Source organism: Rhinoderma darwinii, chromosome 5 (assembly GCF_050947455.1).
Source record: "Rhinoderma darwinii isolate aRhiDar2 chromosome 5, aRhiDar2.hap1, whole genome shotgun sequence".
Classification (NCBI taxonomy): domain Eukaryota; kingdom Metazoa; phylum Chordata; class Amphibia; order Anura; family Rhinodermatidae; genus Rhinoderma; species Rhinoderma darwinii.
In genome coordinates this window covers 244,510,214-244,582,302 of record NC_134691.1, presented here as the reverse complement: position 1 = coordinate 244,582,302, position 72,089 = coordinate 244,510,214, and positions in this window count along the sequence as shown.

Sequence of the window (72,089 nt, the reverse complement as noted above, 5' to 3'; positions counted from 1 at the left end):
TTCTATCAGGGATTTGTGCAGCATGGAGTATTAAGATGGATATTGTCGATTATTAAATTGTACTGTGCATTATCTAGACCTCTGGGAGACATTCTATTCTATACCATACGTCTGACCATATCGTGATGTTGTGCCAAGGATTAGGATGTCATCCATCCATTTAAACGCAATATTGAAGTTTACTACTTTATGATATGTATATCATGTACAATGTAGGAACCTCACGTGTTTTGCCTTAGACCCTGTTCTTACTTTAACTTTATTATTTACGTTTGTTGCTTAAATTTTATTTTTATTTCTCACTTATGTCATGGTATATGTTACATTTATGGTTTATATATGTATATGATGCTAATATACTTACGTGTAGTGTTCTGTACACTTATAGTGCCTGACGAAGGTCCCTTGACCGAAACGTTGCACGCACCAAACCCCTGGCATCTAATGCAATAAATTCAAAGAATTTAAAACCCACGACATTGTGTGCCGAATACTTTTTCTAATATGATTGGGTTGGGACCCTATTCGTGCACCTCCTCTGGTCTAGTGCACTCTGAACCAATCTCCATAAAGCCCAATGTGTCACGAGAAAATCTCAGAATCACTTGGATAGGTTTAAGCATTTCGACGTTATTACCACATAAAGTGAAATATGTCAGATTTGAAAAATGGGCTCTGAGCCTTAAGGCCCAAACTAGGCTGCGTCCTTAAGGGGTTAAGATATCCACACTGTACATATCGCCATATTTGCTTCATATTATATATAAGACAATATTTAACCCCTTCCCCCTGCTTGCATTCTGTGCCCTAATGGCCAAGCCATTTTCTAAATTTTTCCATTGTCACATTCGAAGAGCTATAACCTTTTTATTTTTGTGTCGACATAGCTGTATAAGGTCTTGTTTTTTTGCGGGAAGACTTGTAGTTTTTATTGGTACCATTTGAGAGTAGATGCAACTTTTTGATCACTTTTTATCACATTTTTTTTAAAGTCAGGATTAACAGAAAACAGCAATTCTTCCATAGTTCTTTATTTTATTTTTTACGTCGTTCACAGTGCGGGTTAAATAATGTAATCGATTTATAGTCGGGGTCGTTACGGACGTGGTGATAACAAATATGTGCAACTTTTTTGCTGTATTGCGTTTTTTTTTTTTAATAGTAAAGCAGTTTGTAAGGGGAAAAAGTGGGTTTTTCCATTTTATTATTTTTTCACATATTTTTTAATTAACTTTATTACTAGTCCCACTAGGGGACTTCACTATGCGATCCTCCGATCGCTATTATAATACACTGCAATACTTTTGTATTGCAGTGTATTACTGCCTGTCCGTTTGTATTGTTAAACATAGATACCAAAGTCTCAGTCACCTGTTCTCTCGTTTCAATAGTTTTTATTAAAGTTTTACATAAACAAAAACAGAATGACAGCAAGATCAACATTGTCACAATACATTGGAACTTCTTCAGAAGTATACAAGTAGTTAATACAAGAATACAGTTGAATACAAGGAAATAAAAAACTTGTGTGCTGATAGCTATATAAGTCCATTATCAAAATTTACCATAAAAAAAATAATAGTCCCAACTCAGTAACTCAGGACCATATAGTTACCTGACGACAATGTATGCTTGAAGACGTAAATACATAAAAACAAAAACAGCAGTAATAACAAGAAAATTACTGACATCAAGCCCAACAGGGCTTTGTTTATTGACTCTTTGGGCAGAAGATGCAATTTGTCCAAGCTTTCAAGTATTTATTAAAAGACGGAATTAAGAAATAACCGAATGCAATGGCTTTTTCGTAAATATAAGTTGCATTTATTAACTATATGAGTTCGGATAATGATGGTATCTACTATTGTTTCCAACAACGTGTCACTACAAGTTTAGCTATAACTAGGATCTTACAGAATAATCTTCTATGAACTACAGGAACAGTATCTATTTCCAAAAATAGTAGAATTAAATGTGGGATGGGCCGGACTTGCATAGAGAATATGTCAGACATACACTACCGTTCAAAAGTTTAGGGTCACTTAGAAATGTCCTTATTTTTAAAATAAAAGCACAGTTTTTTTCAATGAAGATATCATCAAATTAATCAGAAATACACTCTATACATGGTTAATGTGCTAAATGACTACTCTACCTGCAAACGGCTGGTTTTTAATGCAATATCTACATAGGTGTATAGAGGCCCATTTCCAGCAATTATCACTCTAGTATTCTATGGGTACATTGTGTTTGCTAACTGTGTTAGAAGGCTAATGGATGATTAGAAAACACTTGAAAACCCTACTGCAATTATGTTAGCACCGCTGTAAACAGTTTTGCTGTTTAGAGGAGCTATAAAACTGGCCTTCCTTTGAGCTAGTTGAGAATCTGGAGCATTACATTTGTGGGTTCGATTAAACTCTCAAAATGGCTAGACAAAGAGAGCTTTCATATGAAACTCGACAGTCTATTCTTGTTCTTAGAAATGAAGGCTATTCCATGCGAGAAATTGCCAAGAAACTGAAGATTTCCTACAACCGTGTGTACTACTCCCTTCAGAGGACAGCACAAACAGGCTCTAACCAGAGTAGAAAAAGAAGTGGGAGGCCCCGCTGCACAACTGAGCAACAAGACAAGTACATTAGAGTCTCTAGTTTGAGAAATAGATGCCTCACAGGTCCTCAACGGGCAGCTTCATTAAATAGTACCCGCAAAACGCGAGTGTCAACGTCTACAGTGAAGAGGCGACTCCGGGATGCTGGCCTTCAGGGCAGAGTGGCAAAGAAAAAGCCATATCTGAGACTGGCTAATAAAAGGATAATATTAATATGGGCAAATTATGCAAGAACTATTTAGGGAAGAAGCAGGCAGCTGGTATTCTATCTGTAATGGAGTGGCCAGCACAGTCACCAGATCTCAACCCCATAGAGCTATTGTGGGAGAAGCTTGACCGTATGGTACGCAAAAAGTGCCCATCAAGCCAACCCAACTTGTGGGAGGGGCTTCTGGAAGCATGGGGTGAAATTTCTCCCGATTACCTCAGCAAATTAACAGCTAGAATGCCAAAGGTCTGCAATGCTGTAATTGCTGCAAATGGAGCATTCTTTGACGAAAGAAAAGTTTGAAGGAGAACATTATTATTTCAAATAAAAATCATTATTTCTAATCTTGTCAATGTCTTGACTATATTTTCTAGTCATTTTACAACTCATTTGATAATTATAAGTGTGAGTTTTCATGGAAAACACAAAATTGTCTGGGTGACCCTAAACTTTTGAACGATAGTGTAAGAGTAAGTACCTCTATCCAATATTTAGTAATAAGGGGACACTCCCATAGAACATGTGTGAGGTAGCCCCTATGGCCACAATTTCACCAGGACAATGAAATAGTATTCGGATACATTATATGTAGACGTTCTGGCATATAGTATCACCGAAAAATGTTTTGTTGGCAGCTTCTACATGTGAAACACATCTAAGTGAGGTATGTATCAATTTTAAGGCTGAAGTGAAATTGATGATCTGAGAATGATTTCCAGAAATCTCTTTCCCATTGAACAATTTGACTAGTTTTTGTGAATATCGAATGAATATCCCTTTGTTGAAACCACTCAGTAGCTTACGGTTACCTTGGAAATTAAGATTGTTATGACTGCATATAAAATGTTTAATCCTTATATATTTAAACAATTCCTTTTGTGGGATGGAAAATGATGCATTTAAGTTTGCAAAACCCAATAATTGATTATTGCTAAAAAGTTGGTCACAGGGCACCATTCCCTGCGTTTTTCAACACTGAAGGTCCAAGTCAGGGACGAAATATTAGACCTAGATATCGGTAGGCGTTCTGACGCATTGACATGCAAGTGTGTCCAACATTTCACAGTGGCCTTAGTGAGGGGAGAACTCTCAGCTGGAAGTGGTATGTCCCGAAGTGGTAAGGAAAGAAAGGATTTCAGGTGTCAGGAACCCAAGTATGATGATTCAATGTGTACCCAATGTTTCAAATTCTCTTCCCTCCACCAAGACCCTGCTTGAGCAGCTAGAGTCACGACATTATATCCATATAGATTAGCTACTCCCAAGCCCCATGATTTTTGATCTTAGATGAGTATGTCAGACGCAATTCTCAATTTTTTTCTTTGCCCAAATAAAGTTCAGCAGTATACGTTGAAGTTGATGGAAATAGGACTTGGGAATTGCTATAGGGAGGGTTCTAAACAAATATACTCGCTTTGGTAGGACGAGCATTTTGAACGTAGCAATTCTGCCGAGCCAGGAGACCTCTAATTTAAGAATTCTATTAATTTCTGTTTGAATCACTTTGGTGAGTGGGACATAGTTTACTCCAAACAAACCTTTATACTTATCGGTCAAAGTGAGGTCCAAGTATGTGATATTTGTCATGTTCCATAGAAATGGGTATTTAGATTGGATAAAGTGTATAGATAATACTGGTAAATGTAGGGGGAGAATCTGAGATTTTTGTGTGTTAAATTTATAAAGAGAGACGCAACCAAAATTTGATATGCATTCCATAGCTGCTTCCGCTGAGGTCTCCGGGTTGGACAAAGATAATATGACATCAGCATATAAGGAAATAGTATGTATCTTTGAGACTATTTTTATGCCATGCACGTCTTTATGTAGTCTGAGGAGTTGGGCTAAAGGTTCCATATGTGAGGGATCATTACCATGTATATTGTTTGAAAAATATTATCTATATATATATATATATATATATATATATATATATATATATATATATATATATATATATATTCAGTATATTACACAAAGAGATTGGATTCTTGGAACACAAAGAGCCTGCATAACACACCTATGGAAGACACCGCCCCCTGGAATGCAAAGAGGAATGCACAGAACAACTTACAGCTGAGGAGCCGATGGGGCTTAAGCACGTCCCACATCTCTAGGGAGGGGGCATGTGTCTTTCTCTGTATTTCTTTGTTCTGAATAAAGTTAGTTGACTTCCTGTCCTATCTGAGGAAAGCTGTGTACCAACAACTCTCTGGCTGGTTTACTTCTTTCCAGGCATGCCTTCAGCTTTCAATTTACAGAGGTGGTTATTCGGTGTGAAATAACAGGGAGAAGGAAGCTACCCTGAAATTCGCACCTGACACATAGATAACACAAATTAGAGGGGTGACAAGGGGAATCCCTGTCTAGTACCATTGTAAATTCCTAGAAAGTACTCCATTTGTATATATTTTTTGCCGAAGGCTCAGAATATAAATCCTGTATGGCAGACCATATGATACCTGAAAATCCCATTTTTTGAAGCTTGGAGAAGGCGGATATCCAAGAAATATGGTCAAATGCCTTTTCCGCATCCAGTGCTAACAAAACGGAGGGGATATGTTTCCGTTCAATATAATCCAGCAAACCCACTACCCTTCTAGTATTGTCTGACACCTGTCTTCCTTTAATGAAGCTAGTCTGATCGTCTCCTACCAGATGGGGCAATACAGGGGCTAGTCTATTCGCTAATAATCTGGCATAAATTTTCAAATATTTAGTAAGGAAATTGGTCTAAAGTTTTGGGGTTGGTCAGTGGACATTCCAGGTTTTGGTAAAGTAATTATTAATGCTTCTTGGTTTTCCTTGGGAAAGGATCCGTTGGATAGTGCGGACAGAAAAAATCTACATACGTATGGAGAGAGGATTTTAGCGGAAGTATTTATAATATGCGTTAGTGAGACCTTCCTGGCCCGGCACCTTGTCTGGGGGTAATGTAAGTATAATGTCAGTTACTTCTTTCTCTGAAATCTGGGCGTTTAGAGTATTTAATTGACTAGTCGTTAATTTAGATAGGGTGATGTTGTCCAGAAAATTTTGGATGTCTGTTATAGTTGGTTGGAACGTAACCGGATCCTTGTTTAAGTTATATAAAGAGTCATATAAATCTTTGAATCGATTAGCAACGTCTACAGGATGTGACATTTGTTCACGTGTGTTAGGGTCCAATAGAAAGAGGATTCTGGATTTTTGATGGTGTTGTTTAAGTCGGGCAGCTAGTAATTTACCAGCTTTATTATTTTGAGAATAATATCGTGTCTTGGTTTTGTCCAAAGTCTTCTCCTATTCTGAGACCATGGCCAGTTGTAGATCTTGACGCATATGATATAGATTAGTGGCTTGTTGAATTGATGGCACGGATTTGTTTAACGTTTCCAATGCGTGGATTTGTTCTGTAAGTTTAGTGATTGTAGCGAACCGTTGTTTCTTGACTATATAGCCCATATGTATCAAGGATTCTCTTATGAACAATTTATGAGCATTCCAAAGCTAATTAATATGTATCTCCCCTGTATCATTAGTTGTGAAATATTCTTTAACCCCTTAATGACCACTGATAAGCCTTTTCACGGCTGTCATTAGTGAGCTTTATTCTACAGCGCCACCATTCCACGGTGCTGCATCAGAATAAAGTAAACAGAGCAGGGGATCCATCAAATCTCTCTGCTCTCAGCTGCCAGATGTAGCTGAGGGCTGGGGGCATCCCTGCTCGACCGGGTGAGATCGATATTAGTATCAATCTCACCCATTTAACCCTTCAGATACGGTGCTCAATAGCGTGCACCACATCTGAGTGGTTTTGGAGAGAGGGAGGGAGCTCCCTCTCATCCCACTGACACCCGGCGATAAAATCGCCGAGTGTCTGTGTCTCTGATGGCAGCCGGGGGCCTAATAAAGGCCCCTAGGTCTGCCCGTAGTAAATGCCTGCTAGGTCATGCCAGATGTCTGTCCGTTTTAAATGGACAGGCAGTAATAAGCAGTGTATTATAATAGCGATCGGAGGATCACATAGTGAAGTCCCCTAGTGGGACTAGTATAAAAGTAAAAAAACAGTTGAATAAAGTTAATAACAAAAAATAAAAATAAAAAACCCACTTTTTCGCCTTACAAAATGCTTTACTATAAAAAAAAACACAATAAAGCAAATAAGTTACACATATTTGCTATCGTCGCGTCCGTAACAACCCCGACTATAAAGCGGTTACATTATTTAACCCGCACGGTGAACGCCATAAAAAAAAAAAAAAAAACTATGGACAAATTGCTGTTTTCTGTTAATCCTGACTTGAAAAAAATGTGATAAAAAATGATCAAAAAGTCGCATCTACCCTCAAATGGTACCAATAAAAACTACAAGTCGTCCTGCAAAAAAAAAAAAGCCCTCATACAACTGCATCGGCAGAACAATAAAATAGGTATGACTCTTCAAATATAGAGACGCAAGAACAAATAATTTTGAAAAAAAAAGTCTTTTTACTGTGTAAGTAGTAAAACATACAAAATCTATACAAATTTGGTATCTTTGCAATCGGAACAACCCGTTGAATAAAGTTATTGTGTTATTTATACCACAGGGTAAACTACGTAGATTTAGGGCGCAAAAAAAAGAGTGGTGAAATTTACGGTTTTCTTCTATCCCCCCCAAAAAAGTTAATAAAAGTTAATAAATAAATTATATGTACCCCAAAATGGTGCTCTTAAAAAGTACAACTTGTCCCGCAAAAAACAAGACCTTATACAGCAATGTCAACGCAAAAATAAAAAAAATATAGCTCTTCGAATGTGACAATGGAAAAATGTAAAAAATGGCTTTGGTCATTAGGGCCCAGAATGCAAGCAGGGGGAAGGGGTTAAAATCTGTAATTCGTTCCTGTTAATATTTGGAGTGAGAGAGTAGAAACAGATTACATCTCCACAGATGTGTGGTGTTTGAGTTATTATGTTCTTTTAAAGTTAGAGTTATGGCAGCATGGTCAGACCATTTAATATCTTCAATGGTAGAATTGTCCATAAGAAGTAATAGGTCTTTGTCAAGGATAAACATGCCAATTCTAGAGTAGCAATTGTGTGGACTTGAAAAGAAGGAAAAATCCCTCTCAGTACCCTGATTAATCCTCCAGCTATCAAATAACTCTTTATTCCAAATCAACGTCCGTAAGTGTCACAGTCTGTGGGTATGTGGACCCACTAGGCCGCACTGCCGTAGCGGGGAGGCAGCTGGTCAAACAACAGAGCACCCCAGCAATACAAAGTCCCACACAAGGGTACCTGAATAGTCCAGACATTGGACAAGGCTTTGTCACGGATGGATGTAGGTGCTGCACGTTGCGACTGACGTGGTGGATAACACTAGACGAGGAAGATGGAATTGGACGTGGCAAACGACAGTAGGTGCAGTAGACACAACTCCAACACTAGAAGGTACAGGAACAAGAACACAGCATGGGATACAGGAACAGGTAACAGGGCACGGGTAACAACTGGAACGGGAAACACTAAGGGACCATTTGCAAGACAGACTTGGGATACACGAACAATGCTCAGGCAGGGATCAGAAGGGCAGGGCCCTCCTTATAGTCCAGGAAATCATGTGAGTCGATGATGATTGTTCACATGTGCGAGCGCTGGCCCTTTAAGACCGGCGCGCACACCCTACGGGACACAGCGGATCGGAAGTGAGCGCTGGCGTCTCCTAGGAACGAGATGTGAGCCAGCGCTCACTTGATCCATGGCTGCGGGCGTCGGAAGGTGAGTAAACCCGACGGCCCGCGGTCACTGACGCTACAGTAAGGATGATTGATTGGATCGGCTACTAGAGGTGGAGTCCAGTGTTGTGTTCATCACCATATTATAATCTCCACATAATATCAGATTACCCTCTCTATATTTGTCAATAATCCTAAAGAGTTTATGAATGAACTGCATTTGACACGTATTAAGGGCATATAAGTTTACCAAAGTATATTTTACATTATTAAGTAAGCATACTAACAAAATATATCGGCCATTGGGGTCGACATGCAAATGGAGTTGCCGAAATGCTTCGGTGTCCCTAACAGTTAGCAGAACACCCCTGGATTTGGTCTTATAATGAGATTGGAAGATATGTGGCAAAGTATGACATTTGATACAATGTGAATCCTTTGAAAGGAGATGAGTCTCCTGTGCACAAAATATATCACAAGATAAGGATTTGACCTCCGTCCACATAAAGTTGCGTTTTTGAGGAGCGTTAAGTTCGTTAACATTTAAGGATGCCAATTTAAGAATAATGTTTTTAATGGAAAGGTGTGCTGCTGACTATCCGGGCCTTCTCTTCACCAAAAGGCATGCACGGTTATAACAATTACAGTGAGTAGGCTATCTTCAAGACACGTAATGAAAGCCAAATAAATGCAAGTATGGACATTAGGCCCCATGCACACGACCGTAAAAAAACCTCAGTTTTTGCGGACCGCAATTGCGGTCCGCAAAAACGGAGCCATTCACTTTCATTGAACACTGACACCTTTCCGTAGCACTACGGAAGGGTGTCCGTGCCGTGGAAATGTTCCGGGAATTATGGAACATGTCCGTTCTTTTGCATTTTGCGGGCCGTGCTCCCATACTTTGTATGGGAGCACGGCCCGAAAATGCGGCTGTCAGTCGGCGGCCGGCCGTGCCCGCAATCGCGGGCTGTGATTGCGGGCACGGTCGTGTGCATGGGGCCTTAGATAGGGTATTGATGCACATAGATACAAGGAGATATACAGTCTGCCAAAGGAATATTAACATTGCAATACCAGAGATAGAATCATGTTTTACAACAAAGAAATAACACCACTCCGAAAAAACAAAATACAAGAAATCAGCAAAAGCTGTATAACAGGTGTGTGTGGGGGAAAAAAGTCAATGTGAATCAAGATGGATGCCTTGTGCACCAAATATCTTCAAAGTTACCTTGGTTAAAGGAGTCATAGTACCTTCAGTGATGTGGAGAATTGTGTCGAGTAATCCTACGCCATTTCTCTGCCAGGTGTTGCGGAGGTTGGATCAAAGGTTTGATTGGGTGTTGATCCATGATATTCCAATGGCGTAAAATAAATGTGCCTTCTTCCAGTGATCTGATAACATGCATGGCATTCTAGGGTTTCACCAGTAGCTTGACTGGGAATCCCCATCTGTATAAGATTTGGTTTTCCTGGTGCGCCAACTTGATTGGTGTCAATTGTCTACGCATTTGTAGTGTCGCCCACATTTGTAGGTCAGTTAAGACAGATGTCATCCAAAATTGTGGTGGGATAATTTCTTTCCTCCTGGTAACTTCCATCAGTCGTTCCTTAATGTGGAAAAAATGTATGCACGCCAGGACATCTCTTGGTACAACTGCAGCAAGATATTTGGTTCTGGGTATAAGGTTGTCTTCTATCTATAATCAAATCCCTCTGGGAGCACTCTGACATCATGCTTTTGATGAAGTCTTGTGCATATTTGTTAAGGTCCTGTGGGAGAATGTTTTGTGATATCCCACAAAATGTAACATTATTGCGCCTCGATCGGTCTTCCATATCTGCTAATTTAGCTTTGACTTGGGCGAGTTCATCAGACAGTAGTATGGGGGCATGATCCGAGATCACCAGATCTCCAATTGTTGAGGATATCAACCTAGGCAGCAAAGACTGAGACATAAGAAGATAATCTATCCTCGATCAAGACTGTTGTGTGTGAGAGTAATGGGTAAATTCTCGCTCATTTGGGTTTCCCCTCCTCCAGGGGTCCAGCAAGTGAGTGTTTTCCAAAAGAGGGCCTAAAATCCTGTCTTGTTTTCTAGGACCAGAGTGTCGTCTATCCTCCCTATGAACTAAAACGGAGTTGAAATCCCCCCTACAATTTGTTGTGTGACCGGGTCAGACAACACTTGATCTAATTGTGCATAGAAAGGTATATTGTTACTATTAGGCCCATATACATTATAGACACTCAAAATCCCACATGGTGTATTGAGAACAATGTGGAGCAAGTGACCTTTATCCGAATCTATATGCATTACCTCATGAGCTAAATTTTTAAGAATTAGTAATAGTACCCCTGCCTTACTGGATACAAGCTGATGAGCCGTACACTGCACCCACCCACAATTTTCTCAAGCAGTGGAATTCACCCTCCTCCAGATGAGTTTTCTACAGGAGAGCAATATCTGTATGTAGCTTTTTTGTATTTTGAAGTACCATCATCTGTTTGTTTGGGGAACAGTGTCCCTTTACATTCTATGAGGTCAACTGCATAATCGAGGTTGTACAGCGACGGTTAATAATGACATATCTAATATCATTATGTATAATCGATAAGTTCCCAATGTAAAGTATTTGTGAACCCAGGTCTGCTCCACACTGCTACGAAGAAAACAACAAAGTTATATAATAAAACCGCATAAATCAACATAAAACATGCAAAACTGAAAGTCTGAACCTCAAATGCCTGCTAGTAACATACTAGGAGTAATTTTGGCAAACATGGCTTCAGGTTTTTTTTGGTTGAGACCCCTGCCTCTCCCCTGTCATCTCCACCTCCTCATAAATCCGTTTTACCTTCCCAGTCAATAATTACTGAGTACAGTCAAAGTGGCATTGTGAAGTTAGGGAATAGTAAATATAACGTTACGTTGAAGCTCTCCTATCGAAAATGCACTATATAAGTCTCAGTTGTTGTATCATAATGCCCAGCAGCCTCAATACAAAAAAACAAACGTTGAAAATGCATTTAATATTATCTTATCGATTTGAAGTTGCCTAGGCTGGATTGTCTGTGCGGTGTCTCCTCTGAGCTTTTGGCGACCAAGCGCGATACTTCTATGGTGACATCTGATGTGCCACTTCAGACCAAGGTCTGATACGGGATGAAAGTAAAACGGATTTTCAATGTAGACCTTCTATGTCTCCCTCTCGTCTCGATGACGTTGCAGTTGATCTGTTAGGAATCACAACATGGGGAGCCCTATCTATATAGGTCGTTGCTTCATCTGGCGAACTAAATACTTGATGATTGATCGTTCTGATATTTAAAATAGCCGGATATTGGAGTTGGAACTTGACTTTGCGGTTGTATAGAGATGTGTAGACACCTCCAAAAGATCTACGTCTGCATGTGACTCCACTGAGTAGTCTGCAAACAGGATGACCTTAGTACCCCTAATGTGTAAAGGGGTGTTGCGTGATCTGAAAGCATGTAGTATTTCCCCCTTGTCGCTGTAGCGAATGATCACTTGTCGTGGTATATTCTGTATAGCATCATTAACATCCATCCTCGTCTTAGGGCCCACTTGATGTGTCCTTTCCACTCTACTGGACCCTGTCCGCCCCAGCGCCTCGGGTAGATCAATTTCACATAAGAGTTGCAGATGTTGCGGTTTTACATTTTCTGGTAAACCGACTAACCTCAGGTTATTTCTCCGTGACCGGTTTTCAAGGTCTTCCACGTGATCTCTCAGTTTGGTGTTGTCATGCAATAAGTTCTTGATACAGGCATATGCTCCTGCAGAGTCATCTTCCAGGAGGTTTACTCTCTGTTCCAACTTCTCATGGCATGTGCCGTGAGAAGCTACATCATTTTGGATTTGTTGCAGTATGTCCGATTCAGTAGCCGTTCATGTGTCTCTAATGTCTGGAGCCAGACGTGTTGCCACCTCAATCCCTAGCTTTCTGTAATCCAGTGATGACTCTGTGTCCTCCGATGTAAGCTCCAAGCCTTCCATAGTGACTGGGTCGTGGGGCCCGCTGCGGTTAGGCGAGGTCTGGCACGACAACACCATTTTAGATCGGGCTGGGCAAGTTATGATATTGCTGCCGCCGCGTGTGATTAACAGTCTACAGGTTATTCTGGGAGTAGTCAAAGTTAGGGCGGAAGTGCAGATGATGGAGAAATCTACCACTGCACCGAACGCTCCAAACGCGGAAGACACACGTGGGACGGTCTAATGAATCGCTATGCACCATTGGTCACCAGTATACAGGATCATTATTTAAACCGTATTCCGGTACACTTATATCACGTCCTGAGAAAGGGTGCAAAACGCGTGTCGAGGTGTTCAGCTCTGAGATCACGGATAGCCACAGGTAATGGAGATTGATTTATGTTGATCATCTATATGTGCAAGTATAAAACTATCTTATAGACTATACTGAAGGTGGATGTGCTAGAGGATATCTGTCTAGAGGCATACTACATGCTCTCCCTGTGTGCTGTTGCCTTATCTGCTGTATATTATATAGTACCATACTTATTAGGCTATGGTGGCGATTTTCCGATGATCTCAGCGTTATCTTTTTTAAGTAGGTTTTAATAATTGTATGTATATTTATGTGTATTTTTGGGGGCCATCCATATCTATGGAATAATACAATTTATATTTTGGACTAAACACATGTCTAAAGATTTATCTTTTGTATGGTATGTACATGTAGAACATATACAGTGAAGGAAATAAGTATTTGATCCCTTGCTGATTTTGTAAGTTTGCCCACTGTCAAAGTCATGAACAGTCTAGAATTTTTAGGCTAGTTTAATTTTACCAGTGAGAGATAGATTAAATAAAATAAAAATAAAAAAATCACATACTCAAAATTATATATATTTATTTGCATTGTGCACAGAGAAATAAGTATTTGATCCCCTACCAACCATTAAGAGTTCAGCCTCCTCCAGACCAGTTACATGCTCCAAACCAACTTGGTGCCTGCATTAAAGACAGCTGTCTTAAATGGTCACCTGTATAAAAGACTCCTGTCCACAGACTCAATTAATCAGTCTGACTCTAACCTCTACAACATGGGCAAGACCAAAGAGCTTTCTAAGGATGTCAGGGACAAGATCATAGACCTGCACAAGGCTGGAATGGGCTACAGAACCATAAGCAAGACGCTGGGTGAGAAGGAGACAACTGTTGGCGCAATAGTAAGAAAATGGAAGACATACAAAATGACTGTCAATCAACATCGATCTGGGGCTCCATGCAAAATCTCACCTTGTGGGGTATCCTTGATCCTGAGGAAGGTGAGAGCTCAGCCGAAAACTACACGGGGGGAACTTGTTAATGATCTCAAGGCAGCTGGGACCACAGTCACCAAGAAAACCATTGGTAACACATTACGCCGTAATGGATTAAAATCCTGCAGTGCCCGCAAGGTCCCCCTGCTCAAGAAGGCACATGTACAGGCCCGTCCGAAGTTTGCAAATGAACATCTGGATGATTCTGAGAGTGATTGGGAGTAGGTGCTGTGGTCAGATGAGACTAAGATTGAGCTCTTTGGCATTAACTCAACTCGCCGTGTTTGGAGGAAGAGAAATGCTGCCTATGACCAAAGAACACCGTCCCCACTGTCAAGCATGGAGGTGGAAACATTATGTTTTGGGGGTGTTTCTCTGCTAAGGGCACAGGACTACTTCACCACATCAATGGGAGAATGGATGGAGCCATGTACCGTCAAATCCTGAGTGACAACCTCCTTCCCTCCACCAGGACATTACACATGGCTCATGGCTGGGTCTTCCAGCACGACAATGACCCGAAACATACAGCCAAGGCAACAAAGGAGTGAATCAAAAAGAAGCACATTAAGGTCATGGAGTGGCCTAGCCAGTCTCCAGACATTAATCCCAGCGGAAACTTATGGAGGGAGCTGAAGTTGCCAAGCGACAACCTTAAAATCTTAATGATTTACAGATGATCTGCAAAGAGGAGTGGGCCAAAATTCCATCTAACATGTGTGCAAACCTCATCATCAACTTCAAAAAACGTCTGACTGCTGTGCTTGCCAACAAGGGTTTTGCCACCAAGTATTAAGTCTTGTTTGCTAAAGGGATCAAATACTTATTTCTCTGTGCACAATGCAAATAAATATATATAATTTTGACTATGTGATTTTCAGTTTTTTTTTTAATATAATCTATCTCTCACTGGTAAAATTGACCTAGCCTAAAAATTCTAGACTGTTCATGTCTTTGACAGTGGGCAAACTTACAAAATTAGCAAGGGATCAAATACTTATTTCCTTCACTGTATAGGTCTTCTTTATTGGTATTTCAGTTTATAATGTGGGGGCATATGTGAGCTGGGCAGAGTACATCGGGGACATAGTCAGGTGGTATAATAATGGGTTAAACAATACTAATCCATAGATGTGTGTTACGCTGTGATGCAATCTTTTCTGCACAGGTCGATGTCACACTGATAAATGGTGTAGTTTCTTATCCCCTTTTTGGTCCACAATCCGCACATTTGCAGTTTGGGGAATTTTGCTGAGAAGTGTTGTCCTGGTATAATCCTGGTATAATACGGGCACCCTCGCTTCCAGCAGATATGTTTTTACCCTCCCCTTCCTGGTTCCCTAATTTTAGGGTCCCAAAAAATTGCCTCTTGAAGCAGAAGAAATGTTCCCCTCTGATCTGCACAACCACATATTTTTATTTCCTGACTTATTGGAGCCTTAGCTAATTTTATTTTTCCATAGACGTAGTGGTATGAGGGCTGTTTTGTTGTGGGGCGAGCTGTAGTTATTATTGTCACCATTTTGGGGTATATGCGACTTTTTGATCACTATTTATTCTATTTTTTGGGAGGCAAGGTGACCAAAAAACAGCAATTTTGGCATAGTTATTATTATTATTTTTTTTTACAGCATTCCCCATACATTATAAACTGCATGTTAACTTTATTCTGCTGATCAGTACGATTCCGGCAATACCTAATTTAAAGAACTTTTTCATGTTTTAGAATATTTTGCACAATAAAATTACTCTTGTAAAAAGAATGCATTTTTTCTGTTGCCATGTTGTGGGAACCATAACTTTTAAAGTTTTTCGTCTATAGTTTTTATAGGTACCACTTATTGATCACTTTTTATTTCAATTTTTGTAGGGCAATGTGACCAAAAAAACTGAAATTCTGGCAATGTTTTTTAAGGTTTTTTTTTACGCCGTTCACCGCGTGGAATAAATAACATAACATTTTTATAGTTTAGGCCGTTACGGTCGTGGCAATACCAAATATGTATGGTTTATTTATTTTCAATAATAAAGGACTTGATAAGAGAAAAAGAGTGATAGTGTTTTATTTTATTACTTTAAACTTTCATTATATTTTTTACAACTTTTTTTTACACTTTTCTTTAGTCCTATGTTTTTGGTGCTGATTCCTACGCGGTATCTGCGTCAAAATCATTGCCAAATATCGGTGTCAACTGACCCTTAAGTTTACTTTTATTACATTTTTAATATACAGCTTCTATGTATCCTGTATTCATAGAAGCTGTATACCATCAGGTCAGCTAAACGGACAGCTCAACTGCAAGCAGGCAATTTTTTGAACTTCGATGTGTTTGCTATTAGCTGGATCTCATGAGTCTGAAAACAAGCTTTCAACTGTGTGGTCAGTTCAGCTGACTTGATGGAATGGGCTTCTACAGCTTCTATGAATACAGGATACATAGCTGTATCTTAACAAGTACAAATAAAAAAATAATTTAAGTCAATTTAAAAGTTGTTTGAATTCACTTAAAACTGATTTAAAAAAAATAAAATAAAAAATTGGTTCAAAGATGCATATAGCCTTTAACCCCTTAATGACACAACCTAGTTTGGGCCTTAAGGCTCAAAGCCCATTTTTCAAATATGACATATTTCACTTTATGTGGTAATAACGGCGGAATGCTTAAACCTATCCCAGCGATTCTGAGACTGTTTTCTCGTGAGACATTGGGCTTTATGTTAGTGGTAAAATTGTGGTCGATATATTCAGTGTGTATTTGAGAAAAATTGCAAAATCTAGAGAAAATGTAGAAAAAATAAAAAATTTCTGAATTTAAATGCATCTGCTTGTAAAACAGATGGTTATACCACCCAAAACAGTTACTAGTTCACATTTCTCATATGTCTACTTTAGATCGGCATCGTTTTTTGAACATTCTTTTATTTTTCTTGGACGTTACAAAGCTTACAACATAAACTATTTATAAACTTCTATTATTTGTAAGATAATTTCACAAGCCTTTTTTTTAAGGTACCTGTTCAGTTCTGAAATGGCTTTGAGGGGCCTATGTATTAGAAACCCCCATAAAAGAACACATTTTATAAACTAGACCCCTCAAAGTATTCAAAACAGCATTTAGAAAGGTTTTTCTAACCCTTTATGCATTTCACAGGAATTACAGCAAAGTGGAGGTGAAATTTGCAAATGTAATTTTTCTTGCTGAATTTCAATTTTATTCTATTTTTTTCTGTAACACAGAAGGTTTTACCAGAGAAACACTACTAAATATGTATTGTCCAGATTCTGCAGTTTTTAGAAATGTCCCACATGTGGCTCTAGTGTGCTCGTGGAATAAAACGCAAGCCCCAGAAGCAAAGTAGCACCTAGTGCATTTTGGGGCCTCTTTATTAGAATATATTTTAGGCAGCATGCCAGGTTTGAAGAGGTGTTGAGGTGCCAGAACAGTAGGAATCCCTCAAAAGTGACACCATTGGAAACTACACCCCTGAAGGATTTATTTTATGGTTGTTGTTACCATTTTGACCCCACCGTTTTTACACAGCACGTATTTGCATTGGGCTGTGAAATGTAAAAAAAATATCATCAAAATTTTTTATTTTCACAGGGAAGAAAATACCCCATTTTGTTGCCCAATTTGTCCTGAGTGCAACAATACACCATTTTGGGCAATAAACTGCTGTTTTGGCCCATGGGAGGGCTCAGAAGGAAAGGAGCGCTGTGTGTTCTTTGGAGTCCAGATTTTGCTGGATTGGTTTTCGGGTGCCATGTCGCATTTGCAGAGCCCCAGAGGTATAAAAACAATGGAAACCCACAAGAAGTGACCCCATTTTGTAAACTACACCCCATAAGGAATTAATTTATGGGTGGTGTGACCATTAAGACACTACAGTTTTTTCCCAGAATTTATTTGAATTGGGCTGTGAATTAAAAAAAAAAAAAATCTTTCCAATAACATGTAGTTTTGGCTCAAAATTTCTTATTTTTACAAGGAATAAAATACCGCAATTTGTTGCCCAATTTGTCCTGAGTGTGGCAATATCCTGTTTGTGGTGATAAACTGCCGATGGGCCCATGGGAGGGCTCAGAAGCAAAGGACCACTATTTGGCCTACTGGGGATTTTCTGGTGCTAAGTCATGTATGCAGAAGCCCCTGAGGTACCAGTACAGTTGAAACCCCCGAGAAGTGACCCCATTTTAAAAACTACACCCCTTAAGGAATTCATCTAGAGGCGTAGTGAGCATTTTGACGGGAGACATACACCCCATAAACTGTAATGTGGGTTCTCACGGGTATGGCAATACCCAACATGTGGCTGTTAACAGCTGCCTGGGCACACAAAAGGGCTCAGAAGGGAAAGATGAGGGGGATAAGCTGTGCGGAGTGCATCAGGGTAAGTAAAACTGGGGTAAATTAAAAATCAAGGTATGTATGATAAATTTTAAAACACTCTTTCATACAGAGCCCTGGTTTTTCAGAACACGTGGCACATTGATATATTGTGTCCTTCCTTATCCCACTCCTATAGCAGACTTTGCACCTCTTTTGACTTTTTGCCAGTTTGGCGAACTTCTCCTGGAAAGTGTTGCCCTGGTACGATGCGTGTGGCCTCGCTTCCAGAAGTACTGGGTGCCCCCCCCCCCTTCCTGGTCACTAAAGATTAGGTTCTTGATAACCACCTCTTGAAATTCCAGGAAAGTTCCCGTCTGGCCTGCACATCGACGTAGCACGTACACATTGTACAATGCCATCTGTATGATGTGCACGGCCAGCTTCTTATACCACACCCTCGATTTCCGCATGGCGCTGTAGGGCTTCAGGACTTGATCTGACAAGTCCAACCCTCCAAAGTACCTATTGTAGTCCAGGATGCAGTCTGGTTTAGGGGTCTCTGTACTGGTACCGCGTACAGGTACATGGGTACTGGTTTGGCCATGTATTGTTGTCAATACAAGGACATCTTTTTTGTCCTTGTACTTGACACACGATATGGGAATGTGCCCTGCTCTCACCCCTTCTTGTTTGCCCAAGCATAGTCTTACGTAGGCCTCTCAGATTTCTTCTAGCAGTGCTGCATGTCGTAATACTTCTGGAAGCGAGGTACTTGAAGAGTGGGACGCTGGTATAAAAATTATCCAGGTAGAGGTGGTAACCCTGGTCCAGCAGTGGGTGCACCAAATCCCATTTTAGCATAACTCCCAGTAATGGGGGGGGGGGCATTTTGGGGGCTGAATACTGGTGTCCTTCCCTTCTTATATCCTAAATTTGTAAGTATACCCTGATGCACTCTCGCACAGCTTATACATCTTCACGCCATACCTTGCCCTCTTACTCGGCAGGTACTGGCAGAATTGAAGCCTCCCTTTAAAATGTACCAATGACTCATCAATAGAAATACACTTCTCGGGGGTGTATGCTTGTGAAAACCGGGCACTGAAACGGCCTAATAGGGGTCTCCGTTTATACAAACGGTCAAAACTGGGGTCATCTCGGGGTGGGCACGGCTCATTAGCAGTATAGTGTAAGAAGCGAAGAATTGTCTCATTTTTATTTTTTTTTAGGTTCCAGTTCAGTTCTGAAGTTGCTTTAAAGGGCCTATATATTAGAAACCCCTATCAAACACCCCATTTTAGAAACTAGACCTCTCAAAGTATTCACAGCAGCATATAGAAAGTCTATTAACCCTTTAGGTGTTTCACAATGTAGAGCAAAGTAGAGGTGAAATTTACATATTTTTTTTTTTTGTAAGAAAATAGTTTTTATTCCATTTTTTTCTGTAACACAGAAGGTTTTACTAGAGAAACACAACTCAATATTTATTGCCCAAATTCTGCAGTTTTGAGAAATATCCCACATGTGGCCCTAGTGCGGTAATGGACTGAAGCACCGGCCTCCGAAGCAAAGGACCACCAAGAGGATTATGAGGCCTCCTTTTTATTAGGCACCATGTCCGGTTTGAAGGGCTTGTGGTGCCAAAACCGTGGAAACCCCCCAAAGGTGGGGTGCATGCTACTATTGTTTTTTTATAGCGTTCACCGTGCACTATAAATGACATTCACTTTATTCTGAAGGGCGATTCGATTCTGGCGATACCAGATGTTTAGTTTTTTTTATGTCTTATGGCGTTTGCACAGTAAAATATTTTTTGTAAAAAATCATTTACTTTTTGTGTTACCTTATTCTAAGAGCCATAACTTTTTTATTTTTCCATCAAGAAAGCTGTGCGTAACGAACTGTAGTTTCGATCAATACCATTTTTAGGTACATGCAACTTTTTGATCTCTTTTTATTCCATTTTTTGGGAGGTGAAGTGACCAAACAATTGTGATTCTGGTATGGTTTATTATTATTTTATGGCGTTCACCGCGCAGGATAAATAAGGAAATTATTTTGTAGTTCAGGCTGTTATGGACGCGGCAATACCAATTATGTATAATTTATTTGTTTATTTATTTATTTTTATTAATATTTTTATTAATAATAAAGGACTGATCAGGGAAAAAGGGGGATTTTTACTTTTATTTTCTTATTTTTTACACAACTTTTTTTTACTTTATTACTTTGTCCCACTAGGGGACTTGAGGGCAGGAGGCCCTGATCGCTATTCTAATACACCACTACATGCGTATTGCAGTGTATTAGAGCTGTCAGCTATTCACTGACAGCAAGCATAGTAGGTACTGACTTTGTCAGGATCCACTAGGCTCCCAACCATCGCTGCCCGCTATCACGTAGCAAGCCGTCGATGGTGGTTTAACTCCTAAGAAGCCGCAATCACTATTGAACGTGGCTTTTAAGGGGTTAATCAGCGGGGACAGAGCAATCAGTCTCCGCTTTGTGAGCTGCGGCAACCGCTGTACAAGACAGCAACTGTCACAGCTCCTGTATATGTCGGGAAGACGGCCGAAATGGCCGTTCATCCCGTGATGTACTATTCCGTCATGGAGCGTGAACGGGATGGTTACCATGACGGAATAGTACGTCACTGAGCGTTAAGGGGTTAAAGAGGACCTGTCACTATTTTATTAATGCCCTACGTCCTAACTAATCTAACAGGCGCTATGGTGCTTTTAAGTACGGTGTAATTTTTTTTCAAAAATGTTTATTTTAAAAGTTATGTGCATTGTTAACCGCTTCCCGACCGCCCACAGTAAATTCACGTTGGCACTTGCTGGGCTCTGTGCAGCGCCAACGTGAATTCACGGTGGGTGTTAAAAGCGCGATCCGGGTGTCTCAGAGTAGGGCTGACACCTGGATCGCGCTGTTATCCCCTGTCTCTGGTCCCGGAGACATGATTGGGACCTAATTGGTTCAGATCCCGGTCATGTGATCGCAGGAAAAGTTTATTGTAGCAACGAACTGGAAAGTTTGTTACTATAACAAACTGGAAAGTTTGTTGCTACAACAAACTTTCACGGGGACCAATTCCGGGTGCTGCAGTCGGTTACATGGCAAAACCGGAGGCCATACAACAGCCTCCGGGTCTGCCATGTACGGCAGCCTATGAGAACCAGCCGGAGGCCGGTCCTCATAAGCTTCCTGTCAGTCTGACTCTCAGCGTCACACTGACCGTTTATAAAACGTTACACTACCTAGGTAGTGTAATGTATTATAGCAGCTATCAGTGCTGCAGGTCTTCCAGTAAAACAAGTAAAAAAAAAAAGTTATAAAAATGTTTTATAAAAGTGTAAAAACAAGTTATAAGTTACAAAAACCAAAATATATTTTTTTCCTATAAGTCTTTTATTATAGGAAAAAAAATGAAAATGTTAAAAAAAAGTACACATATTTGTATCACCGCGTTCATAATGACCCGAACTATAAAACTATAATATTATTTTTCCCGCACGATGAACACCGCAAAAAAAAAATTATTAAAAAACAATGTAAGAATCACTATTTTTTGGTCATCAACCCTCGCAAAATATAAAATAAAAAGTGATCAAAAAGTCGCATGTACCCCAAACTAGTACCAATAAAAACTACAACCCGTCTCGCAAAAAATAAGCTTTTTTGACTGAAAAATAAAAAAGTTACGGCTCTCAGAATATGGTGACACAAAAATTAATTTTATCGAAAAGTGATTTTATTGCGCAAACGCCACAAATCATAAAAAAAATATATACATATGGTATCGCTGTAATCGTATCGACCCGCAGAATAAAGTAAAATGTCAATTATTGCGCACAGTGAACACTGTAAAAAAAAAAAAAAGACAAAAAAACATTGTCAGAATATGTTTTTTTGTCACTTTGCTTGCAAAAAAAATCTAATAAAAAGTGATACAAAAATCACATGTACCATAAAATGGTACCAATGAAAACTACAGATTGTTCCGCAACAAATAAACCCTCAAGCAGCTCCGGTGAAGAAAAAAAACATAAAAAAAAGTTCTGGCTCTCAGAAATTGTGCAGTGTCCAAAAGCGCATAAGATCGGGCGCCATTTATCAGTGCGACATCGGCCACATATCTGTGGATTATTATTTATTTACCCCATTATTATAACCTCTTATTATGTCCTGATGTTCTCCGCACAGATTTAATTTGCCCCCACATTATAAACCGAAATACCAGCAAAACCCCAAACAGAACAGTTACCAAGCAAAATCTGCGCTCCAAAAGCCAAATGGTGCTCCCTCCCTTCTGAGCCCCACAGCGTGCCCAAACACCAGCTTACGTCCACATATATATTTTATATCCGGTAAGAACCCGCTGAACATTGTATGAGGTATTTGTCTTCAGTGGCACAAACTGGGCACAGCATATTGTGCATTAAAATGGCATATCAGTTAAAAAATTTAATTTTGACTTTGCACCATCCGCTGCACATTAACGCCTTCGCGCACCACGACTGAATAGCATGTCGTGGTGCGGGGGGTTATATATGGAGCGAGCTCATGCGCTGCGCCAGTTCCATATTCTGCAGGTGTCAGCTGTGTATTACAGCTGACACCCGGGACTAACAGACAGGAACAGCGATCGCGCTGTTACAGGAGCCTGTAAAAATTATATTATACTGCAATACGTTAGTATTGCAGTGTATTATACCAGCGACCTAATGATCGCTCGTTCCAGTCCCCTAAAGGGACTTTTGGGAGGTTTCCACTGTTTTGGTACCTCAGGGGCTTTGCAAATGCAGCATGACACCCGAAAACCATTCCAGCTAAATTTGAACTCCAAAAGCCAAATATTGTTCCTTCTCTTCGGAGTCCTGCCATGGGTCCAAACAGCAGTTTATGACCACATATGGGGTATTGCTGTAATCAGGAAAAATTGCTTTACAAATTTTCGGGTGATTTTTCTCCTTTATTCACTGTAAAAATTAAACATTTCTATGTTTTTTCAGAAAAAAGTAGATTTTAATTTTCACGGCCTAATTCCACTAAATTCAGCAAAAAAACAAACTGTACCCCAAGAAAAATTCCTTGAGGGGTATAGTCTTCAAAATGGGGTCACTTTTGGGGGGTTTCCACTGTTTTTCTCCCTCTAGCGCGTTGCAAACACGACATGGCACTGAAAACCAATCCAGCAAAATCTGTGCTTCAAAATCCAAATGACGCTCCGTCCCTTCGGAGTTCTGCCTTGGGTCCAGAAAGCACTTTAGTACCACATATGGGGTATTGCCGTAATCAGGAGAAGTAGTTTTACCAGTTTTGGGGTGTTTTGTATTATTTATTTCTTGCAAAACCAATTTTTTTTAATATCCTTTCAGAAAAAAAAGTAGATTTTCACTTTCACAGACTAACTCCAATAACTATAGCAAAAGACCTGTGGAGTCAAGATGCCAACTGTGTTCCTAGATAAATTCCTTGAGGTGTGTAGTTTCCAAAACCATGTCACTTTTGAGGGATTTCCACTGTTTTGGCCCCACAAGACCTCTTCAAACCTGACATGGTGCCTAAAATATATTCTAAAAAAAGGATACCCCAAAATCCACTAGGTGCTCGTTTGCTGAGGCCTGTGTTTCAGTCCATTATCACACTAGAGCCACATGTGGGATATTTCTAGAAACGGCAGAATCTGGCCAATAAATATTGCGTTGGATTTCTCTGGTAAAACCTTCTGTGTTACAGAAAAAATGTATTACAAATGAATTTCAGCAAAAAAAATAAAATTTGTCAATTTCCTCTCTACTTTGCTTTAATTCCTGTGAAGTGCCTAAGAAACATTCTGAATGCTGTTTTGAATACTTTAAGGGTTGCAATTTTTAATATGGGGTGATTTATGGGGTCTATCTAGTACATAATGCCCTCAAAGTCACTTCAGAACTGAACTGGTCCCTGTAAAAATAGCCTTTTGAAATTTTCTTGAAACTGTGAGAAATTGCTGCTAAAGTTCTAAGCCTTGTAACGTCCTATAAAAATAAAATAATGTTCAAAAAACTATACAAATTTAAAGTAGACATATGGAATATGTGAAATAGTAACTATTTTGTGTGGTATTACTATGTGTTTTACAAGCAGATATTTTTAAAATGAGAACAATCATGATTTTTGCAAAAGTTCTCTAAATATGTGTTTTTCACAAATAAGCAATGAATTTATTGACTACATTTTTCCACTAACAAAGTACAATATGTCACGAGAAAACAATCTCAGAATCGCTTGGATATGCAAAAGCATTCCAGAGTTATTACCACATAAATTGACACGTCCGATTTGAAAAAATGGGACTGTCCTGAAGGCCAAAATGAGCTCGGTCCTGAAAGGGTTAAATATGCTACTTTGGCTATACTTGGTAAATGGGAGGTAATGTTTTTTTTCACTCTGGGCGGTATAATGTTTTCTCTATGACTCTGTCCAATCAGCGTCATACAGTTCTCTTCTTCCCAGCCCAGCATCACAGCGTGATCATATAGGATACAGTATAGTACACAGCCCAAGATATGGCTATTTGAAGCGACCACCCTTCCCTCCAGCCTCGGTCTCTCTCACTGTGTGAAGCAGCTTCATGCTGATAGGACAGTGTCAAAGGCTGTGACGTAGCTCCACCTCAGGATAATCGCTGGTGTTGACTCACACTTGTCTAGTATAGCCTCATTTGCATATTTAGAAAAAAAGCTCGTAACTTTTAAAATAATAAACTTTTTTGGACACAATTTCCACTAGCATTATCAGTGTGACAGCACCTATTACATTAGCTAGGAGATTAGGCATTGCTAAACTAATGACAGATCCTCTTCAAACCGATAATTTGGTTGTTTCACAGCTAGAACTGCATGACATATGAAAGATTAGAATCTCGTCTTTCATATGCCACCAGAACCACTGTTCTAGGTGGTCCACAGCCGGACATATAGCTATTTGAAGTGATCCTCCTTCCCTTCAGCCTCAGTCTTTTACACTGTGTGAAGCAGCTTCAAGCTGGTAGAATAGCGTCAGAGGCTATGAGGTAGCTCCACCTCAAGAGAAATCACTGGTATTGACACCCACTTGTTTAGTATAGCCTCATTTGCATATTTAGAAAAAAGCTCATAACTTTTTAAATAATAAACTTTTTGGGACACAATTTTCACTAGTATGATCAGTGTGACAGCATTAGCTTGGAGATTGGGCATTACTAAACCAGTGACAGATCCTCTTTAACCCCTACCCGACATTTGACGTATCCATACGCCAAAGTCGGGTAGGGGGAAGTATGGAACGGGCTCACGGAGTGAACCCGCTCCATACGATGCCGTTGTCGGCTGTTTGTTACAGCCGACACTACAGAGTAACGAGCGGCATCGTGCTCGAGCACGATCCCGCTTGTTTAACTCGTTAAATGCTGCGGTCAATAGCGACCACAGCATTTAAATTGTTAGAAAGAGGGGGATAACCCCCTCTAACAGCTCATCGTGCCCCCCGCAACGCAATCGTGGAGGGGGCAATGGTTTCTATGGCTGCCTGGGGGCCTCCGGCAGGGCTTAGTAGAGGCCTGTCAGAATCACAATATACTGCAATACATTAGTATTGTAGTATATCGTGCAAGCGATGTGACGATTGCTGGTTGAAGTCCCCTAGGGGGACTAATAAAAAAAAGTTAAAATAAGTTAAAGTTTTTTTTTATGTAAAAAAAAATAAAAACATTAAAAGTTAAAAAAAAAACATTTTCACCCTAGAGCATAGTAAAAAATAAATAAACATAATTGGTATCGCCGCATCCGTAAAAGTATGAACTGTTACAATATATCATTAAACCACACGGTGAACGCCGTAAAAAAAAAATTGTAAACGCCAGAATCTCTATTTTTTGGTCACCTAATCTCCCACAAAAAAATTAAATAAAAAGTGATCAAACCGTCACATTTACACCAAAATGGTAATATTAAAAACTACAGCTTATCCCGCAAAAAATAACCCCTCATACCTATTAATCGACAAAAAAATAAAAAAAATATGGCTCTCGGAATTTGGCGACACAAAATAAATTTTTCTTTTTTACACTTAGGTTTTTATTTGTAAAAGTAGTAAAATATAGAAAAAGCAATATATATTTGGTATCATCGTAATCGTATTGACCCACAGAATAAAGTTAACATGTTGTTTTAATTTCACAGTGAGTTCCGTAAAAACGGTGCGGAAAAAAACATGGAGGAATCGCTGTTTTTTTTTCATTTTCTACCCCAAAAAATAATAAGCTTTAGATTTGCCTATGGATAGTCTTGACTTGAACCCAATAGCAAAACAGTGGCATGACATGAAATGAGCAGTTCATGCACAAAAACCTATCATATATTTTCATAATTAAAAGTATGCAGCTTGATCTATCAAACGCACAGGCAACAGTAAAATTTCCTCCGTTAAAGTATTGATATAATTAAGCAAATGAAAATGTAAAAAAAACCCAGTATGAATGAATAATAATTTAAAACACATAGTTACAGGAAACAAAAACTGCACAGGAAACGAGTTAGTTAAAACAACATGTTACAATTACATTACATAAATAACATTGAAGTCTCAGGGGGAATGACCAAGACTCTGGCGGGAAAGAACAATTTTCAGGAGATTTCAGCCTGCGGTGCCCACCATTCTCCTCCATCCTCTCTCCCAGAGCCAGCAATCAATGTTCTGGCTGGTCTGCTGTACTGCCGGGGGGAGTATATTGGCACCTTTCTGACCCGGATTTCTTGATTGGTCGCTTCGGACTTAGTCCGAGGACTGGATCCCTGGCCTAAATTTTCAGCCGGAACCGGACGGCAGCTAATTTGGGCCAAAATTGAACCGCTGTAGTGAGACATATTGCCGACTAGACATGTACAAACGGCACACCAGTGAATGTCCTGGCAATCTACTAACCGTGGTCGTCAAGACAAGAGCAGATCCTCTGAACAGGACAGCTGTAATGACGGAGGTGGGGAGACAGACAAGTGAGCCCTAATCTACCCGCCACTCAGTCCCTGCCTACTTGCAACGACCCGCCCTAGGCGACGGGGTACAACTGGGCGACGGTCCCTACGCTCAATAAGTGCACGACAGACAAACAGACAAGGGTACACAGAGCTAGGGGGAGAAAGGGGCACTGGCCCACGGCAACACCGTGAGCAACAAGAGAAGTGAACAAGCCGGGTCAAACCAGGAGAGTACGAGGTGCCAAACGCAGAGCAGAAGAGTAGTGAACAAGCAGAGTCAAACCAGGAGTGTATGAGGTACCAAACGCAGAGCAGGAGAGTAGTCAGCAAGCCGGGGTCAATATGAAGCAAGGACAATAATACAAGAAGCTGCAGCAGGGCCAGGAAACCAAACGAGAAGAATCACAAGCAAAGGAGGAGCAGGAAAGGCAGGTATAAATAGACAGAGGGCGGGAGCTAGCTCCGTCTGGCCAGGCTGTGATAGGTTCTCCCACTCCTAAGCCTGCCACCCTGAGTGGTGGAAGATGGAGTCAGTCTCACAGACATAGAAGCAGGTGCAGACTGATTATCTATGGGCGTTAACCTCCGAAGCTGTGCCTGGCAGATCCTTTACAACAGCACTTCTGAAGGCGCAGCCACCATTTTGTGCAACCTTTTACTGAAGGCATCATTTCTGTCCTGCATCCCCTTAATGCAAGGAGTGGTGAATGACTTTAGCAACTGGCTGCTGATGACATTGTGGTTACACCACAACCTCCCTATTGCCTCCCCTCATTGCACAAATGTAAATTTAGATATATTGTGACACATGGAGGATTTTTCCCCTTTCCTACTCTAGTGATTCCCTGACGTATATTTGGCTGTGCACCAGTTGGAGTTGATTTCTCTGTTCTTTCATAATTCTGCTAATTGGGGTACACCAGCAATGGCCCCCTGCAAACAATCTAAGATTACCGACAAAATGGACAAATCCTGCATCTGGGCCACGTACATTGCGGCCTTCTGAGGCCTCCACCTCTCCTTTCACTCCTGCTGATCCGTCTACGCTAGATGTTCTAAAGGCTATTACGGAGTCTCACACAGTTCTGAAAGAGAAAATTAATGCTCTTCAGATGGACTTCTCAGAGCTGAATGTACATACATTACGTGAAAGGGCTACAGAGTCTGAGAGACCCATATCTGACTTGGAGGATATTAAGACTCCTCTTAGATCCAGAGTTGACACCCTGGCATTTTAACGTGACAGACTAAGCTTGATGACATGGAGAACCATCAGCTTTAATTGCCTTGCCTGAGGGTGTGGAAAAGTCAGATCCTGCTGCATTCTTAGAGAACTGGCTCAAGTCGACGTTTGGAGAAACTGCATTTTTTTCCTATGTTCTGTGTGGAACGTGTACATCGTATCCCAACTAGAGCTCCTCCACCTGGGGTGCCTCCACATACATTCATAGCCAAGTTTCTCAATTTCAAGGACAGAAAACAAGGAGAGAAACAAATTGTCTATTTTATGGTATACCCTGCCAAACTCAGACTGGTGCGCAATGGCTCTGCGATATTGCTGGACAAGGAAGAAAATGTCTTTGCCTGGTTAGAACAACATGACATTTATTCCATCTACTCCTGTGGTATTGTATCTCCCTGGGTTGCAACGCAATATACTATAAATGGGAAGTCTATTTCGCTCCCTTTAATTAACCAGTTAACCATATTCAGTTCAGGGCAGCGAACAGCAGATGAACGAGCAAACACTTGTTCACCAGCTGATTGTACCTTTTTAAATGCTCAAAATATTATCGTTGTCGGCAGCACATCTCCCTGTGTAAAATATACAATAGAAATGTATGGGGACAAGCAATCAGAGTAACGAGTGCTCGTCTCCATGCTAGCTCCTTGTGAAAGGAGCAAAACGATTGTCGATCAATGAGCTGTGATCGGCGTTCATTGCACTGGCCAAACTTGGCCGGTGTAAAAGTACTTTAACTTTATCTACACATATGGTCTGCAAATCATACTCCTTCAGGAGACTAATTTACTAGGCACTAAATTGCAATGTGGGCTGTTTAAACGAGCGCCGCTCAACGTGACAGCTCATTGATAGGCGCTTGTTTGCTCCTTTCACAAGGAGCTAGTATGGGAACGAGCGCTCGTTACTCCGATCACTCGTCTCCATACATTTTTATCATGTCAGCAGCAATCTCCCTGTTTACACAGGGAAATGTGCTGCAGACAACGATAATAGTTTAGGCATTTAAAACGATGCAATCAGACGATGAACAAACTCATCTGCTCGTTCATCAGCTGATCGTTGCCCTGCTTGCACAGGGATATTATCAGGAATGAGCGTTCCGTGAACGCTCGTTTACGTATAATTGGCCGGTGTAGTAGGACCTTTAGAGATGGTTATCATGCCTCTTATTCTAGCTACTCATGTGGGGTCTTCTTACTCGTCCACAAATCTTTGCAATGTGAAGTTACCTCCATTAAGACGGATCCTAAAGGGAGATTCATTGTGTTGTTCAGATATACTTTACGTCCTTTATTATTGTCAATGTCTAAAATCCTGCCCCGGCCACTATTTAATTACTCACTGGCATAACAGTATTGGTGACTGAATTGGGTCCTGCACCTCTTCTGCTCCTCGGGGATTGCATTATTTTGTGGTGTTCTTAATTGGATAAGCTAGGTGGAGTCCCTAGTAGAAGCTCCCCTCTAGCTAATTGGGCTGCAACATATCGCTTACAAAACATTTGATGGGTTCAATCCACTCATTCTCTGGTTTACTCGGGTCGCACGCCTGCCTATCAGTAGTTTTCCAAAATTGATCTGCTGTTTGGAAATTATGCCACTTTGATATTTGTGGTGGATGCAACATACCTCCGTCGGGCAATCTTCGACCACTCCTCCCTGATGATCGCTCTAGGGTTCCAAAGGTAGCAAGTGAATGATCTAGAGACTGAGTCCCCTATGGCTCTCCTGTACAGATGTTGCAACCTCCTTAGGTAATGAAATACCAGGTTTTGGAGTACTCATTTGGGTTTGCCAGCTTATGATCTGGCATGAGCCACTTTTAAGGCATATATTAGAGGAGTGGTTATATGTGCCGTCTCCTCAAAAATATATACTCTGGCTAAACACTGTGCAGGCTTAGAGGCCGAATTGGTAGTGGCAGAGGAGGAATATCTCAGGACTAAGAAATACTCGGCCTTCTCTGCGAAGCAACACAAATATACCCTTTTGCTAACTGAACTCACTAGAAGGAAAACGTTATATTCCCAGCAAAGCATTTTTGATCAGGGAGATAAAAATGGTCTTCTACTGGCTTACCTAGCTAAGGACGACACAACTCTGAATCCCATATCTGAACGAACTTCCTGCACTGGGGTGCGTTAGCGACCCTTTAACTATTAAATAAATATTTGGCAAATTTTATTCTGATTTATACTCCTCTAAGGTTTTATATAACTCGTCTAACCTGGAAGCACACTGAGACACTATAGTATTTCCCACCTTGGATAGTGAAGACATAAGCATTTTATATCATTTTGGTGCTGCATTTGCAGAAGATCTCATGTCATTAACCAAAACCAATCTGTTATTTTTCCAGGAAATGCCACTGATCATAATTGTCTTAGTGTAAAGCCTCCGTAGGTTAAGGAGTGTCTCTTCCAATAAACTTGATAGAGCCCTGGACTTCTACTGACCATAAAGTAATGATGACTGCTTTGACTGATGCTTTAATATCAACAAGAGACCAACTTATTCAATTAAAATGTTTCCATCACATTTACTACACCCCATGCAAATTGTTTAGGATGGGTTGTATACTAACTCCTATTTGTCCACGTTGCCAAAGAGCTGATGGCTTCTTCTTACATATGATCTGGGAGTGTCCTGTTATTTCTAATTTCTGGTTTGAAATGATGGAGTTTATCAAACTAAAAGTTGGACTCATTTATATACTTGATCCCAGAATCTGTCTTAATTCTAGTGGAAGATATTATACCTACTGTGGCTGTGAGATCTCTTATGATGCTCTTATTATTTTATGCAAATAAAATTATCCTCATGCATTGGAAACACCCCAAGGTTCCCACATTGTCAGCATGGATCATGTCGGTAAACTCTACTCTGCCACTTTTTAAGCTCGCATATGAAGTATGCGGATGCCCAGATAAATTTCTAAAAATATGGCCAAGAGATTTGGTCTCCATTGTCTAATTTGGTTGAGCTTGGGGACTGCTGACGCTTCTGCTTGGACTCCCATTCCTCCACTGGGCTTCTCTGAAATTAATTCATCAGGTCTTATTTTTATTTTATTTTGATAATGAAAGGCTGTTTGTTAGGGTTTTGGTTTTTTTCTGTATTTGTATATGCATATGTATATATGAATAAATTTATCCTTTTATTATTTGGTAATACATGACCTTGTCAACTTGCTACTATTGGATTACTTATTGTATATACCATTTCTGGACGTATATTTTTCTACCTGTATCTGTTTTGCTATGAGGTTTTAATAAAGATTACCTTTAAAAAAAAAACAATGAAGTCTCAGGCAGCGGACTTCCAAAAAGAGCACAAGAAAATACACAAAAGAAGCTGACGTTTTTCAAGAATGTAGAATTATTAATTATCTGATTACACAGTGATATGAATTACATCTATTTTGGAGCCTTCATGCTTAAACTGGATAAGCTGAATATTTATTAAAAACACATTTAATAAACTAAACCAAACAAGGACAGTGATTCTATGACCATGCTAGATGATATTCTACATTCTGATCAAGCTCACCATTTTCCTAGAGTAATTTCTATCTTTACAATACGGATTGTGTTCCCTATCAAACAAGAAAATTTATTATTTAACTCATACTATGCCATGTAATAATTCAGAATATGAGGATTAGCTACGCAACCTTTTTCAAAATGTATTCAAGACTATGCTTTATCAATACAATAGAGGTAGGACCTGGCACTCCTTTTTCGGTTCAAAATAGATTTTTTTTATTTCACAATCCGCAACATTGTGATATTTTATTCAGATTATGACCTTCTAAAAACAATCTGTTTAAGGACAAATAATAATATTCAAAAATAGAGCCCGACAATAGATTGTTTAACCCCTTAATGACCAGCCTATTTTGGACCTTAATGACCAAGCTATTTTTTACGTTTTTCAATGGTCGCATTCCAAGAGATATAACCTTCTTATTTTTGCGTCGACATAGCTGTATAAGGTCTTGTTTTTTGCGGGACAAGTTGTATTTTTTAATAGCACCATTTTTAGGTACATATTATTTATTGATTAACTTTTATTAACTTTTTTTGGGGGGGAATAGAAAAAAATCTGAAATTTCGCCACTCTTTTTTGCGTCCTAAATCTACGCCGTTTACCGTGTGGTATAAATAACACAATAACTTTATTCAGCGGGTTGTTACGATTGCAACGATACCAAATTTGTATAGTTTTTGTATGTTTTACTACTTTTACACAGTAAAAACGCTTTTTTTTCAAAATTATTTGTTTTTGTGTCTCCATATTTGAAGAGCCGTAACGTTTTTGTTTTTTCGCCGATGCGGTTGTAGGAGGGCTTTTTTTTTGCGGGACGACTTGTAGTTTTTATTGGTACCATTTTGGAGTAGATGCGACTTTTTGATCACTTTTTCTTAAATTTTTTTAAAGTCAGTATTCACAGAAAACAGCAATTTTTCCATAGTTTTTTATTTTTTTTACGGCGTTCACCGTGCGGGTTAAATAATGTAATATATTTATAGTCGGGGTCGTTATGGACGCGGCGATACCAAATATGTGTAACTTTTTAACTTTATTTTGTTTTGTTTTTTTAATTAAATTTTTTTTTTATTGTAAGAAAACAGCATTACAATTCAAACATAAAAGGTCCAAGATGAACAAATAGTGAACAATAAACCATAAACAATAGTACATGTGTGTACAAGCATTGTAGTATTATTTGTAAAAAGAACAAATATCCATGTAGGCGGATAATCAAGTAAAGATAACTTAGCAATATTCAGGTAGATGAGATTAGTCATTTCAGAAGAGCTTCGAGTAAGGAATAATCCAGAGGAGATAGGGAGATAGGAGCAGACAAGAACATCAACATTAGTTATGGAAATTTTCTGTATTGTTCCCAAGGTCTCCATATTTTTAAAAAGGCATCTCTAGTGTAGCTTTCCCAGTGAGAAATTTCTTCAAACCTATAAATTTGGTCAACTTTCGCAACCCAATGTGCTATAGCCGGAGTTTCAGCAGACAACCAAAGAGAGGGAATTAGTAGCCTAGCAGCAACCAGCAAAATTTTGAATAATTTAGAGGGTATAGTCTGGTTGTCATAGGGATTGATTAGTAACAGATCTAAATCTGGGGAAGGCACTATAGATGTGCCACATATAGCGTTACATAAGGAGTAGATATCTTTCCACCATTTATGTATGATGTTGCAAGACCACCAGATATGTAAGAAAGTACCTCTAACGGAACTACATCTCCAACATGTGTCTGAAAGTGTCGGCGTATATATGGAGGTTATGTCAGGCGTTTTATACCAACGGGATAAGATCTTGTATCCATTTTCTTGTATACGGACACATCTGGACAAGGTGTGTGGAGTTAACAGCAATTTATGGATTTCAGTATCAGTGAAGGACCTGTTAAGATCTCTTTCCCATAATCTAACAAAATACGGTGGTGAAGAAAGAGTGAACGATATGAGCCTTTTATACAGTAGTGAAATGGGTTTTACAACTGGAGACGGGTGTGACAAAAGCTTTTCAAACCAGAGTAACGGTCGTTTACAGGTAATTTCTGGACCTAAGGACCTGACTTTGAGTTTAAGAAAGGAGAGTAAGGGAGAGTGATGGATAGGGATTCCTGTTATGGAGGACAGGGAAATATCATCCCTTATATTTCCTTGGTCGTCGAAAAGCTGAGTCATCAAGCATCGGGAGGAGGTAATTGCACTAGGGATACTATCTTTTAAGGCCCCCTGGGCGAGACCCAATATATCATTAACTTGTAGTAAAGAGGAGGGGATTGAACAGTTATCTGAGTGTGATAGAAACGATCTCCATACCTTGAACGTCGCTAATGTAAGTGGATTGTATAGCCTGGCCTCCTTTATGGAGTCTCCATTATATAGTACCAATGTGCGTAGAGGAATTGTGGAAAGGTCATTTTCCACTGAAACCCATAACTTGTATACAGGGGCGCGGATCCAGTCTAAGATCCTTGACAGATGTATAGCCTGATAATATTTTTCAGGGTCAGGTAATCCAATACCCCCGCTGCACTTTTGTCTGGTCAAGATGTCTCTAGCAATTCTAGCTTTCTTGTGTTGCCATATGAATTTAACAAATAATTTGTTTACCTCTGTAAAAAATGTCTTATTAAGCGGTAACGGCAGAACTTGCATAAGGTACGTAAGTTTAGGGAGAGTGAATGACATTAAAAAGTTTTTCTGCCAAACCACGAGATAAAAGGAACATCAAATCGCTTCAATTGGGTCGGCAAAGCGGCCAGGAAAGAGGCATAGTTTAGGGAAAATAGATTATCCAAATTATTTCCTATTTTAATGCCCAAAAACGTTAGAAAAGGGGAGGCCCAGTCGTAATCAGAGCCTTCTGCCAATTGTTTTCTACGGGTGTCTGGTATGGAGAATCCCAAGGCTTGAGATTTACCTTTATTAATTTTGAAATTAGACAAAATACTGAATAGGTCAAAAATGTGTTGACGTTTGGGGAGTGCAGATTCGGGGTTGGTGATCATCATTAACATATCGTCAGCGTAGGCTGCTACTTTATGTATTCTATTCCCTAAATGTATCCCTTGAATTTCGTTATCCAATCTAATTGCTTGCATGAGAGTCTCCATAACAGTCAAAAACAGTAAAGGCGATAAAGGGCAGCCCTGTCTCGTACCATTTCTTATCTCAAAGGAGGAGGACAAAACACCATTCACCATGACAGATGCGGAAGGAGTGGCATACATTGAAAATATAGCATCTATAAAGGGGATAGGAAAGTTAAAGGACAACAATACTCTTTTCATATAAACCCAATCAATTCTATCGAATGCTTTCTCAGCGTCGGTGCTGAGAAGAACCATAGGGAGCTTGTGTTTACGTGAGTAGTGTAGAATGTGAAGGACTCTGAGAGAGTTATCTTTACCTTCTCTATTTTTGACAAATCCCACTTGATCTGGTGAAATAATGTCAGGGAGAATATGTTTAAGTCTGGTTGCCAATAGTTTTGCAATAAGCTTTAAATCTGCATTAAGGAGAGAAATAGGTCTATAATTGGAGCAGGAGGATAAGTCTTTACCCTCCTTAGGAATAAGAGTGATGTGAGCGTGAGTGATATCTGAGGAAAGTGGGTGTCCCAGTAGAGAGAGGTTCGCTAATGATAACAATCGAGGCAGCAATATATCCCTGAATGAGGAGTAATATATAACAGGTAGGCCGTCCGGACCAGGGCATTTACCAGGAGGAGTTTGTCTCAGGGCAGTTTCTAGTTCCGTCATAGTGAATGGCTGAACCAACCGCTCACTCTGAGAGGGAGAAATCTGCGGAAGGGATAAGGATTCTAAAAATGTAGAAATAAGCGAGAGTCTATCAGTCGTAGGGGAGGGGGGACCGGCCATTTTTAAGTTATAAAGATTGTTATAATAAGAGCGAAACTGTTCAGCTATAGAAGTTGGAGTAAACATAAGCACCCGTTGTGTCTTTCAGCATATGTACATAGTTAAGAGTATATCTTTGTTTAAACCTTTTAGACATACATTTAGAAGCTTTATTACCATGTGAATAAAATTTATGTCTAGAATGCATAAAGGACTTGGCCGAGGACAAGTTCAATTTATTTAACAGTTGAGTTCTCAAGGAAGTCAACTCCTGAGTATGCTGCAGAGCGACAGATGCCTTGTTCAGTCTCTCTACATTCTGGATTTTAATTAAAAGTTCATCAATACATTTGGTTCGTTCTTTCTGTAGATGGGAACAGTAGCTAATAAAATGGCCACGGATAAACGCCTTATGAGCGTCCCAGACCGTTTCAGGGGAAACTTCCGGGGTCTCATTATTTTGAAAATAGTCAGCTAATTTAGATCTAAAATGTTCCTCAACAGCCGACGAACCTAGTATAGAGTCATTTAGCCTCCAGGTAGATGAGCGTTTGTGCCTGTTCGGGAAATGTTAAGTTAGAAAAATGGGGGCATGGTCGGAGTGTAATTGCAAACCTATCTCTACTTGGGAGCAATATTTAAGAGAAGATTTAGAGAGGAAAAAATAGTCCAATCTGTGATATGTAGAGTGTACGGACGAGTAATAGGTGTAATCCAACTGAGTCGGGTTTAGGCATCTCCAAACGTCTATCAAACCATAAGATAGTAATAAAGATTTAAATCTACACAATGTTTTAACCGATAAAGTAGACTTCTTGGAGGAGGAATCAACCAAAGGATCAATAGTTAGATTGAAATCTCCACCAATAAGAACCATACCTTCTGTAAATTAATCTAAGAGAGCGAACGTGGTAATCAACCAGGTAATTTGACCAGTGTTTGGGGCATAGAGGTTCGCAAAGGTGAACGTCTGATCTCCTACAGTGCCTTTTAAAAATAAGTATCTGCCTTCTACATCTTGGAGATGAGATAAGTATTTAAAAAGGATAGTTACGGCGGAAGCCTATGCTCACCCCTCTAGAAGCTGAGTGCGGAAGTCCGCAATGATGCCAGACAGGGAAATGTGAAAAGGAGAAATTAGGGAAGTGGTTAGTTTTATAATGGGTTTCCTGTAACATAATAACATCACAGGAGGCTTTTTTAAGAAAGGACAAAATTTGACATCTCTTAGAGGGGGAGTTAAATCCTCTGACATTATATAAAACTACCTTTAAGGTCGCCATGATAAACTATTTCCAGAAAATCCACCAGAGCAGAAGTACACGTGTTAATATTAAAAAAGAAACCTGTCGAAGGAATTTGACAGTTAACATTACAACCAGTAACAGTAGAATAGACCATATTGTGTCATATATTTGTATGGAACGTGCATTCAGGTCTATGCATGAAACAATATGTATTTCAGTAACACTTGTAAAAAAGCAATTGCGAGTAGAACACTGGAGTGTAGGGGGGGTAATAGCCATTAAAGATTCCGGACCCACAGGTTGAGGACTCCACAATGGCATTATGAAGACATTTGAATAGAGTAACAGGTAAAAGTATGAAGAAATGAGAATATAAGGTTATAGCAAAATAACATCACATTATGGCAAGTGGGTGAAAGAAATAATATCTTCATATAAAGCATGCTCATATAAAACCGACTGATAAGGGAATATCCAATTCAGGATTGAAAAGGAGCAAGGAAAAAAAGAACAAAAAAACAAAACACATAGATCAGTCATTATCATCCACCAATCTCCTCGGAGTCATACAACCTGACTTTTTCCTATGTCTCGATGCCTTGAATGCAGGATTCTGTTTCCACGGAGTAGTCTGAGTGACTGGTGGGAGAGAGGCAAGATCCGTAACGAGGTCCCAATCTTCAATCTGTAATGGATCTATCCCCAGGTGATCGTAGACTTCGGAGAGATCGCCCACTGATGAGATGGTAAATCTGTGGCCCTCGACCGAGAAAGATAGTCCAAAGGGAAATGTCCACCGATACAGAATTTTCCGTGCTTGAAGGAGATCAGTTAGTGGTTTAAGCTTTCGTCGCTTCTGAAGAGTAACCGCAGCTAAATCCTGGTAGATGGAGATCGCTGTGCCTTTAAATATGAACGGTGCAGCTGCCCGGGATTTAAAAAGAATTTTATCTTTTACTTTGAAGTTGAGATATTTGCATATTATATCTCTAGGTGGATCGTTCCCTTTAGGCTTCGGGCGTAGTGCTCTGTGAGCTCGTTCAATAATTATTTCTTTGTCTGAAAAAATTTCACCTAAGATAGAGCGGGATATAGACAAAATGGTATCTGGGATCTCTGCAGGCAACACCGATTCAGGGATGCCGCGAAAGCGTAGGTTATTTTGGCGGCTCCGATTTTCTTGATCCTCTAGAGATCTAAAGATGGTGTTGAATGTAAGTTGACAGGAGGAAAAGCTTTGCACAGTTGCTGCATTGAAATCTAATATGGCCGCTTGATTATTCTCCAGGGTCTCTTCCCTATGGCCAATTTGTTTTATATCCTGTTTTATCTCAGCAATATCCTTTATAGCCGGCTCTAAAGTTCTGGTAAGTACCTGGGTAATGAAGGGTCTAGTCAGTGGTAGTTCATCAGCAGCCGAGGTATCAGCAGCTTCTCCCTCCACATCAGATGCGTCTGCACTCACATCTCCCTGTTGTCTGTGAGAGGACGGCACCATCTTGGGACCTCTCGGCGGGAGAGAAGCGCTCTTCTTTTCGAAGTATTTCTCCACTTTTGCTTGTGAGGGGGTCGGAGCAGTGGTCTCCGATGTTTCCCTCACCTTACTGCCTCCATACTTCACCATTGTGAAGTTTATGCCGCTAATGTATGCTTCTGTGGGTCTCTGGATGTACGGAGCTCAGCGAGACACGTCCATGCAGTCTCAGCGCTAGCTCCGCCCCCCTATTTTGTTTTTTTAATAGTAAAGCATTTTGTAAGGGGAAAAGCTGGGTTTTTCATTTTTTTTCACATTTTTTTTAAATTAACTTTATTAAACTTTTTTTTCACTTTTATACTAGTCCCATTAGGGGACTATAATATGCGATTCTGCGATCACATATTTTTTTTTTTTCATAATCTGAATTTTTATTAAGAATTTCAACAAGTACAGAGCAAACAAACTCAAAAAAAACATTTCAGTATACATACATGTTATTTTGCATTATCTATATTTCTCTCGGGTAAGATGTTAACATGTTTCCACATATTACCCACACACCTTACCCCCAAATTCACTTCTCAGAATATATGCATTATCTCTATTTGATAAAGTTTCTTTATAAAAATATAATTAAAGCTTTGCGTAAGGTGTGTGTTATCCTTCCATTCCCACTAAAGGAGGGAGGAAGGAGAAAGGGAAGAAAAGAGATAGGGAAAAAACCCGGAAATAGAAAGAAATAGAAAGAAAAGGTTCCCTTCTCCCAGACAGGAGCCCCCAATTCAGCAGACTGCATCTGACCGACCCCTCTATGAGGGGGTTCCGCCTAAGCATTTAGCAACGTGTGGACCAGATTTGAAGGACGACCATATACTCCACAGAGAAAGAACCGCACCAATGCGATCACTGTCCTCTGCAACCAGAGATTCCATTCGACATAAAGAGTCCATCTCCACTACCCATTCCACAACCGAGGGCGGCACGGTGGACTTCCAATGTCTAGGAATAACTGTTCGTGCCGCAGTCAGGAAATGCCTTAGCAGCCCCTTTCTAATACTCGGCAGAGGGCCCGGAATTAGAGATAGCAAAGCCATTTGAGGAGTGGGTACCAGCTGTGTACCTTCCACTTCTGTATAGATTTCAAAAATCGCTTTCCAGAAGGTCTGCAAAACGTGACATGACCACCAGATGTGCAACATTGTTCCGGTCTCGGTCCCGCATCTCCAACACAAATCTGACACCTCAGGGTACATTCTGTTCAGATTCTGTGGGCAACGGTACCATCTAGTCAGGATTTTGAAGTTTTTCTCCTGTGCCTGACATGCCACCGGCATTTTGTGAGACAGAAAAAATATTCGATCCCACTCAGCCTGTGACATGACTACTCCTAGTTCTCGCTCCCATGTGCCAACGTATGCAGGAGGCTGGTCGTCACCGGCCTCTGAAAGTAAGGTATACAGGTTAGATATCACCCGATCCGGAGGCTCAGTTTGAAGAAACAACGACTCAAACGCAGTGCTAGTGCCGATATGTATCCCACCCGGTAGCGCCAAGCGTAAAAAGGTGGACAATTGGGCATGCTCCATCCAGGAAAGCTTCCTCCCCGGGCAAGTCCCTCGCAACTCAGACCAGGAAGGGAGCTTCCCCCCCTCCGACAGTACCTGACATAATCTCGTGTTTTCAGAAGAGGACCAAATCATAAACTCTTTCTTATTGACGGCTGGTAAAAATTCTGGGTTATCAAACAGCGGGCTAAGTAGTCCGGGTCTATGTGAAAGGCCCTTTCTAACCATCAGTCTGTCCCATAGAGTGAGGCAGTGCTGGGTCAGCAGGGGCAGGGTCGCAAGTGCCGGCCTATAATCAGGAAGAATCCATGGCAGTGATCTAAGTGAGAGCGCGACTATGGATTGTTCAATCCCTACCCATTGTTTCTTGGGTCCATTATGGAAACAGTCCACCACCCTTGCGAGTACTGCGGCCTGATGGTAAGTGACCAAGTCCGGGAGTCCTGCTCCCCCCTTCAGTTTTGGACGGGATAGTGACTTCATATTAAGGCGTGGCCTCAATGTGCCCCACACAAATTTCCGAAAAGCTTTCTCCAATGCCTTAAAAAATGTTCCGGGGATTAATACTGGGAGAGCCTGAAACAGATATAAAAACCGAGGGAGGATGTCCATTTTGATTGCATTGATGCGGCCAAACCATGAGAGCTGCGCTCGATCATATGACAGTAGATTTTTGAGAGTGGCTTGTAGTAATGGCTGATAATTGAGAGTGAATAGATCCACCAGATCCCTGGGAATCTGAACTCCCAAATATTTGATTGACCTCGCCTGCCATTTAAAATTAAGGGATGACTTTAGGAGCTCCAGTGTCTCAGCAGATAAGGAGATGTTGAGTGCTTCAGTTTTCGTATAATTTACTTTAAAGTTGCTGACCTGGCCAAATACTTCAAATTCTCTAATAAGTACTGGTAGGGAGATCACCGGGTTTGTCACGAAGAGATAGAGATCATCCGCATATAGGGCCAATTTATGACAATCTCTACCTATTCCTATCCCTGTTATGTCTGGGGAATTACGTATAGCCACAGCTAAGTGCTCCATCGTGATGACATAAAGTAATGGTGACAGGGGGCATCCCTGTCTAGTGCTGTTAGCAATCGAGAATGTTGTGGAAAGTATTCCGTTTGCCCTAACCCTTGCAGTAGGTGTCTGGTATAGGGACAGTATCTTATCTAGCATAATGGGGCCGATCCCAACCTGGCTCAACGCCGACTTCAGGAACCCCCAGTGTACCCGATCGAAGGCTTTTTCCGCATCAACCGATATTAAACATGTGGGTAGCGACTTTTTCTGGACGTAGGAGATTAAGAGAGTAGTTTTATTGGTGTTATCCCTAGCCTCTCTATGTCGAACAAATCCCGCCTGATCTCCGTGAATACAACGTGGTAGAAGTGGGGCTAGTCTATTTGCAATAGCCTTAGAATAATGTTTTACATCTACATTTATCAGGGAGATTGGACGGTAATTAGAACATGCCGAGGGATCTTTCCCTGGTTTGGGGATCACAGTGATGGTTGCTGCCAACGTTTGCGGAGTGAATGGCACGGAGGTTGTAACTGCATTATAAACCTTAGTCATATAGGGGAGAAGTTTATTAACAAAGGTTTTGTAAAAGGATGCCGGGAATCCATCCGGACCCGGACTTTTACCCGCTGGAGCTGACTTTATGATTGCCTGTATTTCAGATTCCGAGAAGGCCTCCTCTAGTGAGGCCGTCTCGGTCTCCTCCAAAGTCGGCAGCGCCGTCTGTTCAATATAGGAATCAATCCTCTGTTGAAGGGTACTTGGAGACATGTCCGCCAAAGGCCCCCTGAGGTTGTATAGGGCCTGATAGTAGTCCTTAAATGTGTTAACAATGTCTTCTGGCTTATGTTTGACCTCACCCTGTGTTGTTTTAATCGCCGGTATAAAGGATTGAGGGGTCCGTGGGTGTAATGAATTAGCTAATGCCTTCCCGCATTTGTTAGAATGTTCATATGCGAAACACCTCATCCGGTCTCGAAACGATGCATGCGCCTGATCTAATAAATTCCTCAACGAATTTCGAGCTTCTAGTAGCTCTGCTAAAGTCTGGGGGTGCTGGGACTGCTTGTGAGTGGTCTCTAATGTCTGTATCTGGGACAAGAGCCTATCAATTTTGAAAGCCCGTTCCCTCTTCAATCTCGAGCCTTGCTGTATAAATATACCTCTTAATACACTTTTCAACGCCTCCCACTGAACCGGCAGAGGGGTGGAGTCTTCCTCATGATGCTCCAGAAACTCTGAGATGGATTTGTTAATTGCCGTTTGGCAAACCGCATCCCGTAAAAGATGGGGGTTCAACCGCCAGTGCCATTCCCGCTGTTTAGTATCTGGGAAGATAAGAGACAAGTAAACCGGCGCATGATCCGCCCAAATCATAGTTCCAATCTGAGACTTCGGGGACCAGGAAAGTAGATGGTGACTAATAAGAAACAAATCTATCCTGCTGTACATGTCATGTACTGGAGAATAGAAAGTGTAATCCCGTGTTTGGGGGTTGAGGATCCGCCAAATGTCCACCATTTGCATACCAAACAGTTTAGATTTAAGGGAAGCCAAATGAGAAGCGGGAACCGAGGATCTGCCCGAGGAGGAGTCTGCAACCCTGTCCATTGTGAAATTAAAGTCTCCTGCAGTTACCAATAGGCCTTCTGCAAATTTGGAGAGTTCCGTTAAGTAACTCCTGCATACGCGCACCTGGTCATGATTAGGAAGATACAAGTTTGCCACAGTGAACAGTCGCTCACATATTCGAAGCTTCAAAAATACATAACGCCCCTGAGTATCATATTGGGTAGCAACAACCGAGACCGGAAGAGATTTATGTATAGCTATACTCACTCCTCTGGATTTCGCGTCAGGGTTGGTACCATGGAACGTATAGTATCGATGTTTCAGAGTGGGCACATGGTCGGTCCTGAAATGAGTCTCCTGCAAAAGTAAAATCTGAACACGTTGTTTATGCATATGATGTAGAATTTGCGTGCGTTTTTGCGGGGTATTGAATCCCCGAACATTTAATGAGCAACATTTTAAAGGCTCCATCTGGGAAAGAGGAGGAAGGGTAAGAGGAGACAGGAAAAGAAAGAGTAAATGAACTAATAGATTCACTACAGACAGTGATCCGGCCCCAAAACTACTCTGTTTAGGGGAAAGAAATTAAAGTAAAGTGTTCAACCGAACACGCCCTAAGTGTGGGTTTGACTGGACTAAGGAAGAAGGAAACTCCCAACCAACTCCCAAATGCCCGACTTCTTGTATGGACACACATGTATATTATCACCTTATCACACAACAATGAACCAACAACCCGTAACTGACTCTTATAGGCCTAGCGTCATTGATCTTTTTTTTAAGGGAATCTGCCCCTTAGTTACTATTACCTGTATTGTGTCTAAAAGGTTCTCCTTACCATATAGGTACATATATCCACTGCCATTCCGACTATACCGCCATTTATATAATCCCGACTAGATTCTCAGGTTCTCATCCTGGTGGGGGGGGGGGGCTTGGTGTGTCACTCCCGAACCTATCACGCTGGATCTATTTATATGCCATTAGCTCCATCATCTCCCTCCCACCACATCTCGGGAATCTGCGGACATGATGCGATATGATCCCTATAGCCCCAATTGACCCCTTGTCAGAGAGGAGGAATGCATCCCTGATCCCTTACTTGTTGCTTGTTCTAATCTGTAATGCACACATAAATCCCCAATGCAGTCCCCTTCCCCCACCCCTCCAATGCAGCATGTTAGAACATAAAACAGTAAAAAAGTAACCCCAACCACTCCTTGTCAGCGGAGCGTAATGTTCCAGCATCTTATTCCACCAATCTTGACCTGGTCAGGCCCGACGTCGAGGTAACCACCATCTGTGCTTCATCTAAACAGTTCTGCCGGGCAGGCCAGTCTTGTAATATGTCTGGCAGGGGGGGGCAATTTCTCGGGACCCTTGGAACTGAGTCCAACATATACGATCATGGCTGTCTTAACCGCTGTATAACTCAGTAAGACTCCATAAAAGCCACCGGCGACGCATCAACGGAGCAATCTCAAGATTCCTGAGAGTCATGAGCGGGAACTCCTGGGCCCTGCACTCTTCTGCGTCTCGCAGGGGTCGAGGAGTGATCCATCCGGTGATTTCGTCTTGGTGTGCGTTGTGGCATGGGAGGAAAATACGGCCACTCTGGGATGGAAATCTGTGGGAGATCTAGTGCCGCGAGGAAATCAGGAATATCTTCCGGTGAATAGACTGTGTACAAGGAAGATCCCCGGCGAACTTGCAGTTGAAAGGGGTATCCCCATGAATACTGGATATCTTTTTCCCTAAGTGCGACAAGTAGGGGTCGTAGGGCTCTCCTTTTTGCCAAAGTGGAACGAGAAAGATCCGCCAGTAATTGCACCGGAGCCCCGTCAAAGTCCAGTGTACCCCTGTTACGGGCTTGCCTCATGATAGATTCCTTAAGTTGGAAATAGTGGATTCTACACACCACATCACGCGGTCTGGCCAAATCCGTGCTTTTTGGGCCCAGGGTGCGGTGCGCTCTATCAATTTCCACCGGAGAATCTGCAGGTCTTTCCAGCAGCATGTTAAATATCCCCTGCAACGTGTGAATGAGGTCCTGGGGCCCCGTAGCTTCTGGGATACCCCTGACTCTAATATTGTTTCTCCTATTTCTGTTCTCTGCATCATCCGTCATATCAAACAGCATTTGTATATGTGCAGAGTGTTGATCCAATAAAATTTGTTGGGAGGCCTGATGCTGCTGCAGCTCCTGTGTTTGCACTTCAATAGCTTCCACCGATTCATTAATATGTGTAATGTCCTCTTTTAGGGAACGGATCTCGTTTTTGCATACCGCTTCAAGGCGGGAAATGTAGCCCTCCATATCTTTTTTTAGTGGGTATGGCCGCCATTTGTGTCGTTAATGCCTGCAGCTCAGGGCTCATACTACGGTGTAATATCGGGTTAGAGGCTGACTCACCCCTCTGAGATTCCAACACTCTAAACTGCGGCTGGTCTGGAGGAGTTGCCGTTCCCCGAGGCGGCGTCCCTGAGGTGCCAGTGCGGTCCGCCATCTTGGAAAGCCGGGCCGGAGATGCAGGCAGGCCTGAGTCCGCGAAATAATGAGGTATGCCGCTCCTCGTTCTTGTCTGATCGCTTCTTGCGGGTGTCGGGGGTTTGGTGCGTGATCCCCTTCGCATTAGTGCGGTGTGTGTCGCAAATAGACGCTGTTAATCGGGTTTGGGAGCAGTCAGGGAGCAGGAGCTCTTACACCACGCGTCTCACCAGTTCCATGTCCAGGCCACGCCCCCTGTGATCGCATTTATAATACACTGCAATACTTTTGTATTGCAGTGTATTACTGCCTGTCCGTTTAACACGGACAGGCATCTGCTAGGTCATGCCTGCGGCATGATCTAGCAGGCATTCACTCCAGGCAGCCTGGGGGCCTTTATTAGATCCCCGGCTGCCATTAGAGACACAGACACTCGGCGATCGTATCGCCGGGTGTCGGTGGGGGAGAGAGGGAGCTCCCTCCCTCTCTCCAAAACCACTCAGATGCGGTGCTCGCTATTGAGCACCGCATCTGAGGGGTTAAACGTGTGAGAACGATACTAATATCGATCTCACACGGCAGAGCAGGGACGCTCCCAGCCCTCAGCTGCTTCTAGCAGCTGAGAGCAGGGAGATCTGACAGTTCCCTGCTCTGTTTACTTATTCCGATGCCGCAACGTAAAAAGTCTATGGCATCGGAATAAGGCCCGTTAGTGACCGACGTAGAAACACGATGGGTCGGTTACTAATGGGTTAAAGCAGGTCATAATCTGACCGAAATATCACATCGTGATGTGACATGCTGTTATCGTCGATCGCGTTCGTTTGCTTCATTTACAAGGAACAATGATCAGGAGTATGGGGACAGACAATCATTCATCTTCATACAGTTTGCATATTGTCGGAAGCACATCCTCTGTTTACACAGGGAAATGCGGTGCCGACAAACGATAATTTCTTTGGCCACATAAACGGTGCGATCAAACAAGCGTTTGTCAGCTGAATGTTGCCCTGTTTGCACAGGGCAATGATCGAGGATGAGTGTTTATATGAGCACTTGTTCAGCCGATAATCTGCCAGTCTAAAAGGGCCTTATCTAATGAGTACGAGAGTCTATACAGTAAAGCTGGCAAGTAAGCTACAAAAAACAGCAGCCATTTGTGTGGGGCCTAGTGACCAATGTCAAAACTAAATAGTTACAAAAAGATAATAATAAATTACTAAGAAATGTTAATTTCTTTAAATAAAAGCCTGATTTAAATAATAAATGTAATTTTCTAATGGTTCACTCTATTTGAACTGAACACCATCTTTTGTTTTCTTGAAACATAGCTGCAAATCCACTACATAAACAAAGTTAGCTTATGGGAAGTCCTATCCACAAATACCCCTTGATATTTATTTTATGGGTCAAACCCTCAAACATTTTCAACCCCAAATTCAACCGGTTGCAAGTCCTGTTAATGCCAGCTAGAAGTTATGTTACACTACCCTGGAGAACCTCAGAACTCTTCCATAGAGCCATCATATCCTGTATGTATAGTTTTCTATTATATGAAAAAAATACTAGACCATTTTGACAAAATATAACAATCTTACCCCCTTAAGGACACAGCCTGTTTTCGCCTTATGGACCAGGCCATTTTTTTCAAAACGGACATGTGTCACTTTATTGGTAATAACTTCGAAATGCTTTCACCTATCGAAGGGATTCTGAGAATGTTTTCTCGTGACACATTGGACGTTAAGTTAGTGGTAAAATTTGGTTGATATATTGTGTTTATTTGTAAAAAAAACACCAAAATTTAGAGAAAATTTGTAACAATTAGCATTTTTCTAAATTTAAATGTATCTGCTTGTAAGACAGATCATAATACCACACAAAATAGTTACTAGTTCACATATCCCATATGTCTACTTTATGTTGGCATAGTTTTTTGAACATTCTTTTCTTTTTCTAGGACGTTACAAGGCTTAGAACTTTAGCAGTAATTCCTCACAATTTCAAAAGCCTATTTTTTTAGGGACAAGTCAAGGACTAAAGTGACTTTGAGGGCCTTATATATTAGAAACCTCCTATAAATCAACCCATTTCAAAAACAAAACCCCTCAATCTATTAAAAACAGCTTTTAGAAAGTTTCTTAACCCTTTAGGTGCTTCACAGGAATTACAGCAAAGTGGAGGTGACATTTACAAATTTCATTTTTTTTTTTTGCAGAAAATCTGTTTTAATCCATTTTTTCTGTAGCACAGAAGGTTTTACCAGAGAAATGTTACTCAATATTTATTGCCCAGGTTCTGCAGATTTTAGAAATATCCCACGTGGCCCTAGAGTGGTAATGGACTGAAACACAGGCCTCAGAAGCAAAGGAGCACTTAGTGGATTTTGGGGCCTCCTTTTTATTAATTATATTTTAGGCACCATGTCAGGTTTGAAGAGGTCTTGTGGTGCCAAAACAGTAGAAACCCCCAAAAGTGACCCCATTTAGGAAGCTACACCCCTCAAGAAACTTATCTAAGGGTATAGTTAGCATTTTGACACCAGGGTTTTTTTGCAGAAATTATTGGAAGTAGGCCGTGTAAATGAAAATCTAAATTGTTTTCCAATAAAATGTAGGTTTAGCAAATTTTTTTTCATTTCTGCAAGAACTAAAGCAGAAAAAGTACCCCAACATTTGTAGAGCAGTTTCTCCTGAGTAAAACAATACCCCATATGTGGCCATAAACAGCTTTTTCGACACACAGCAGGGCTCGGAAGGGAAGAAGTGCTATTTGGCATTCAGATTTTGCTGGGTTGGTTTGTGGAAGCCATGTTGCCTTTGCAAAGCCCCTGAGGGACCAAAACATTGGGAACACCCCAAAAGTGATACCATTTAGGAAACTACACCGCCTTAAGGAACTTATCTAAGGATATAATTAGCATTTTGACTACACAGGTTTTAGTCTGAATTTATTTGAATCAGGCCATATTTACTGGTATTTCAATATATAATGTGGGGTCATGTGTAAGTTGTGAAGAGCAAATCAGAGTATAATAAAAGGGTACATAAATAATAAAATGTATAATTAATAGATGTGTGGTAAGCCTTGAAGAAATCCTTTATGCACAGGCCAGGTTTTTCAGGGCAGGTGTCGCACTGGTAAGTGGTGTCCCTTCTTATGCCCCTGTTGCTACACACTCTGTACCTTTTTTGGGATCTTCCCTTCTTTGCAGTTGGGGAACGATGCCGGCAAAGCGTTGCCCTTGTACAATACGGGCACCCTCGCTTTCATCAGATGTGCTTGAGCCCTCCCCTGCCTGGTTTTCAAACACAAGCACCTAGATAATCTCCTCCTGAAAATTAAGGAATTACCCTGTCCGGCCTGCACATTTGGATAGCACGTAAGCATTATACATTGCGATCTGTACCATGTGCACGGCCACCTTTTAGTACCACACCCTTGTTTTTCTCATGGCACTATAGGGCTTTAGCACTTGATCTGAGAGCTCAACCCCTCCCATGTACTTGTTATAGCCCACAATGCAATCTGGCTTGTGGGTCACTGTTGTGGTACCTCGTACAGGGACGGGTGCTGCCGGTCCCATGTATTGTTGTCAAGAGATGGATATCCCTCTTGTCCTTATACTTGACGAACAACACGTTCTTGCTGCATAATGCCCTAATCTCACCCCATCTAACACGCTGGCCAATCTGTGTTTTAGGGAGGCCTTTCGGGTTCTTGCGCGCCGTGCCGCATGCTGCAGTATTTCTGGTGGAGAGGAATTTAAATAGTGGGATGCTGGTGTAGAAGTTATCCACGTAAAGTTGATAACCCTGGTCCAGCAGTGGGTGCACCAAATCCCACACTATTTTCCCACTAACTCCCAGGACGGCGGGCATTCTGGGGGTTCAGTCCTGGAGTCCTTCCCTTCATAAACCCAAAACCTGTAGGTGTACCCTGAGCTACTCTCGCACAGTTTGTACATTTTTATCCCATACCTTGCCCTCTTACTGGGCAGGTAATGACCGAATTTTAGCCTACCCTTAAAATGTACAAGGGTCTCGTCTATTACAATGTTATTTTGGGGGGTATAAGCTTCTTGAAATTTGGTGCAGAAATGATTAGTTACTGGCCTGATTTTGAATAGGCGGTCATATGTGGGGTCATCATGGGGCGGGCACTGTGTATTATTATTATAATGCAAAAATGTAAGAATAGCTTAAGTCCAGTGGAATTGCCATACGGTAAATTGGGGTGTTGTACAAAACATCTTGACTCCAGTATTGCCTGATCTGTGGCTTCTTTACTAGCCCCAAATTACATCACAAGGCCCCAAAATTGGAGCATCTCCGCTGCATCTACAGGGGTTCACTTGAAGGGTCTAGCATATGATGACGTGGGGTTCTGGTCAATAAATTGCTGGGCAAATAAATTGGTCTGGGCTACCATTAAATTCACTAAATCCTCACTGAAGAAAACCTTAAAAAAATCTATTTCGGTGAACCCTTCAGTCCCAAAATGAATTCCTGAGCTACCTATGAATTTGGGGATCTGAGGCTCAGAATTCTCTGTGGGTGGGTTCCACACGGGATCACTTATCTTGGGGGGGGGGGGGGGGTGTGCCTCAGCTGATGTCCAGGGTCGCCTTTGCGAGGGGTTCCTCATCACCCGATGCCGATGAGGGAGGAGGACGACAAGTTGTATGGGGCGAATTCCTCTTCTCCCCCGCAGGCGGAATCAGTGTCAGAGGCCAGGATGGGGGGGGGGGGTGTAGTGCTTGAACACGTGTAACACTGACCTTATTTTTACACAAGGGGTTGTGTGTGTTGTGCTTTTACACGTGTATTTCCAAATTGCTGAATAAAAAAAAAAAAGAAGAAGAGAAGAGAAGAAAGAATGAAAGAAAATAAAAGTTTAGAAAAAAAATGAAGTATAAAACAATTTACCGAACAAACTTCAGTAACAAAAAGTTATGGCAATATAAAACTGTAAAGAATTTCCTGACTACCTGACACTAACTAAAATTTTGAGATGTTGAATCTGCTAAAAAAAATCTAGTATAAAAATTATATGGCAGTAAATTTAGACAAACTATAAAACTACGCTATCTAAAATTTAGTGAACGAACTTCAGTAAAAAAAAACTGAATGTCTGTCACTGACGCTAAATCTGTAACGCTATATATTAGTGCTACAAAAAATATAGTATAAAAATTATACTGCAGTCAATTTAGACTAAAACTATAAAGCTACAGTAACCACTGACACTAAATGTAGCACTATATTTTAGAAAAAACTGTAGTATAAGAAATATACTACAGTAAATTGACACTAACTTTAGAAAATTTGTATAGCTAAAAATACCTAAAATGAAATGTCATTTTTTTAATTATAAAACGGATGCTAGCCTATACGTCCGCTACCCTAACATCCTACCTATGCAGGTACTAGCTACCCCTAAACTAATGCTACCCTAACGTCCTACCTATGCAAGTACTAGCTACACCTAACTATATATTTTTTTTTTTTACTTTTTTACAGTTTTATATATAAAAATAGGTCAAAAAATAATCCTGTGCCAAAAAATGAGCACAGATGCCGATCAGTGATGGTGGTCACTGATCAGCGCTCAAGGGCTGCAGGGCGCACACACAGAGACGGTGCTGGCAGAAAATTGGAAAAAAAAAGGCCCAAAAAAACCTGCGGCAATAAATTACCACTGCGGCTGATTATGGACTGCGCGCACACAAGAAAAAGGTGCAATAAAAACAGGCCCGAAATAAAATTAAAAAAAACAGTGCCAAAAAATTTGCAAAAATGGCGATCAGTGATGGCGGTCACTGATCAGCTCTCAGAGGCTGCAAGGTACACACACACAGAGACGGTGCTGGCAGAAAAAAATCAAAACATGTGTCAAAAGAGAATTACCACAGATGCTGATCAGTGCACTCAGTGGCCGCAGGGCGCACACACGGAGATGGTGCAAAACTGTCAAAAAACAAAAGTCCTGTGCCAAAAAGTGCTGATCAGCGGCCGCAGGACGTACACGGAGGAGGGGGAGGGGGGCTGGAACAGGGACTGGGAAATTCAGGAATCACTGGTGCTGCTAAAAAAAAAAAGAAATCAGCAGCAGAACAGTGGATGATGATCACAGTCGGTGATCACACAGCAAGATGCAGAAGGTGACGATCCCAGACTCACATACCAGCTCTGCTCACCGTTCCAAACCGGAATAAGGTGGCAGAGCTGATGAAGGGAGTTTGAAACGCCCGCCATGGCTACGATTGGTCGGTCTATGAAGACCGACCAATGGTAGCGATAGGGGGGGGGGTGGCACCATCACTACTGCCTTACAAGTACATGGCAGGGATTGGTGCCGTCCTCGACAGCACCAAACCCCACCGTATCACTGTGCCCTGTGGCACGGTGATAGGTTATAGCCGCAAAAAGCCGTGATAGGCTGTTCTGAACTGACCGACCAATGACAGTGATCGCCGATGTGGGGGGCACCCCCCTGGTCCACGTGTAAAGACGGCCAGCTGTTAGGGACAGCAGCAATCTTTACTCTGTCACCGTGTCTTAAGACACAGTGACCACTTAACGCTCCAACGTACCCATATGTTGGATTGCGTTAAGGGGTTAATTAGGAATTCCCAGTATGCAATTCTATTTATAACTGTGTTGTTCTGTATTTTTTCTTTTTTTATTGTTCCTCGATGTAATTTGTAATCACTTTTCATTTCCTGCTGGATTGTTTATGGACTATGTCTTTTTTTGTTCTTACTACTACATGCCTTTTATGAATATATTATGCCATTGACATACTGTGTAACACACGTATGATCATGTTCTACCCTGACTGAACTGCTCTACCTGCGAGGGAAAACATATCCTTTGCACCATCTTTTCAATTCACCAAATGCATATAGAAATAGATGCATAGATAAAGATGCATATAAAGATACAATTCTGGCCGCCTGCAGTCACCACTAGGGGTAGCATAGGAGACTAATGCATATGACTGACATTGAACTCTATACAAAACAGAATGCAGCAACCTCTTTCTAACAGCAGCTGCAGGCAGGCAACATTTTGTTATCTAACTTTATGGCTAACCTCTATAAAGTTAAGTAAACAAAAACAAAAACCACAGTGTTAAAAAAAAATAAAAAAATCACAATCTTACAGGAACCATAAAACTTTGTTGTGCAGGCAAGAGATGAACATCCTATGTAGTTGCTCAGCCTCCAGACTCGCGCCTGACCCTTTGAGAAGTTATGTCATTATGAAAATCCTGATGCAGTGGCCGGCAGAGATTGACGTTGGCCGAAGAACCAAGTACTGTGGTCGGTATTCCATTATAACATTCACTTCCGTTAGCTATTTTGGGATGACTTGGACCGTTTCCGGACTATGCTTAATGATTGCTGTCTGCCCTTACCTGTATTATTTTCCCATAGTTGTATGAACTCTACCAGTCTAAAGAAACACCAGTTCTATGCTCATTACCACCTACTGTATTTCTCTAATTCTCTGTATTCCATCTCCTAGTGTAAGAATGCATACTTCCAACATAGTCCAGATATGGGAGCAATCTTCCATTACTGCCTCTGACTATTCTCTTTTAGGTCCTTATTTGAAATGTAATTATTAGTTTGGTGACCTGGTTTGGCTACAGAGAATATGATCACCGTTATTAACCGCTTCCTGATCGCCCACAATAAATTCACGTCGGCGCTTGCTGGGCTCTTTGCAGCGCCGACGTGAATTCACAGTGGGTGTTAAAAGCGTGATCCGGGTGTCTCAGAGTAGTGCTCACACCTGAATTGCGCTGTTATCCCCTGCCTCTGGTCTCGGAGCTCTGCCGTGGGTCCAAACAGCAGTTTATTACCACATATGGGGTATTTCCGTAATCGTGAGAAATAGCTTTACAAGTTTCGGGGTGCTTTTTATTCTTGTTTCCTTGTAAAAATTACATTTTTTTTATATTTTTTCAGAAAAAGATTTTAATTTTCACAGACATATTCCAATAAATAAAGCAAAAGACCTGTCCGGTCAAAATGCTAACTATACCCCTAGATAAATTCCTTGAGGTGTGTAGTTTCCAAAACCACTTTTGTGGAGATTCCACTGCTTTGGCACCACAAGACTTCTTCAAACCTGACATGGTGCCTAAAATATATTCTAAAAAAAGGAGACACCAAAATCCTCTAGGTGCTCCTTTGCTTCTGAGGCCTGTGCTTCAGTCCATTACCGCACTAGAGCCACATGTGGGATATTTATAAAAAACTGCAGAATCTGGACAATAAATATAGAGTTGCCTTTCTCTGGTAAAACCTTCTGTGTTATAAAAATATTTCACCTCTACTTTGCTTTTATTCCTGTGAAACGCCTAAAGGGTTAATATAAACTTTGTGCATGCTGTTTTGAATACTTTGAGGGGTGCAGATTTTAAAATGGGGTCTATCTACAGAAGGCCCTCAAAGCCACTTCAGAACTGAACTGGTCCTTGACAAAATAGCCTTTTGAAATTTTCTTGAAAATGTGAGAAATTGCTGTTAAAATTCTAAGCCTTGTAACATCCTAGAAAAATAAAATAATGTTAAAAAAACAATGCAAATATAAAAGTAGACATATGGGGGATGTTAATTAGCAACAGTTTTGTGTGGTATTACTATCTGTTTTACAAGTAGATTACATTTAAAATGTGAAAAATTATAATTTTTGCAAATTTTCTTTCAATTTTGGTGTTTTTCACAAATAAGCTATAGATTTATTGTTCAAATTTTTCCACTAACATAAAGTACAATATGTCACGAGAAAGCAATCTCTGAATCGCTTGAATAGGAAAAAGCATGCCAGAGTTATAACCACATAAATCGACACGTCAGATTTGAAAAAATGGGGCTGGTCATTGAGGTATCGATGACCCTTGGTCCTGAAAGGGTTAAACAATCCAGGGTATTTAGCTAATATGGAATTATAGGCAGTATTAACGAACAACCCAAATGTAAATTCAGAGCGCCACTGATTATAATTTTTGGCCACATTTGAAACCATTTTAATCATAGTGTGGCTTCCTGGAGAGAAAATTATATAGAGGAGACCCATTGAACAAGAACATACCGAACTAATGGAGATAATGCCTTGGTTGGCCCTAATGATGGCCTTTGATTAAGTATCTAAATCACTAAATGATAAAAATCAAAGTGATGTATAAACTAGGCCAGAAGTAGTAAGGAAGGATACTCACGTAGCTCTCCCACTTTGAGGATTTCACAAAGCATCTTAGTAAGTTCAATGCTACTACGACCAAAGGGACACTCATGCTTGTCTTCCCGACTGCTGTTTTCCAATACAATCTGTAATATAAGCAGCAATAATAAGGATCACAATACAAGTGAAACATTGAAAATCCTTTAGAATAATTATTAAATAATCGCATCAAAGCTTACACCCAAACCCTGAAAACACCTGCTACAGGATTCCCACCAGAATGCATTCATAATTTTGTTTTACGGAGGATGGCTTATGGAATGGTATTTTACACACGCTCTGATGCAGTTCATAGACTTGCTATTATTCGATTTTAAAAAGATCTTTTGTATGTGACATTCAGCAGTTATCCTCAGAAAGCACAACAAAGCCTATTTTTATTGATGCTATTCAGATATAAATGCACCCTCTAGCTTTTCCGCAGTTCAAAAAACATAACTTAGATTGAAAGGTAACTGCGGGAGTTCAATGGCAGTCACAGAGGGAAAGAAGGAAAAAAAATAATATAGCATAGCTCCATTCTTATATGCTGCTCACACCAGGCATTTTAGGAGCAATGTGTGCATTTCAATCCTACTGATAACATGCTTAAAATAGACCTCAGGAGGAAAAACTTAAATAATATGCTGTATGCGGGTGACCTCATGCAGTACTGCAGGTGACTTACATAAACCTATCGCCAAGGTACTGTAGATTAGTAAAACAGACACATGCCGTTTTCGGACAGCCCATTTACTTTATAGTATGAACAAAGCTGAAGGAAAATTAACACATACACCATTTAGAAAAAGCATCACATCATGGCATCAAGAATACTCTAGTACTCATTTAAATATAAACATATTATAATCTGTAAACGTTTTTGTACTAATGATTAAGAAAATATAGACAAACATATAATAAATACAATATAAAGTAACATTTCATTAATCCGCCAATCAACAATCCAGAACACAACAGCAACTTAATGTGGAATAACAAAAGAGAAGAAGCAGTAGACTAAGCAGTGATAACCAATTAGTATATTCCACTGACTAAACCCCCCCCAAAAAAAAAAACTAAATAATGGGCTAACATATGGGCTTTCGTCCTGAAGTGTAGTGTAGCCTTTAAAAGAGGATCTGACACTAGTTTATTAATTCCCTATCTCCTAACTAATCTAGTAGGCCATGATGCTGGTAACCACAGTGTATTTCTTTTTCAAAAACATTTATTATTTGTAAAGTTATGTTCATTTTTCTAAATATGCTAATTTGGCTATACTTGCCAAACAGGAGGTGACACTTTCTTTTCACTCTGGGTGGTGTAATGTTTTCTGTATGATAGTGTCCAATCGGCATCATACAGTTCTCCTCTTCCCAGCCCAGCAACACAGCGTGATCATATAGTATGCAGATTCCATTCTCAACTGTTTTCAACTAGTACAGCCAGAGATATCGCTATTTGAAGTGATCCCCCTTCCCTCCAGCCTCAGTCTATCTCACTGTGTGAAGCAGCTTCATGCTGATAGGACAGTGATTACGCTCGTTTAACTCGTTATATGCTGCAGTCTATAGCGACCACAGCATTTAAATCGTTAGAAAGAGGGCGGCAACCCCCTCTAACAGCTCATCTTGCCCCCCCCCCTCAACGCAATTGCGGCGGGCGATGGTTGCTATGGCTGCCTGGGGGCCTCCAGCAGGGCTTAAAAGATGCCTTTCAGAATCACGATATACTGCAATACATTAGTATTGCAGTATATCGTGCAAGCGATCTAACGATCGCTGGTTGAAGTCCCCTATGGGGACTTATAAAAAAAAAAAGTAAAAATGAGTTAAAGTTTTTTTTTTATATAAAAAAATTAAAAGTTCAAAAAAAAAACATTTTCCCATTTTTCCCCTAGAGCATAGTAAAAAAATAAATAAACATAATTGGTATCGCCGCGTCCGTAAAAGTCTGAACTATTACAATATATTATTTAACCCGCACGGTGATCGCCCTAAAAAAAAAAATTGTAAACGGCAGAATCTCTATTTTTTGGTCAACTAATCTAAATTAAATAAAAAGTGATCAAAACGTCGTATCTACACCAAAATAGTATTATTAAAAACTACAGCTTATCCGGAAAAAAATAAGCCCTCATACCACTTTTTTTACATTTTTTAAAATTCTTTATGTTCATGACCGAAAGGTCCATTTTGTCAAACATTTGGGGTACAAAAGTACACACAAGCACGGAAAGTATAAATGCAGCATATACATAAAACATTGTTGTGAAAACACCTACTCCCACGCAGGGGAATAATCGGAGTGATTTCATGCCCCCTACAAGAAGGCCCGATTCAGGAGGCAGCAAAATAATACAGAGAGAAAGAAAAAAGTTACAAGGGAAAAGGAGCAGAGGAGGGAGAAAAGTAGGGTAAAGTGTATGGAGTTTCCCATCACGACATCCCACAGTTCAGAGAAAGCTCTACTCAGGTTGCTGAGCAACACTCAACTCCCTTATAATGTCTTTGTAAGAGTCAGAAACCTGAAAAAGCAATCCAAGGAGCCCATACTTGGCTAAACTTGACATGTGAGACGTGAACAATGGAGGTCAACTCCTCTATGTGCATAAGGTCGTTGACACTTGAAACCCAGAGGGACAAAGCAGGGGAGAGGTATCCTTCCATCTCAATGGGATGCAGTGACGTGATGCCATCACTAAAAAGTGAAGCAAGGAGCGCTTGTAGATATCCACCAGAATGTCGCAGTGATGGAGAAGGAAGAAGGCCGCATCCATGGTTATGCCGGTGCCTGTGACCTTACCTATCACCCATTTAACACCCTTCCAGAAAGAGGTAAGAAGAGAACACGACCAAAAGATGTGAAGGAGGGTGCCATTCTCACGTCCACATTTCCAGCGAGATAGAAGTTTGAAGCTGACTTCTTGATAGCGTGAACTGATCGTTGTCTTGTGAGCCATAGTTAGGATATGTTTACTTTGTGTGATAGAAAAGGAGATACCTAGGTCAGACTCCAATTTAGAAAGGTAATCTGGGGGAGGTAAGTCAGGAGGGTCCATTAGAAGTTTGTCAACTGTGGACAACATGTGTCGAGCTAGGCCAGAGCCTACACACATGCCCTCCAGAGGGGTCCTGTATTTTTGATACAAAGAAAGGGACAAGATAGAGGAGCAAAAATGGCAGAGTTGAAGAGACCTCCAATGACCTAGAGGCAGAAGGTCAGGTACCTGAGACATGTCTGAGAGAGAGAACCAATCAGTATCTGTCAAAAACTGAGCTGTTCTGAACATCCCCAAAGCAATCCAGGAACGGAAGACTGGGTCAGTCATACCTGTGGAAAAGGAGGGGTTCCCCAGAATGGGATACATTGGGGAGTGTAATGGGAGTAGATATGACCTCACTGTGGCAAGAGAGCAGCTCAACAGAGTTAGGCCAATAGTAGGGTATTGGCGGAGAGGTTTAAGTTGGCTACGGTCCAGACAAGGGATGGCCGCTAGAGGTGCCGAAGAATAGCTTTGCTCCAGGCCTATCCAGGGCTTAAAGAACGCGTGTCTTTACCAATAGACTACCCTCAAGAGAGATGGGACGCAATATAATAGGACCTGACATCAGGAAGTGTCAGCCCCCCCCCCCGCCCGATTCCTTAGATCTACACAGAAGTGTACGTGAGAGTCTGGGAGACTTACCATTCCAGATGAAAGATATTTGGAGTGAGTTGACTTCCTTGAAAAATGTCATTGGAATGGCTATGGGAAAAGTCTGAAAAATATATAGGATCCTCGGAAGCACATTCATTTTAAAGATATTGCACTGTCCCATCCATGTAAAAGTGCCTTTCGACCACCTGGCACAGTCCAACTTAATGTTGGCGCGAAGGGGAAGGAAGTTTAATTGAAAGAATTATTTCAGATCAGCTGAAATGCGAGCTCCAAGATATTTTAGGGCTACCGGGTTCCATTTAAAGCTAAAAGAATGGAATGTTCCAGAGTCGCCCTCATACCACTTAATCGACAGAAAAATAAAAAAGTTATGGCTCACGGAATTTTGCGACACAAATTTTTTTTTATTTTTTGACACTTAGGTTTTTACTTGTAAAAGTAGTAAAATATTGAAAAAACAATATATATTTGGTATCGCCGTAATCGTATTGACCCACAGAATAAAGTTGTTTTAATTGCACAGTGAATTCTGTAAAAACGGCGCGCAAAAAACTATGGAGGAATCACTGTTTTTTTTCATTTTCCACCCCACAAATATTTTTTTCCCGTTTCCTAGTACATTATATGGCAAAATAAATGGTGCTACGAAAAACTACAACTCGTCCCGCAAAAATCAAGCTCTCATAGGACTATATATTGACGGAAAAATAAAGACATTATGGCTTTTGGAATGTGGGGAGGAAAAAACGAAAATTAAAATCTGAAAAAGGGCTGTGGCAGGAAGGGGTTAAAGAACCATAAAGTTGTTATCTCTCTTTCCCTTTGATGACTAATCTAGGTGGTGGATAAATGCAAGCAGCATGCTGGGTTGTACAGTTGCCTAGGCAACGGTAAGAAAGGATCTGTGTACGAGACTCCTGGGGTATTACACAGTTGTCTAAGCAACTGTACCACCCATTGTGCCATATCCAGTTCTCCCCATCTGATGTAAGATCAGACAGGAGAGCAAAAGTATAGTGACACTTTAAGGGTGCAGTCTCATGCAGCAGATCTTGTTACAGAAATGTCTATGACTGATAATCAGTTCCACTCATCTGAAAGGAGTTGTTTCTGCAGCAGGAGCCTGGATTTCTGCAAGTTCATTGAGATAATTGGAACTAATTTTATGCAACAAAATCTGACACATGTGACTGCACCCTAAGGGCTTGTTTACATGGCTGTATTTAATGTCCATGCTTCCTAAAGATTTATAATGGACACCAGCAGAGGAAAGGATGTCTGGGGTCGATTGAGCCACTTGAATGGGGCAGATCTGAAATATCAGACACAGCCTTAGGACAAGAGAGGAGAAATATTAATAATGTAATATGTTGATGTTCAGTTATATCACATCAGACATCACAAGGTTAAAAAAATCCATACCCTTATGTAAGAATCTTGATGATGCTTAGCAAAGTACAACATGTCGTCAAGGGCCAGCATTCCTGGAGGCGTATGGGTAAAATCCAGTGCTGGATTTACATTATTCTGCAAACAAGAATTACACATGTTAAAACACTAAATACATGTTTCGATGTAAACATTTAGACAAAACATGTTTTTTTACTCTATTTACTGGACAGCTTATTATACACCTACTAAATGGTATGGCATTTTCTTTTTGAACATTCACATTTGTATTTCAGGTAGTATGCAGTTTGTTTATTATGCCTAAATCTGATATATTTCAAATGAGCGTAAAACATTTTATAGACATTCAGAGTGAGTCTATCGTTTTCTGTATGCGTACCTTCCCTTTGTGTATTCATCCGAGTTGGCACAAAAGGCAGAGGAACATTACTTTGGGAGTAACATTCACACGACTGACAGACATGGTGCAGGGAAAGGGTACAAGGAGTATTAAGCAGGAAATACTGTGGCCCACATCTATTAATGTACTTGCAAATTTTACTGCAAAATAAAGTGTAATCTGCTGTGTGACATTTATTTACCATTGAGTGAAAAGTTGGCGTGGCTAAGGGTATGTTTACACGCAGTGAGCAAAAATGTCTGAAAACACGGAGCTGTTTTCAGGCGAAAAGAGCTCATGATTTTCAGACTTTTTTTTACAACTCACGTTTTTCACGGCCGTTTTTGGATGGAGTCAATGAATAACGCCTCCAAAGATGTCCCAAGAAGTGTCCTGCACTTCTTTTCACGAGCCACCATTTTACGTACCATATTTTGACAGTGACGGGTAAAATAAAGGCTCATGGGAACAGCACATCGTAAATTCCATTGCAAGCAATGGGCAGATGTTTGTAGGTGTAATGGAGCCGTTTTTTCAGGCATAATTCGAGCCGTAAAACGCCTGAATTATGCCTGAAAACACTGCGTGTGAACATACCATAACTGTCTGGCCAGGATTTAGACACATTAACAAACAGACTTTTTAAGGCTGCAAACGAGGAAAAAAAGTCATATCCAAACTCCACACAGGCCCAGAAAAAAAAAAATAGTTTTATATAGTGACAGATTTATTAAATAAGGTACATGAAGTCATAAATGTGTCGAAACTTGTGTCAATGAACAGTAAGCTACAAGTAAGACATTGGCTAAAATGAAACCAAAAGTTAAAGAGGCTCTGTCACCAGATTTTGCAACCCCTATCTGCTATTGCAGCAGATCAGCGCTGCAATGTAGATTACAGTAACGTTTTTATTTTTAAAAAACGAGCATTTTTGGCCAAGTTATGGCCATTTTTGTATTTATGCAAATGAGGCTTGCAAAAGTACAACTAAGCGTGTTGAAAAGTAAAAGTACAACTGGGCGTGTATTATGTGCGTACATCGGGGCGTGTTTACTACTTTTACTAGCTGGGCGTTCTGATGAGAAGTATCATCCACTTCTCTTCAGAACGCCCAGCTTCTGACAGTGCAGATCTGTGACGTCACTCACAGGTCCTGCATCGTGTCGGCCACATCGGCACCAGAGGCTACAGTTGATTCTGCAGCAGCATCAGCGTTTGCAGGTAAGTAGCTACATCGATTTACCTGCAAACGCCGATGCTGCTGCAGAATCATGTGTAGCCTCTGGTGCCGGCTCGTCTGACACGATGCAGGACCTGGGGAAGTGACGTCACAGCGTGATCTCTCGAGAACACGGCTGTGTCTGCACTGCCAGAAGCTGGGCGTTCTGAAGAGAAGTGGATGATACTTCTCGTCAGAAAGCCCAGCTAGTAAAAGTAGTAAACACGCCCCGATGTACGCACATAATACACGCCCAGTTGTACTTTTACTTTTCAACACGCCCAGTTGTACTTTTGCAAGCCTCATTTGCATAAATACAAAAATGGCCATAACTTGGCCAAAAATGCTCGTTTTTAAAAAATAAAAACGTTACTGTAATCTACATTGCAGCGCCTATCTGCTGCAATAGCAGATAGGGGTTGCAAAATCTGGTGACAGAGCCTCTTTAAGGGTAAAAAATGGAAAGAAGCTAACAAATAAAAAGGGAATTCTATTTGCTATACATAGTTAGTACGGCTGAAAAAAGACATGTCCAACTTCAACCAAGGGACGGGAAAAGGGAAGGGAAAAATTTCTACACATAGGAGCGAATACTTTTTTGTTCTAGGTAATTATCTAACCCTTTTTTTTAAAACAAAGTTTTTATTAAGAAAAACAGAGGTATTGCATACATTGAAATATACATATGACTAGCGGGGCATCCCCCACTGACAGCCATAAAAACATACATGACACAATTCAAGTTAGTCGTAGAGTACAAAATTGTTGTTTTCAAGCATACACAATAATGTAAAATAGGTAGTCATGGAGTCACAAGAAACTCAGAATATATGCAATCCCAGAGTAGGAAGATTATACATCAAAATTTGAGATAAAAATCCAGTTAAGGAAACAAAACAAAAACAAACAAAACTAAGCTGAACAAAAGGGCTCTTTTAACCACCATCAGTTTGCACGAAGATAAAGTAGCCTTGATGGTTAACATAGGTGGGGTAGGAATGGACCGTTTGAGCACCACAGCCCATAAATAGGAATCAAGGGAGTCAAAATGCTCCCATGTCCTTTCAATGAGAACCCAATGTTTTGACTGCATGGGGTGCAACCACTGTCGCAACTGATCCAAAATGCAAGCATGATAGTACGCTGTAATATGAGGAAAACCCAGACCGCCTTGGGATATAGGGAGATATAGAACCTGAATAACGACCCTAGATTTTTTTTTTTTCCATACATATTTTACCAATAAATTCTGAAGTTTGTGTAAGTACGAAGCAGGGATCCAGATAGGCAAGTTTCTAAACAAATAAAGGATTTTAGGCAAAATCAACATTTTAAGCGCTGCAATACGCCCTACCCACGAGAGTTCAAACCTAAGGTGCTCATCTAGCTACTTAGTTATATAAACAAGAGAAAAGGAGTCCATAAATATCAGAATTTTGAGAAAATAGAAAATCTTTATTATTAACCCCTTAATGACCGAGCTTGTTTGGACCGTAATGACCAAGCCAGATTTGTTAAATCTGGTATGTGTGACATTATCAGAGTATAACTCAGCGAAAGTTTTGAATATCCAAGAAATTCTGACATTGTTTTTTCGTCACATGTTGTACTTTATTTTAGTGGTAAAAGTAGACTGATACGATTTGCGGAAATTAATAAAAAACTAGAAAAAATGAAGACATTTTGTAAAAATTATCATTTTTCCCTATTTTTAATGGCAATATGTCACATATATACACACATACTGTACATTTTTTTTTATTAAATATATATTTCCATCTCTTTACTCTATTTTGGCAGCACTTTTGAAACAATAAATATTTTTTTGGAGCAATTTAGAAGACTTACAAGTTTAGTAATAATTTTATACATTTTGAAGTACATTTGGTTTTCCTGCACCAAGCCAGGTTTTCAGAGGCTCATAGGTGTCAGAATGGTGGAAACCCCCACAAGTGACCCCATTTTGTAAACTACACCCCTTAAGGTATTTATTAAGGGGTGTTGTAAGTATTTTGACCCCACAGTTTTTTTGTAAGAATTCATGCAAAGCAGGCATAAAAAAAAATATAATTTTTTCATAAAAGTATCACTTTGAAGACCGATTTCTTTGTAAAGCGACCATGAGAATGAAGAAACACACCCCAAAATATATCACCCTGTTTCTCCTGTTTTCAAAAATGCCCCCATTGTGACCTTAATGCGTTGCCTGGACACACGGCAGGACCCGAAAGGGAGGGAGCACCCGGAGGCTTTCAGGACTCATATTTTGCTTGAAAATGTTTTAGACCCCACTGTACATTTGGAGAGGTTTTGAACTACCAGAACGATAGAAACTGCCCATAAATGACCCCATTTAGAAAACTAGACCCCTTAAGGTATTTATCTAGGGGTGTAGTGAGTATTTTGACCACACAGTTTTTTGCTAAATTTAATGCATAGCTGGTGAAATTAAAAATAAATAAATCACTTTTTATATAAAAGTATCACTTTGAACACCGATTTCTTTGTATAGCGACCATGAGAATGAAGAAACACACCCCAAAATCTATCACCCTGTTTCTCCTGTTTTCAAAAATGCCCCCATTGTGACCCTAATGCGTTGCCTGGACACATGGCAGAGCCCGAAAGGGAGGGAGCACCCGGAGGCTTTCAGGACTCATATTTTGCTTGAAAATGGTTTAGACCCCACTGTACATTTGGAGAGGTTTTGAACTACCAGAACGATAGAAACTCCCCATAATCGACCCCATTTAGAAAACTAGACCCCTTAAGGTATTTATCTAGGGTTGTAGTAAGTATTTTAACCCCACAGTTTTTTTATTACATTTAATAAATAGCAGGTGAAAAAAAATTTAATACCACTTTTTTCATAAAAGTGTCAGTTTGAAGACCGATTTCTTTGTAAAGCGACTATGAGAATGAAGTAACACACCCCAAAATCTATGACCCGGTTTCTCCTGTTTTCAAAAATACTCCCATTGTTGCCCCAATCTGCTTATTAGACGTGTGGCTGGGCCAAAAAGAGAGGGAGAACCCTTTGGCTTTCAGGGCACAATTGAATAAATTCTAGGCCCCATATCATGCATTTAGAGGCATTGAGCTGCCTGAACAAAAAAAAAAAAACACGCAGAAATGACCTCATTTTAAAAACTAAACCCCTAAAGGTATTCATCTAGTGGTGTAGTGAGCATGCGGACCAAAAATGTTTAAATGAGGAAATAATGGGTATTATTTCAGACACTATGAGTATATAATGTTTTCTTCAAACTCTTATTACGTTTCCACATGAAATAGAGGAGACGTGGTAGAAGGTTATTTTGTTAGAAATATGCCACATTAATAAATTTGTGCGGCATACAAAAGAGAAGTGAAGCCGTGTATTCATAATGGATACATGTCGCTATAGACGTATTTGCCTGTACTTATGACTGTCTTGCTGAAGAAGCAGTTGGTGCCATTATGATGTCATTGTGGACAGAATTCTGTCCTAATATAAAATCAGTCAGAGAGGAAAAAATAAACTGTACTGGAGTGACGGGCAATATCTTCAAACAAATGTAGGAAAATGTATCCAACTATGTTGCAAACTCGAGTCTGTTCACTAGATAGAAGAACACCTGCAGGGCTGCCATGACAAGGTTTTTTTTTTTTCAGTGACTGGTTGTACAACGTCTCTTTAGCTCCATCAATCCTTATGAGGGACGAATGTGCCAAGTGACGCGGTACACCATAACAGGCCCCTGCCCGGCAAGGTATGGACCGCTATGTGCACAAAACAACCAATCACTTACAGAATATATAAAGGGACAGTGTCCAAAACCATCTATAGGAACAGTAAAGGATCACTAATCCCCAAAATGATGTCAGTATTTCCAGAAGAACTGTAACAAAGCCCATGGTGTATTGATAAGGAACAGCTCGATTATTAGAGATCCTCCAAATAAAAAAAAAGATCATGCCCGTATCACGGTACAGAATTAGGAATGTAACAACTGTATGTGGCAGGACATAGTCATAAGAACAGTCAAAATAAAAAATTTGTGGATGTGGGATTTTGTACTGGACAATTAATTCCAGCACTTGATCACCCACAAATAAATAAAAAAAATCATAAGGGGTAAAATTAGTTTCACGGTCTGAAAAAAATGTGCTCTACAACCTCTCCCACAAGAAATAATCCGTACTTGGAAAGCCCACGAACTAAAAAGAAAATATAAAGAAATTGACTCCCTAAAAAGACCCCCCCACCCATTTTTTTTGTTTGGTGTTAAATTCTAGTAATTTGCAACCGTGTGAAAGGTTTCGAAATAAGGGGTAGTTACAAAGGGCTGGTTTTGATGGACACATGGGGCAATAAAAGCAGGTATCCCTCCTCCTGCCATGCTTGCTACATACACGACACCTTCTTTGGGGATATTTTTGGGTCTCAGTGGATTGGCGCTCTGAAAGCCTGCGCACATCCTCAGATTCGCAGGATTGTGTCGGTATAGTGGACTCAAAAAGGAGATGCTCAATGACCTTCTCCTGAAATTGAAGGAAAGTGAGCGTTCCTTGGGCTTTTTGGAAAATAACAAAACTGTTATAGGTAGCAACCTGGATGAGGTAGATTGCTACCTTTTTGTACCAGGCCTTATTTTTGCGCTTCACCAGGTAAGGCTGAAGCACCTGGTCGGAAAGGTCTACACCCCCCATAAATTTGTTATAGTCTGTTACACAGACAGGTTTCTGCTTTGCAATGGTAGCCCCCCTCTCCGTAATTGCCACAGTGGTGTCCGTGTGTACGGTGGACAGCATGTAGAAATCCTTCTTGTCGGCCCACTTCACTGCAAGCAATTCCTGACTTGCAAGGGCCATGGATGTTCCTTTTCCCAAACGCCTGGACACCAACTGTTGTGGGAGTCCCACTCTGTTCTTCCGTACTGTCCCACAGGCCCCTGTATTTGCAGCATGGAGGGCTTTATAAAAGGCAATGCTTGTATAAAAATTGTCTGTATAAACGTGGTACCCCTTGTGCAGAAATGGCTCCATTAGCTTCCACACAATTTTGCCAGGAGGTGCCAATAGTTTCTGGGCAGCCTGGGGTATGAATTTGGCAGTCCCTGCCTTCATATATTTTGAAACCGCAGGTGTAACCCGTTGTGCTCTCACACACTTTGTACAATTTCACCGCATATCTGGCTCGTTTGGAAGGGATGAATTGACGAAAGGAAAGACGCCCTTTGAAGCTCATGAGCGATTCATCTACAGACAAATTTTTATCAGGGGTATACAACTTTAGAAATAAATCACTTAGAAGGGTGATTAATGGCCTTAATTTATTAAGCCAATCATAGGCTGGGTCACTTCTTGGGGGGACTTGGGAATTGTCAGTAAAATGCATGAATCGCATTAGGGCCTCATAGCGGTTTCTGGACATCACTGCTGCAAATACAGGGGTAGCGTGGACAGCACTAGAAGTCCAGTAGGACCGGACAGAGGGTTTTTTAACCAAACCCATATTGAGGGTAATGCCTACATTTTTTTTTATTTCTGGGGCTCCACATTCTGGAGTACATAGACGCAGGCTTTTGTAGAACAAACTGCCTAGCATACAGATTAGTCTGCTGGACTATCAAGTCTAGGACCGTATCACATATAAATAAATTAAAAAAATTATAGGGGGTAAAATTTTGGACGTCAACACTAATTCCTGGGGTCGCTTCAAATTGGGGTACTTGGGGGGAAAATGATAGTGCAGGATCCCACATCACGGGAGGGACTGCAACACTCGGCCCTGCACTTGACACCTCTACAGCGACTGACATATCTACCACCATAGGACTATGGGGTTCAGCGGTAGAACTAGAATCGTCACTGTCACTGTCGGGAACAAATACTGAAGCGGTGTCTGTTTCGCTTTCAGAAGTGTCGGAACATAGCAAGGCGTAGGCTTGCTCCGCGCTGTACATACGCTGAGACATATTTATATATATATATACACACATAAGTCCTAACCCTAAAGTAAACCTAAAAACGACACAAATTATTATTATTTTTTTTACATTTTTTTTTTTTTATATAACAGACGTAAAATAAATTCTAACGGCCCTAAACACGAACGCTAAACTAGCCCTAACCCTAAAGTAACGCTAAACTAGCACTAACGCTAAACTAGCACTAACGCTAAACTAGCACTAACGCTAAACTAGCGCTGACGCTAATATAGATTTTTTATATATATATATATATATATATATATATATATATATATATATATTAGAAAGATTATTTTTTTTCATTTTTTCTTTCTTCACAGAACAGGACGCAGACTGATCTCTCTCTCCTCTCAGAACAACTACAATGGGAGGAGAGAGAAACACAGCCCATGTCCTGGCTGTGTTATGAAAATAACTGTCAGCGATCTCTGTGATAGGTTTTATCACAGAGATCACCTGATCAGGGACCAGTCACAATGGTCCCTGACTGTTGCTGTGCCAGCTACCAACATAGGTAAGCTTTGCACTGCGCATGCGGGCGCCATTTGGGGGGGGGGGATCAGACGATGGGGGGGGTCGGACCAGGGGTGGATCGGACATGAAGGGGAATCGGACGGGGGGTGGATCGGACATGAGAGGGGGGGCCACACTAATTACCCGTTCTCTCTCCTCTCTAAGGAGTTATTCCATGAGAGGAGAGAGAAATGGCAACAATCTGATGCTTTACCGGGAACGCCGTGAATCGTTATCACATGACCAGAGACCACTCGTGATGGTCTCTGATCACTGCTCCGAACACTCAGCTACCTCCGGTAGCTGAGAGAACGGAGCTATGCATTGCGCATGCGTGCGCCATTTGGGGGGGGGATCGGACGAGGGGGAGGGTCGGACGTGAGTGGATCGGACGTGGGAGGGGTGGGGGAACACTAATTACCCGTTCTCTCTCCTCTCTAAGGAGTTATTCCATGAGAGGAGAGAGAAATGGCGATGATCTGCCGCTTTAGCGTGAACGCCATGAAATAACAATTCACGGCGATCACGTGACCAGAGACCACTCGTTATGGTCTCTGGTAGTTACTCCTAACTCTCAGCTACCTCCGGTAGCTGAGAGAACGGAGCTCTGATCTTCCGTTTCGGCGCTACTTTAGGCTAAAGAGATTACGTGAAAAGGTGTCGCCTCAGCCTAAAGCCCATTAGTGAGGAACGTAAAAAGGCGTACTGTTTGTCACTAAGGGGTTAAGGGGCTAAGAGGCTTTTAAAAATGACCCATTCAATTTGTGTCTTTTTATTTTTGAGGACATTGTCCCAGTTTATGCCCTTACGGTGAAACTTTGTCCCTTAACCCCTTCCCGCTCCTGGACATACTATTAGGTCATGGCAGCTGTATCGTTCGCGCTCCATGACCTAATAGTACGTCTCGGGAATAACGGCCGTTTCGGCCATCCTCCCGACACATACAGGAGCTGTGACAGCTGCTGTCGTGTTCAGCAGCTGTCACAGCTCCTACTGATTAACCCCTTAAAAGCCGCGTTCTATAGAGATCGCGGCTTTTTAGGGGTTAAGCTACCATCGCCGGCCTGCTACACGATAGCGGCTGGCGATGGTGACTATGGCAACCGGACACCAAACAATGGCGTCCGGCTATCCCATAGACGGAAGCCTAGTGGGTCCTGACAACTTCAGGACCCACTATGCTTGCTGTCAGTGAGTAGCTGACAGTTCTAATACACTGCACTACTCATGTAGTGCAGTGTATTAGAATAGCGATCAGGGCCTAATGCCCTCAAGTCCCCTAGTGGGACAAAGTAATAAAGTTAAAAAAAAGTTAAAAAAAGATGTGTAAAAATAAGAAAATAAAAGTTTTAAAAGTAATAAAATTAAAAGTCCCCCTTTTTACCTTATCAGTCATTTATTATTAATAAAAATATATAAACAAACAAATAAACTATACATAATTGGTATCGCCGCGTCCGTAACGGCCTGAACTACAAAATTATTTTGTTATTTATCCCGCACGGTGAACGCCGTAAAAAATAATAATAATAAACCGTACCACAATCACAATTGTTTGGTCACTTCACCTCCCAAAAAATGGAATAAAAAGAGATCAAAAAGTCGCATGTACCTAAAAATGGACCTGATCGAAACTACAGTTCGTTACGCAAAAAATAAGTCCTCGCACGGCTTTATTGACTGAAAATTAAAACGTTAAGGCTCTTAGAATAAGGTAACACAAAAAGTGAATGATTTTTTACAAAACTTATTTTATTGTGCAAACGCCATAAGACATAAAAAAAACTATAAACATAGGGTATCGCCGTAATCGTATCGCCCCGCAGAATAAAGTGAATATGTCATTTATAGCGCACGGTGAGCGCTGTAAAAAAAAATAGAATAAAAAAACAATAGTAGAATTGCTGTTTTTTAGTCACCACGCCACCTAAAAATAGAATAAAAACTGATCAAAAAGCTGCATGCACCCCAAGAAAACTACAATGGATTCCTCAAGGGGTCTAGTTTCCAAATTGGGGTCACTTTTGGGTGGCTTCCAATGTTTTGGCACCACAAAACCTCTTCAAACCGGACATGGTGACTAATAAAAAGGAGGGCTCAAAATCCACTAGGTGCTCCTTTGCTTCTGAGGCCGGTGCTTCAGTCCATTACCGCACTAGGGCCACATGTGGGATATTTCTCTAAACTTCAGAATCTGGGCAATACGTATTAAGTTGCGTTTCTCTGATAAATCCTTTTGTGTTATAAAAAAAATGGTATAAAGAGGATTTAAAAAAAAAAAAAAAAAAAATGTCAATTTCACCTCTACTTTGCTCTAAATTTCTGTGAAACACCTAAAGGGTTCATAAACTTTCTAAATGCTGTTGTGAATACTTTGAGGGGTCTAGTTTGTAAAATGGGGTGTTTGATAGGGGTTTCTAATATATGGGCCCCTCAAAGCAACTTCAGAACTGAACTGTAACCTAAAAAAATAAATAAATGAGGCAATACTTCGCTTCTTACATTATACTGATAAGGAGCCGTGCCCACCCCGAGATGACCCCAGTTTTGACCGTTTGTATAAACGGAGACCCCTATTAGACCGTTTCAGTGCCCGGTTTTCCCAAGCATACACCCCCGAGAAGTTTATTTCTATTGATGAGTCCCTGGTACATTTTTTTTTTTTTGTATAAACTCTTTTTATTGAAACAGTTGCAAAATTTCAACAACATTTACATACAGCTCAGATGGCAGCATTTATGCCCTGTACATCATATTTTTTGCACGAGATCAAACAATTCTCCACAATACATCTAAAAATGCATACAGTAGCTTTCATTTTAATCAGCGTGGTCCTGAGCCACTTTTAGCTCAACTGTAAATTTACAGACAAACAAATAAACATATAAACCAAACATTGTGACCGTTGCCAAGCTCAGTTTGCTGTTTTGCTGTTTATCAACCTGCTTAACCTTTCTCACCTAATCTCTCATTCCTTTGTTTCTATTTGTGTCTCTCATTTCTCCGCGTGTCCCTGGGCTGAGTCTCTAAACGTCAGCCAAGGCTGCCAAATTTTTAGAAAAGCAATCCTATTTTTATTTTCCCACCCTGCCAGTTCTTCCAGCCTACAAAGTTGGTGAAGTTTAGTCACTAGCTGTTCCATTGAAGGAGGTTTTGTGTCTCTCCATTTGGCAGGTATTAATAATTTGGCTGCTGAAATAATAAATGTAGTGAGATTTTTAGACGAGGGGGTGAAGTCTTTGGTGGGTAGCCACAATAATACCAGTTCTCTAGTAAGAGAAACTGGTTTTCCACAAATCCTTGTTATCAAAGTCTCCACCTCTTTCCAGAAGGACTGAACCACCGAACAAGACCACCATATATGTGAAATACTGCCCACTTCCTTCTCGCATCTCCAGCATTGATTCGAGGGTGAGATTCGAATCCTGTGCAAGTAATCCGGTGTTCTGTACCACCTTGTAAGCACCTTATAAGAATTCTCCTGCACTCTAATACATCTAGAGAATCCTAATGAGTGTCTTAGAATGCAAGATCTATCTTCTTCAGTAAATGTGTAGTTCAATTCTCTTTCCCATGCTAAAATAAAACCTTGAGATTCATCATCCAAGTTTGTAATCAATTGTTTGTATATCTTTGAAAGAGACTTTTTAGGGATTGATGCAAATAAAGTGTAATTTTCCAACCAGGTGGGGTCGGCTTTGCGCTCAGCTATTAATGACAAAAATTTCTTGCACGTATTTGAGAAATCTACTACTTGTAAACTTGTGGGTTTGGGGATGCCCAACTCTTCATGTAGGGTCTGTAGAGTGGTTGGGCCCAAGGTATCAAATATTTTATCCATGTGCAACGTCTGTAATTGAGACCAGGAGTCGGGAACCTTAGTGCATTTAGGGTTTACTAAACAAGGAAGTATAGAAAGTGGTGCCACCATAGAGAACTTATTATTATGCAGATGCAGTGCCGGAGATGTGTGGCACACCTTAAGCATTCCCCACGTCATATCACTTATTACCAATGATCTAGCCGGGAACGCAGTTCCTACCCAGAGTGCGGAAGTTAAATTAGCCTTCAACAGTCCCTTCTCTATATCAACATGTGGGAGCCCCTTGCCCAACCTTGCCAGTTGTGTCCACCTCCCCAATTGTATGGCATTGTAATATGATGTCAGGTCTGGCAACGCCAAACCTCCCTCTCCTTTCTTTTTTATCAGCTGTAAGTATGCAATTCTAGGCCTCTGTTTGTTCCACAGAAAGTCTGTGAAAAGTCGTCTGAATCTTAAGAAATAGAATTTGGGGATGTCAATTGGTAGAGTCTGAAACAAGTATAGTACCTGCGGTAGTACAAATGTAGTTAGTAGATTCTTACGGCCTAACCATGACATATATGGAATATGTAACTTATCCAGAAAATCCTTAATTTTATAATACAATGGGTTATAATTCCGTGTAAAAAGCATTTTAGGAGTAGATGTAATTTTAAGGCCCAAAAATTGCAATTCGGACTT